General features: G+C 32.5%; 6 protein-coding genes and 3 long non-coding RNA genes across 15 annotated transcripts; 4 read left to right on the top strand and 5 right to left on the bottom strand.

The window, feature by feature from the left end:
* Positions 1 to 4454: 4454 nt before the first annotated feature.
* Positions 4455 to 9122, top strand: LOC107950458 (ubiquitin carboxyl-terminal hydrolase 3). 2 transcript variants are annotated; one of them, XM_016885305.2, is made up of 7 exons: positions 4455 to 4915; positions 5911 to 6027; positions 6617 to 6676; positions 6771 to 6869; positions 7053 to 7238; positions 7837 to 8018; positions 8433 to 9122. In XM_016885305.2, the coding sequence occupies exons 1-7, from the start codon at positions 4799 to 4801 to the stop codon at positions 8836 to 8838; spliced, it is 1167 nt and encodes a 388-aa protein (XP_016740794.1). In that variant the 5' UTR covers positions 4455 to 4798; the 3' UTR covers positions 8839 to 9122. The 2 variants fall into 2 exon arrangements, with proteins under 2 accessions (XP_016740794.1, XP_016740795.1); XM_016885306.2 differs by lacking the exon at positions 6617 to 6676.
* Positions 9123 to 9315: 193 nt separating this feature from the next.
* Positions 9316 to 12775, bottom strand: LOC107950457 (probable mitochondrial adenine nucleotide transporter BTL3). Its single transcript, XM_016885304.2, has 4 exons — positions 11994 to 12775; positions 11224 to 11527; positions 10026 to 10493; positions 9316 to 9717 (listed from the first exon to the last, which is right to left on the bottom strand). Exons 1-4 carry the CDS (start codon positions 12401 to 12403, stop codon positions 9643 to 9645), a joined length of 1257 nt encoding a protein of 418 aa, XP_016740793.1. The 5' UTR covers positions 12404 to 12775; the 3' UTR covers positions 9316 to 9642.
* Positions 12776 to 16353: 3578 nt separating this feature from the next.
* LOC107950459 (uncharacterized) lies at positions 16354 to 19071 on the top strand. Its single transcript, XR_005911071.1, has 3 exons — positions 16354 to 16487; positions 16896 to 16981; positions 18819 to 19071. It is a non-coding gene; the product is annotated as an uncharacterized lncRNA (long non-coding RNA).
* A 6124-nt stretch (positions 19072 to 25195) lies between these two features.
* On the bottom strand, positions 25196 to 27190 carry LOC107950460 (uncharacterized). The gene is made up of 4 exons (XR_001698064.2): positions 27000 to 27190; positions 26815 to 26907; positions 26148 to 26239; positions 25196 to 25377 (listed from the first exon to the last, which is right to left on the bottom strand). It is a non-coding gene; the product is annotated as an uncharacterized lncRNA (long non-coding RNA).
* A 2684-nt stretch (positions 27191 to 29874) lies between these two features.
* LOC107950904 (uncharacterized) lies at positions 29875 to 30922 on the top strand. The gene is made up of 2 exons (XR_001698257.2): positions 29875 to 30270; positions 30574 to 30922. It is a non-coding gene; the product is annotated as an uncharacterized lncRNA (long non-coding RNA).
* Positions 30923 to 35653: 4731 nt separating this feature from the next.
* LOC107950462 (oxidation resistance protein 1) lies at positions 35654 to 44347 on the bottom strand. Of its 6 annotated transcripts, none has more exons than XR_005911066.1 (10): positions 43868 to 44316; positions 42896 to 43449; positions 42699 to 42771; positions 42529 to 42606; positions 42380 to 42443; positions 42094 to 42181; positions 41901 to 41985; positions 41656 to 41783; positions 36926 to 40321; positions 35654 to 36588 (listed from the first exon to the last, which is right to left on the bottom strand). XR_005911066.1 is itself a non-coding variant. In XM_016885309.2 (9 exons), the coding sequence occupies exons 1-8, from the start codon at positions 43967 to 43969 to the stop codon at positions 41700 to 41702; spliced, it is 1128 nt and encodes a 375-aa protein (XP_016740798.1). In that variant the 5' UTR covers positions 43970 to 44345; the 3' UTR covers positions 35654 to 36588; positions 41656 to 41699. The 6 variants fall into 6 exon arrangements, 1 of the variants encoding a protein (XP_016740798.1); XR_005911070.1 differs by having other exon boundaries at positions 35654 to 36201; positions 36339 to 36588; positions 40027 to 41783; positions 43868 to 44315; XR_005911067.1 differs by having other exon boundaries at positions 36926 to 41783; positions 43868 to 44347.
* Positions 35939 to 39737, top strand: LOC107950461 (BTB/POZ domain-containing protein DOT3). Its single transcript, XM_016885307.2, is given in 7 exon segments — positions 35939 to 36225; positions 36394 to 36463; positions 36970 to 37079; positions 37081 to 37863; positions 38001 to 38253; positions 38334 to 38462; positions 39100 to 39737. Coding segments are annotated over 7 exon segments (2001 nt in total). The 3' UTR covers positions 39469 to 39737.
* Positions 44348 to 48048: 3701 nt separating the features above from the next.
* Positions 48049 to 58971, bottom strand: LOC107950463 (ABC transporter D family member 1). The gene is made up of 24 exons (XM_016885310.2): positions 58910 to 58971; positions 57562 to 57841; positions 56588 to 56812; positions 55754 to 55951; positions 55216 to 55670; positions 54821 to 54959; positions 54660 to 54738; positions 54089 to 54327; positions 53662 to 53966; positions 53471 to 53582; positions 53214 to 53372; positions 52804 to 52903; positions 52609 to 52717; positions 52297 to 52387; positions 52047 to 52171; positions 51764 to 51913; positions 51150 to 51222; positions 50293 to 50473; positions 50057 to 50215; positions 49568 to 49966; positions 49094 to 49257; positions 48941 to 48993; positions 48781 to 48859; positions 48049 to 48572 (listed from the first exon to the last, which is right to left on the bottom strand). The coding sequence occupies exons 1-24, from the start codon at positions 58969 to 58971 to the stop codon at positions 48486 to 48488; spliced, it is 4023 nt and encodes a 1340-aa protein (XP_016740799.1). The 3' UTR covers positions 48049 to 48485.
* Positions 58972 to 64866: 5895 nt separating this feature from the next.
* Positions 64867 to 68760, bottom strand: LOC107950464 (uncharacterized). Its single transcript, XM_016885311.2, has 4 exons — positions 68456 to 68760; positions 66466 to 67505; positions 65444 to 66320; positions 64867 to 65359 (listed from the first exon to the last, which is right to left on the bottom strand). The coding sequence occupies exons 2-4, from the start codon at positions 67432 to 67434 to the stop codon at positions 65313 to 65315; spliced, it is 1893 nt and encodes a 630-aa protein (XP_016740800.2). The 5' UTR covers positions 67435 to 67505; positions 68456 to 68760; the 3' UTR covers positions 64867 to 65312.
* Positions 68761 to 71307: the final 2547 nt, after the last annotated feature.

Here is a 71307-nt window from a genome sequence, read left to right as displayed (position 1 = left end):
AAGAACATGGAGCTCAAGAATCGTGCATGGTGGCTCCAATATTGTATGTTGATAGTGAATCGACCATACACGGGATCGATATAAATCTTAATGTTGCACCCGATATTGATGTGGTTGGTGATGATGGATATGATAGTAGTGATCCTTGTGATCAAGAGGTCGATAGTATAGTCATCCTGATGTGGACGAGGTCCCCGATAATATTGACGACGAAGACGTGAATGACGATGGAAACATTAACGCGTCTTCAGTCGGGAACCAGATTCGACGTATTGTGATACACAATACTCCTGGGCCACACATGTCGCTCATAGACCTCGACACAACGCACGTAGCTGAGTTTTCCGGAGTACCTTGAAATACAATCTGCTTACTGACTGACCGTAAATTCTGATCCTAAGGAGTTATTCGTAGGCCAGAGATTCAAAAGTAAAGAAGAGTACGTATTTGCTATTAAGCGGTATAGCATGAATATACCAGTGGACTATACAGTCGCAATGTCTAAATCGACATTATATATTGGGGAGTGTTGGAAGTCGGCGGAAGGCTGCAATTGCCAGGTACGAGCTGCATTTATTCAAAATTTGCAGATGTGGGAGATACGAAAATTTGTTGGGCCTTACAAATGCACATCAACACGTATGACAGAAGATCATCGAAAACTTGATTCCAAAACTATCTGTACGTGTATCATGCTAATGGTGAAGGACATGCTGACATTAAAGTTTTGGTACTGATTACCGAAATGCAGGTATGATTCTAGTGTCGAGTATTATATCGAAAGGCATGGATAGCTAAACAGATGACAATAGAGCAATTGTACGGGGATTTTGATGCGTCGTATAATGAGCTATAGGGATGGATAGCTCGTATGCCCCAGATCGGTACATTTGTGGAGGAACTACAGTCGACTGCCCACCAAGTAAATATGGTTTTCCCATGTTGATGATCTTGGTTGTATCCAGTATGTACTTTAATGATGATTACAAATCAAAAGAAATAGCCATCTGAGGTCTCCGCGCCATCCGATTATCCCACACTGCAATATATTTTCAATGCACAACCCCCCAATTATTTCCATGTTTTCCTCTCTTGTTGATCAAATGAATCTTCCCCAACTGCATTGGCAGATCTGGGATATACTGGATGCAACCAAGCTGTTGGAGTACTCGATCCCCGTTATACCGCTCGATTGTCTAGAAATTGATAATTTATGCGTTAATGCACCACAGGTGAGAATGAATGTGGGCAGATGAGGGTATAACAACCACAATTTCTAGTCTCTGATACGGCATCCAGATAAACTGTACGATTAATAACATGGTTAAAATTTAACACGGTTCAAGATATACAAAGTAATTACATGTCACGAATATTGGAATAGCTTACCCCTTCCCCAGCATGTTGTTCAATTATCCAACGATATATCGGGACAGTGGACGACCTCTCGATACTCAGATAAAAATTTCATCTACGAAAACAAATTACAAGTAAATATAAGTAAATATAGTATTGTTAGAATAGTATCATTATAAAATATATATAAATTAATAACAAGTTAAATTTTATCACTTGTTCACTAGTGAAAATACGTATGGTTGGTACCTAACTGATGCCAAGAATGGCATCCGATAAAGAGCCCATGACTGCAGCAATACAAGGCATCCGCCTATGTCTACGGCATCAGGCTTTGTCGTCCGACAAAGCTTACGATACAACATAGCCAGAATTGCGGAACCCCAACTATACGAGCGAACATTATGCAAATCAGCTAATAGGGGTAAATACATCAAATGAACCCTGTTGTTGTTCGCATCGGGCATGAGTACACCCTCTATAATATGCATAATGTACGCTCGAGCTGTGCACATCACCTCATGCTCAGTGGCATTAATTGATAAATGTTCAAAATTGGCTTTCAGCCATGAAAATTTCAAACCCGTAAAATTGGACTCAGCATTGGCGGGCGGGACTCCTAGTAGGCTATAACAAAGGGCAGCCGGCTCAGCATCGCACTTACGCCCGTTACGACACTCCCATCGATTGAGAGCCCAAGTTGCAATGCAACATCCTCCAGAGTGACAGTGCACTCCCACACGACAAATGCAAAGTGTGGGTCTTTGAGCGCCAACGCTCGACCAATGCAGATATTAAATTGTACCGCAAATCAAACGTTTGGATCAATGCTGCTGAACCGAATCTAGCTAACTCCAAGTATGGCATTAGTCTTTCATCCGGGGAATATCCTAAACCATTCATTTGACCCCTTAATGTGCGGTACGGGCCCTGACAGTGTTAAATTACAAAAAATAATTATAATAACATAATTTATTTCCGTAAATTACATAGATCTTTTTTTAAGGGAACCTGTGATTAACAAATAACAATATGTTACCATATTATTACCTGTGTTTGATATGTGATCATCGTTCTTAATCAATGGAGCCATTCCGATACTTCCAATTTCAAAACAAATTTCGGTTATTAATTTCAATGTTTGATGGATTTTAAATATTTATCAAAATACCTAAATTTTATATATTGCTTTTAATTACACAAAAAATACCAAACAATTTTTTCCACATCATATTTTTTGCTATACTACATTAACAAGATAAATATATCTTATAAGTTCCAACTCAAACTCCAGCTCAATGGTCCCATTTACAAATTCCATCTCAATAGTTTAATCTTTTACCTACAAAAAAAAAACAAAAATTTTATATTAAAATACTAAAAATAACATGCCATTAAAAAATATATAACAAAAATATAACATAAACGATACATAATAAATACGAATATTATTATTATTTTAAAATGATAATAAGTAAAATATTTTGGTTTAAAATATAATATATATATATAATAACATGCCAACTTAATTATTGTCAAAAAACTATAATTTTTTTCATAGAAGTTCAAAAGAAATTTCATTTTAAATATTTATAAAAAACATAAAATAAAATTTAAAAAATATAAACTCTTATTCTCAATTATAAATTCTTAAAAAATTAGAACATATAAACTAATTCCTAATTTATCTCATAAATTCCAAATTCCATATCAATTGTCTCATCTTTTACCTACATTAAAAATAAAAAAATTAAAATTAAAATAATCAAAATAATATGTCAAATAAATTTCATAAAATAATAAAACATTCTTTGTACATAACATAAATAGGTTTTTTTTACTTCAATAAACATTAAAAATAAAATATGAATGAATGAAAATATAAAATAAATACAAACATACCTTAATAGCTCTTTTTAACCAAATAATACCTTATAAAAATAAATTTAAAAATTAAATCCGAATTAAATCAACAATAATAACAACAAAAACGAATTAAATTGACATTAATCAATTAATTTATAACAAAAAAATACCTTTTTCTTCTCTATTTTTTTTCCTTCTCTTTCTCCTTCCCTCTCTCTTTTTCTCTTCTCTTTTTTTCTTTCTTTTTTCCCTTCCCTTCCCGCCCTCTCCTTCTCCTTCTTCTTCTTCTCTTCTTTTCTTCTCCTTCTATTTCTTCTCCTTCACTCACCGGCCAAAAATGAACCTTGGGGACCTTATACAGACAAAAAACAAACGAACTGCTACATGCAGTCGTCCCATCGCCTGCCACCGTGGTGCTGCCTGTGCCGTCTCCTCCACCACTAGGTCCCGCCTCTTCCCTAGGCGTGATCCAGTGTCCTGTCCCATCATGTCAGCAGGTCGGTTTTTTGGTCCAATTTTTACTGTATACAACCCGTATTTGATCTGTATTTTTACATCTGTGCCACCTATCTACATGCCTCCACTATTATTTTATTATTATTATTTTTAAATTGTATTGTGTCAGAATATCAGGGAGGTGCTGCCTATGCACCACCCTCCACCCATCTAAATGTGCCATTTTGGTACTTAATTGTTGCAACATACCATTTTAGTTTTTTTTATATATATTATATTTGGGTAAAAAAGTCCTACAAAATTCATCAAAAATCTCCATATAATTTGGTTTTACAGCTTGGCAATGGCATCATCATGTGACGTTGAGTGCAAGAAAGCATCAATAGTAATTTATTTTTACTAAGGTTAAAATATATCATCAGTCCCTGTACTCTTCACATATTTAACATTTAGTCTCTATATTTTTATTTTAATAATTTAATTTTTTTACTTTTCATAGTTTAAAATTTAGGTCCAATTGATGATACTTAGAAATTTATTGGTGTGACATTTTAAAATAGAAAACATACTCGATAGTCATGCAACTAAAAATGTAACATGTAATGAACCTGAAATTAATAAAATAATTTTAATAGTCTAATAATTGGGGCTGGGTTTTGAAATCTGAAAAGTAAAAGGATGAAATTCCTAGAAATTACAGGGACTGCTGGTATATTTTAGCCTTTTACTCATTAATTTCTCTTTTTATATATTTATATATTTACTTTTCTCATCCCTATCTTAATTTTATTTATATTTAGTGCCAGTCGTAGTGCGCCACCATTTTTTTCCTCCTTTATTTTCTTCATCTATCGCCTCTATTAATTTCTCTCTCAAAAAACCAAAAAAAATATACATATAAAAATTTTCTTTGGCTCATTTTTACAACCTTAAACGGGAAACAGGAGAAAAGAAAAGCTTTCCTTCAACCAACCAAACCCTAAATCGATTCAATTTATTCAAATCAAACAGAGCGGAGATAGAGCCACTCGTTAATGGAGAGATAGAATCGTTTGAGTTGAATCGGTCAGAACAAGATCTGAGTTCGAGGTTGTAATTAAACTTAATTTTTTTGTATTAAATGGGGGCGGCGGGTTCAAAACTCGAGAAAGCTTTGGGCGACCAGTTTCCTGAAGGCGAAAGATATTTTGGCCTTGAAAACTTTGGCAACACTTGCTATTGTAACAGCGTGTTGCAGGTTTCTTTTTTTCATTTACAATTCAATTTTGAATCTAATTCGATTTCTTTTTCCAGAAAATTATGTTGAATTTAATCGTTTTTGTTAGTTTCAATGCTTTGAATTTGATTGATTTTAAATTTTAAGCTTTGAACAATTTTTTAATATTCCTACATATGTGCAAATTTATTGTTGGTACATGTTTCTTATTATTTTATCTGTAAGTTTGAAGGTTTTTATTTTTTGATCGCAGCAGCATTTATCTGGTTATCCTTGTTAATGATTTTATAATGTGTTCATTTGACTCAAATGATAGCTGTAGGAAGCAAGTAAATTTGTGAATCCTGAAGTGAATTGGTTGGATTCGACTCTATCATTTTCATGTTTATCAGTTAATTTCTCGGGTAATTGCATTTCGTGTATGCATTCAGGTGGTATATCACAAGTTAGATTGAAATTAGAAAGTTTAGATTTTAGATATACTTTCTAGACCGAATATTGACCACAATAGCTATCAATTAATATTAGAAACGGAAAGCTGTCTAGAGTTAGAATTTTGGTATTGATGCTAAACTAAATGATGATCTAATACATTATTACTATTTATGCAATTCAGATTTCATTGTTCATGCTTATATTTAATATTTTTAATATTGCTTTTGTTCCTTCGTTCATTGTTCATTTGAATTGTCTGAACAATCATTTCTGAATGAATGCAACTTCAAATTTTAAGTGCTATATACTCATTACCAGACTCTTTAGTCCCTATGACTTTTTTCTTTTTCATTTGTGCTATGGTACTTACTCTGAGGTCTTTCGTGATACTTTATTCTCTTCCTTGCTTTCTAATTAGTTTTACTTGATTAGCACATGTATGATTATTTGGGAAGGATATGGTAATCCTAATAGTTTTATGTATTGTGTTGAGTGTTGGATGTTTGTATTTAAATTTGTTGGGCGACAGTGCTCTCTCATCTTCAACCAATATCTCATTTCATATTCTCAATTTTTTTCAGGCACTTTATTTTTGTGTTCCATTCCGTGAACAGCTGCTAGAATATTATTCAAATTATAAAAATGGTGCTGATGCTGAAGAGAATCTATTGATATGCTTGGCCGATCTGTTTACACAGGTAAAAGCTCTGCTAAAAGTGCAGTGTTGAGGAGCAATAGTTCTTTAGAGTTGGGTGGTTTTTCCTTCCAAGGTGGTATTTGTCTTATTGTGAGCCAAAGGTGTTGCCATGTGTTTTTTCGAAAAGTCAACATCAGCTTAGTTTCTTTTTACCAAAACAATGCACATAGGTTGCGTTGTCAAGCCTTAATTTTTTTCTGTTCATATTAGACACACTTAGGAGCCCATGTGCAATGGATAGAAGTATGAAAGCTCAAGATACTACAGGATCTAATCAGAAATTAAGATTAATATTGTTGTTAACTGGCTTATTTCTGTAAGTTCCCGTCTTAATTTGCATGAGTTCCTGGCTTCATACAAGAAAGAACGTGTGTGCAATTTTTTAAAATAAGTCAATTTTATCTGTAAATCCTATAATTTGCTGTGCGTATGATCTGTTTATTTCCTGTCCAAGAGTTCCCACCTCATAACTGTTTCTTTTCTATATATTTCCTTTCCTTTTCTCGAAGGGTTTCGTTTGGTACTTCTATGTATTATCCGTTAGGAAATTGCTTAGATCCTAAAAAATGTTTTGCTTGAATTTTTTGGAGTTCAAATTTTGTAGGGAAGATGATGCTTTTCTGTTTCTAGCAAATGTTATAGATGTTCTGGTAAATCTTTCCTCCCCTTCTCTCATAGGTGCCACATATGTGGTTTTTACTTGATCACTACCTAGACTAAGTATTGGTTGTTCTTTATGTTCAGATAAGTTCACAGAAGAAGAAAACAGGTGTCATTGCTCCAAAGCGCTTTGTACAGAGATTGAAGAAACAAAATGAGCTTTTCCGAAGCTATATGCACCAGGTAATAGAAATCAAGTACCTTATTTCTTCCTCTAAATTCATCATCTCTGTTGCTTACTCAAGGCTTCAATAATTCTGATGTAGTAGCCTTTTCCTTTCGTGTCCACCATACTGACTTTCTTTATCATCTTTAATGGAAAGTTTGGAAGAGAATAACTCTCTCTCTCTCCCTCTCTCTTGGTAGGATGCTCACGAGTTCTTGAATATTTTGCTAAATGAACTTGTCGACATATTGGAGAAAGAGGCTCCAACAGCGAAAAATGAGGCTGAAACTTCACCACCTGAAAAGGTTGCAAATGGTCCAAAGAATCCTCAAGCAAATGGTGTTCAAAAAGAGCCTCTGGTTACATGGGTACACAAGAATTTTCAGGTAAGTTTTCTTGTTGTTTACTGTGTTCTTATATTCTGAATCATTCTTGTCTTGTGCTTTATTTACTTCGCTTGATACAAAATATAGATGAAATCGAGTTATTTCTTTGCTCGGGTTATATTTAAATTAAGATACTATGTAACTGGAAACCTCAGCGACATGTTTAGAATTGTAAGAAGCTATTAGGTCTAGAAATCATCTCTGCACTGTCGAAAATTAATCTAATCTGTCCACTGATAGACATAGAAAACTGAATACAAGCATTACCATCTAGAAATGTTGCAGGATATCACATCATCGGTAAACCTCTTATGTGCATCCTTGCATCTATACTCCATCTTCGATTAATATTGGTACTTTCACTACTGCTTTTCTTTTCTTTCAATTATGATCTCACATTTGTGAATAGCAAGGAAAAGGTGGCTGCTACTATCTTTTTCACTTAACTAATTATTATTTGTTGACAATGCTTATCAAGGAATGCTATATAATTGTCAGTTCATTTAATGACAATATTTTGCCCTTCTCTCTGGGTACGTCTGTGTGTGTCATGTATTTTAGGAAAAACCTCATTATCTCATGGAGCAATTTGAAACAGGGAATACTTACCAATGAGACCAGATGCTTGCGATGTGAGACAGTGACAGCTAGAGATGAAACTTTCTTTGACTTGAGCCTTGACATTGAACAGAACAGCTCAATTACTAGCTGTTTGAAAAATTTTAGTTCTACTGAGACATTGAACGCTGAGGACAAATTTTTCTGTGACAAGTGCTGCAGGTGATTTTCTTTTATACATGATTTGTTGTGTTCTAGTTGCTCACATGATTAGGATTCGTCTTATAAAGTAATTTATATTCACAACAAATATTTACTTGACTATTATTATCCTTTTTGAGATTTTCGGAATTGCCGACCAAAGACCAACAATGTAAAACTGAGGTTTTCTTAGAAGATGGTGTCAACTATGGTCATAGTTTTTCTTTCTTCTTAGTGGTTCAAACATGAAACTTGCATGGAGCAGTTAACCATATTGTCTTTTTTTCTTTAATATATATATAAACTCCTCGCCAACCGTTAAATAGAAGAAAAATGCACTTAAATGCACTCGAACTCATATCTTCTTGATTGCTTCAATAGCAACGGTGCCTAGTTAAGGCTCAATAATTATTGATAATATTTGTTTGCTTGCAGTTTGCAAGAAGCCCAGAAGAGAATGAAGATAAAGAAGCCTCCTCACATCCTGGTCATCCATTTAAAACGATTCAAGTACATTGAGCAGCTTGGCCGGTACAAGAAGCTCTCATACCGTGTTGTGTTTCCACTTGAGCTGAAGCTGAGCAATACTGTGGAAGATGCAGATTCGGAGTATTCTCTGTTTGCTGTAGTCGTTCATGTGGGAAGCGGGCCTAACCATGGGCACTATGTTAGCCTGGTGAAAAGCCATAACCACTGGTTATTTTTTGACGATGAAAACGTGGAGATGATCGACGAGTCCGCAGTTCAGACATTTTTTGGGTCAGCCCAGGAGTATTCAAGTAATACAGATCATGGGTATATCTTATTTTATGAAAGTCTTGGTGCAAACAAGAATAGCTGAGGAAGAGGGTTTGGCTTTTACCATGAGTTGCTGTTCTAGAATCAGTAAAAAAGGGAAAAAAATCAAATAGACAAACTGTGCAGATATGCTAGAATCAGTAAATGTGAAATAAGAAAAGGGCTATTTGCAAATGAGGAGATAGAGAAGCTGTTGTTTTTACAGCTTTGTATGTCCTGTAATTAGAATGTAGGTGTTAGGAGAGTTGACTTTAATAGCGTAGCTTTTTGACCTATATATTTGGTACATTCATTGGTTACAAATACAGATTTTCACATATTTTGTCATGGTAGCAGAGCTGATTGCTCTTCGGAAAACCTTGTCAATTTGTGGTTTACATTACCTTGCCACATCAACAATATACATCTGAAAAAAAGGTTCAGTGTTCTCTTTTTTCCCTCAAAATCAGTCAACTTGAGCCCTATTTCCAATGTTGTTGAAAGTGGACCGACTGATCGGATTGGTACTGCTCGAAACTGGTTTATTCAATCATAAATTTATAATCATTGAAGCATTCTATGAAACAAGAAGCACATAGCTGCAATTCATGTTTAGCATAAACATACAAGCCAATGAGGTTGAACTATGAAATATGGTAAGTTTAAACAAACATCATGTCAAACTGAATTTTAGAAACAAGAATGTTTACCATCCGTCTATTGTTCTTGTAAAATGGTATAGGTAAATTTCGAACTCGACTTAGGCCTTTCTTTTTTCCCTCTCATGAAATAAAACAACATCCGCAGCCTCAATCGACACCGAAGTTACCTCTGATCCAATGTTTTTAGTCAAGTAGATAAAATTCGTCTATGCCGGCTCCACCTTTAGAACTATCTTCATGAACTCATAAACCAAGTAACTTATGGCAGCTGATGGTAATACCTGAAATGAATTAAAGTTAAAAGAAGTGAAAAAAACCTGAGAAACCTAAAACAACAAATTGATGCAATCTTAGGTGAGTTATATGCGTCTTGACAACTGACGCACACAAAACTGATAGAGAACGATCTGTTAATATGCTTCAACATGCAAATTCCTTTATAGTTTTTCTGTATTCCCTATAACAATATCTATCTCTGAACAGAAATTCAGATCGATCAAATATGATGCAGTTGAAGCTTGACATCTATGAAAGTTGAAAAGCAGTTTATTGAGCTATAGTTGATTTACTAGACAAATTTATTTAGTACCTGCAATAAGCTGGGGATTAATCCTGCATAAAGAGCGGAAATTCCACCTTGCTGAACTATCTTGACACAGGTTGCCAATGCACCTAACTTTGTCGCACGGACTTGCATTTGAAGATGCCTCCTCACGACTTCAAATGGATAAGTAGCAGCTTCGGAACACGCACCTGCAATTGCCCCGTACAGTAATGTTCTAACGGGACCTAATTCCAATTGTTCGAATGCATTCAGTTCTTGACCACCTTGTTTCATGTCTTGAATTCTTTTTCTCCCTTCGGGAGAATGAAGATAGGCCGACTTCAATATATCATAGACACCGTAGAAGACTGCACCTGAAGGTGCCATGCTTATAATCGAGGGGACTAGTCCCTTATAAAGAGAAAAGAACCCTTCAGTCTGAATCATATGACAAAAAGCACCAATCAAACCTCCCAAAGCTTCCCCACCCGGAGCTACCATTACTGTCCTTATCTGCAAGTAGATATATAGGGTGATTTAGTAATGATTTTAACCAAACAGCAAGTTCAAACATCATAATCAACACAAATAAAATTACTCCAGCAGAGTCGATAATCAAATAGCATCATAGTCATAACCAATTGTACCGGAAAGGGGGTGGGGGTACAAAAGGGTACACATAGAACTTGTACTTTTCTGCAACATGTGGAAAACATGTGCCTAGAACAAGTGAGAATTACTATGCAATAACAAAGCATACGGACATCTTAGAAACTGTACATGAAAGGGCACATATACAAAAAGGAAATGTCCCAACCCGTAATTTACATTAGACCTCGAAACATTCCCACACCCCAATCAAAATAAGATAAACTTTGAGCATAACACTCTTGCAGCAACAAAAACATGATTATCGCCTTTTAATCCTAGTTTTGATGAATAGAAGAGATGGCTTCAGCATGGCACAATGCGAAACCTTGAAAAGGGCACTTAAGCCAAAAAGATCGAAAAGGTGGGACCATCAAGAGGAGGGTATCCCTTGTATGAACACTACATATAAGAGCATTTCAAGTTCCATCCTTGCTTCTTATCAGATCAAGCAGCCAAATCTAAAATCATATACTAAGAGTACTTCAAAACACAAAGAAATCAAATTCTAGAAAGTTCCCCACACCCGAACCAAGACCAGAAACACAACAGGATAACATGTAACCAAATAACAAAGTCCTAAATAGTTACATACAGTGTCCATTGGTAAGCAAAGCAAAGTTGCAGTAATCCCAGCTGCAGCACCAGCAAGAAACCTCTCCGAATTCGTGGCTTCCTCATTCCCGGACAATTTCAATAGTTGACTTCTATAAATATCGTAAGCATAGAAATTGATAGCCTTAAAAGGAGCCGTACGAAGAATATTGAGAAAATTCCCTTTCCAAAAACCTTTCAACCCTTCCGAAGCTGCAATCCATTTAATTAATTCGATAAAGCTTCTCTTTTCACCACGAACTATGTATTCCAACTTCAATCTCTCCAATGGAGCAATGAATGTCCTTTGGCAAAAACAAACAAACCTTTTGAGATGCAAACCGCGATTCAATCAAACGATCAGAACCAAACAGCAAGCAGTTAAGGTACTACAATTGAAACATTAGATCCAAAAGTACAACCTAAAAGCAAAACCATCCATCCATTTATGCAACATGTTGTAACAGGTATGCTTTGTAATAATTTGTATTACCTTCCAAATCCAGCTCTCATACTTATCAATCTATCCTATAATTTCAGCATTTACAGTTCTGATTAAACAGTTCTTACATTTTTTTAGACTTAGCCAAATAAAACACATCAAAGCAGAAAAGTCTTGAAACAGTGAATATTTACCATCAAAGTTTTGTCATTTAATGTTCCATCTCAAACAAAAGATAAACCAAACACAAACGAATCTCCTATCATTGTCTTCATCCCTACTTTTTTCCAACAATTTTTTTTTTAAAGGGAGAAAAAGAAAGGTAAAACCTTGAAACCATAGCAGCAACAGCACCAGCCCAGAGATGTTTGGTGGTATTCAAAGCACCTGATCCCTTCTTCTCTTTCACCTCTTCCACCGTTTCCAAATTGTTATCCCCGTTTTGCCCCCAATCTTCTCCTGAGTCCCCAACATACCCTTCCTCCCTCGACAAACTCACCGATAAAACCCATCCCCCTTTCCCACCACTTCTCCTCGACTGCACAGGACCCAGGGTTTGACCACCCCAAGAACACGAAACCAAACACACATTTTCGTTTTTATCGACAAAACATTTCTGGGTCTTTAGTGAAATGGATGAAACAAACGAGGAAGGAACTGTTTTGTCGCTGAGAAACAAGCCATCTTGTCGTGAGACCCTGATCGAATCAACGAACAAGCAACGATCCGCACTGTACATTGCAACCAAAAAAGGAAAAAAGGGAAATACAAAAAAAATTCCAATAATTATAGAAAAAAATAAAAAAGAAAATTGGGAAGTGTAGGGGAGAAATCAAATCAAGGAAGGGAAAACATGGAAGTTGCTTTTAAAGGAAGAGTACAGAAGCGTGAAGAAGAAGAAGAAGAAGAAGAAGAAGAAGAAGAAGGAATGGAATATGAATAAATGGAAAGACGAATAAAAATGGTGGCATTTGAGTTCCATAACCGAGGCTGGGACTTAGCTTTCATCGAGATTTTGACTACTTGTTGTTGTCTTTGTTGGTGTTTTAGGACACTGAACGAGGTCTAATGTTCCTTTCATTTTTTTGGTGAAAATTTGGAACTTGGCATTTGCATGGTGGTTCCACGTGTTTTTTCACATTCTTTTTAGAAAACTTCTTATCTAAAAGAAAATATGACAGTAATTATTATTTTTTAGAATTAATCGCAATTGCATTAATGCTGAATTCAAAATAATGTTTTTAAGAGTAAATTTATTAATTTATTCAATAAATAAAATCATCAAATTAATAAATAATAATAATAACACTTACGTAAATAGTGAAAGAAAAGTTCCATCAACACAACAAAGGCTTTAGCCTTAGCATCAATAGAACATTATGACACATTGTAATTGACTTTGTCACAATTCAAGTATGACATTTCTGAAGTGATTGCAATTTGCAAGTACTTAATATGATAAGAAAATCAGTCCCGAATGGTCTAAAGCGACGAGCAAAAATCGACAAAAGAATCGAGCATTCACCAAACTAGAAAGGATAATAACAAAATCATTCCTAAAATCACTTGTAAAAGAAAGTTTACATGCATAAGCAAGACTAAAAAACGTATTACAAGGGCAGATAAAAACTTTTAAAATTGAAACTTATTAAACAATCGAAAAACAAACAAAAACATATAAAACTTAAGACAACACGAGTCCAAATCGACTCGTGAAATCATTTATTATTCTGAAATACTCTCAAAACAGAAACAAATTAAGAAGTTGATGAAGACCCTCCCACTTTTCTAGAAAAACTACTAGTGGCCGATGAAGTTTTAGTGAATAGTAGATACAGTCATCTGTCCATCACAACCTGTGAAGACAACAAAGATACCTACTATTGACACCATTTTTTTGATTGAAAACGGGGTCGACTTGGGTTTTTGAAAATGAAAACGAAAATGAGAGTCGCCACCAATCCTTTTTGATAAGGTGTGATCGGGTCACCTTGAAAAGTGGTTGTTTTTAATAAATGATTTGATTTTATTAAAACAACAAGTTTGGTCCACGAAATTCAGAAAAACGGTTCGGGAGTCGGTTACGCACGAGGAAGGATTAGCACCCTTGATACGCCCAAAATTGGTACCTAGTTGATTACTTAATGTCTTAGTGTCGAAAAATTGAAAACTTTAATGAAATTTAAAATACGATCCTAAAAAAAACTCGGATAATATGGATTGCAATTCAAGAGGATATTTGGCTATTCGGTTAAATGAGAAAAATCGACACCCAGCACCTTAGGGCACGTTTTCTCGAATTTTCAAACGCAAAATATTGTCTTATTTTAAATTTTTAAAAGGATATTTAGCCATTTGGTTGAACGAGAAAAATCGACACCCAGCACCTTAGGGCACGTTTTCTCGAATTTCCCAAATGCAAAACATTGCGTTATTTCGAAAATTTTTTAAAAGGATATTTAGCCATTTGGTTGAACGAGAAAAATCGACACCCAGCACCTTAGGGCACGTCCTCTCGAATTTCCCAAACGCAAAATATTGCCTTATTTTAAAAAATTTTTAAAAGGATATTTAGCCATTTGGTTGAACGAGAAAAATCGACACCCAACACCTTAGGGCACGTTCTCTCGAATTTCCCAAACGCAAAACATTGCCTTATTTTAAAATTTTTAAAAGGATATTTAGTCATTTGGTTGAATGAGAAAAATCGACACTCAGCACCTTAGGGCACGTTTTCTCGAATTTCCCAAACGCAAAACATTGCCTTATTTGAAAATTTTTAAAAGGATATTTAGCCATTTGGTTGAATGAGAAAAATCGACACCCAGCACCTTAGGACACGTTTTCTCGAATTTCCCAAACGTAAAACATTGCCTTATTTGAAAATTTTTGTTTTTGATAAATCCGAGTAAAATGTAAGATAATGATAATAATGATAATGTAAATAACACAAGCAAAATAAGAAAAGATAAATAAATAAGATGGCAAATATATAATGAAAAGAAATCAACAAATAAAAGTAAATAAACAAATATAAAATTAAAGCACCTAAATAAAATAAAAATAATAATGAGCATGTAAATAAATAAACAAATAAATTAACACCAAATGAAAATAACATTATAATATATATATATGTATGTGTATTTTAAAAATATTAAATAAAGAATATATATATAAGTAAGCATATGCATATATATGTATGTAACTATCATAAAATAAAAAGTATATATATAGATATATGTATGAATCATAAAATATAAAGAACACATATATAAAATACATATTAAAAAATATATGTAAGTGTATATATATATTACAAAAAGTATGTGTGTAAGTATATAAAAAAATATATGTGTATATATAAAAAATGTATATATATAAGGGCAATTATAATAATAATATTATTAAAAGTAATAATGTTAAAAAACAATTGACTAAATAATAAAAGATGCTAAAAAAGGATTAAATCGAAATAAGAACGAAGATACAGGGCCAATTCAAAATAATCAAATTGCGACACGCGCAAAAAGGGAAGGACCGAAACAGTAAATAAACCAAAGTTCTAAAACGCAGCACTTCAGTGGACTAAAATGAAACAAAAGTAAAACTTCAGGGCTAGATCCAAAATAAAAGAAAATAATGAAATAGGACCAAGCTGTAATGCGCTGAAAAAATAGGGGGACTGTGCGCGCAAATATCCCCCTTTTAGAAAACACGCGGATCCTCCCCCCAGGGTCGGGTCACCGCGCGGGTCAGGGCCAAAACGACGTCGTTTTGGCACCTGACCCCTAAGGGCAAAATGGCGCCGTTTCTAATACCTTTATAAATCAAAAAAAAGTTTTAAACTTCATTTTCTGCCCTTTCTGTTAAAAAAAACAGTTTTTTCTCTCAAAATCCCCTCCCCTCTCCAAAAATCCGGCCAAGGGTCCGATGAGGCTCCGCCGTCGACGCCGTGCGGTGGCCGGAAAATTCAAAAAGGTAAAAATTCACTTTTTTTTGTATTTTCCGTAAATATAAACTATTTTTTATATATATGTATATATATGATTGAAAAAAAAAGAAAGAAAAAAAACGAGCTCGAATAAAAAGGAAGAACACCTTTTTTAAAATTTTTTGCGATTCTTGTATTGATTTCTCAATACATTTTTTCTTTTACATTTGTTCCCCCCCCCCCATGTTTTTGGTTAGAATGGCTTTTTTATATCAAGCCATTTTACAATTTTTTCTCTTTTTCCTTGCTTGTTGTTGCTGCTTTTTTTATTTGTTTGCAGGTGAGCAGTTGGGCGGTAGCAGAGAGTAGGTGGCCACTTGCACTGATGAAGTGACGGCGGGGCGCAGGTGTAACAGCCCAATTTTGACCCTAATCGGACAAAGTGGTTTCGAGACCACGAATCCGAGTCTAAAAATATTTTAATATTATTTTTTGTGTTAAATATGTGTGAAATTATATATGTGAAAGTTTCGTGAAATAATTTTACTGTTTGTATGCTTAATTTGAGAAAATGGCTAAATCGCATAAAGTGGAAATTTGAAGGTTAAATATGAAAGTGCTTAATTGTTTTTGTCTTTATAAATTGGAGGTTCTATGTGGCAATTAAGCCATTTTCCAAGTTAGTGGACGGCATTAGGAGATATATATGGTTTTTTTATATTATTAATATATATATGTTATATTAAGGTATAATATATTATTATGTTATAATAAACATTAAAAAAAAAGCCATTATCATTTTTTTCCCTTCATCTTCATCACGAAACAAAACAAAAGAAAACAAAGAAACAAAGCTAGGGTATTCGGCCATTGTTGAGCTTGATTCAAGGTGAGTTCTAGCTCGGTTTTTGATGATTTTTATATTTTTGAGATCGTTGCTTCGAATACTATCCGACCCATGCTAGAATTTTTTATTTTGATGAATATTTTGAGTTATGCCATTAATGAATAATTGTGTTCTATGATGTTTGATGATGGATTATGAAATATATGTGTTAGATTAACATGTTTTGTCTTTGAATTTTTGGTAAATTTGAGTAATTAGGGCTAAATTAAAAAAATAAATTTTTGAGGGACTAAAATGAAAAATAAATAAAATGCATGGACTTGTATGAATACAAGGAAGATTCGGCCTAGCTATGTTGTTGTGAGATTTTGTGTAAATTGTGTTTTATGTGTTTTTGGATTAAATTGAATATTTTAATATTTAAATTAGCTCATTCTGGATATATTCAAGATCAAGAACCAAAGAAATCGGAGTTAGATCGGGGGAAAGCTAAAATCGTCGAATAATCGTCCGATTTCGATTTTTCACCGTCCGAGGTAAGTCAACTAGCAATTTAATGTTATTAATTAATATATATATTGTATTTGGATGAGCTCAAATTGAAAATATATAGCTTGAATTTAGTCAAAGTAAAAATGATATGTATATATATATATATAAATATATGATTAATGTTCGAATATACATATATGTATACACATATATGTAAGCTCTTGAATTTAGTTGAAGAATGAATATGGCTTATGTATAAATTCTTGGTTATTAATCGAAAGGTATGTATAGTGTATATATATAAAAGGTTCGAATGTATATATATATGTAAGTACATATATGTACAAACTATTGGATTGATTAAAAATATATATGTTATATTTGCATAAGTAGTTTTGAAATGGTATGTACATGTGAGTTGAAATTTATATGTATATGATAGAATTGAATGAGCACATAAATATATATTTACATGTATATGTTTTTGTATTGAGTTTGGGTATAATTTTTATATAAGTTTATATGAAGTTTGGAAATACAAATATAATTGAATATGTTTTTGTGTTAAATTTAGGTATGACTATTATATAAAGTATGTATGAGATTCGAATATATACAAACTTATATATGTACATGTTTATGTATTGAATTTAGGTATGATAATTATATAAGTTTATGTGAGATTCAATTATGTAATTATATTCATGTGAAGCTTTTGAATGGAGTTGAAGGTACAAAATTGTTAGCTTGGATTACTATAAGATGTTCGAATGTATGATATTAATAGTAGGCCTTAATGTATTAAGTTATATATCTGTATATGATCATATGTATAATTAAGTTATTGAGCTGGATTCAATATCTGAACTTTATATACCTATGTGGTTTAAAGGTATAATTTATATATATTGAGCTCAATTTTTATACATGGAATCTTATATACATATACATTTTGAAAGTGATTTGTATTTATATAAATTGAGTGTTCAGGCTCGGTGCCTAGCAGGCTTTATGCCAGTGATATGTTTCAGACTTTAAGTCTAGCAGGCTTGTCGCCGGTGAAACATTTCAGACTTTAAGTCTAGCAGGTTTGACGCCGGTGAAACATTTCAGACTTTATGTCTAGCAGGCTAAGTGCCAGTGTATTGAATTAGGCCTTAAGCCTAGCAGGTTTTGTGCTGGTGAATCTATTCATATCATGTGTTTACATGTATCGAATATGTGTATGATTTAGTCATATGGATTTATAGAATATTTATATACATTTGGGCATTGTGTTTGATGAGCATATAAACATTAGTTTATATGTATTTGATGAGTATGGATTTATATATATATATATTAAATTTTATGAAATTGTTAGGTATATTCGCATTCAGATAGATGTATGTGAGAAATCTATATATGCATTTTGGTAAGTATAAATGTATTTGGTTATATTCGTTTGATGTGTATGTATATATATATTCGGTTATAGAATTTGTTAAGTACATAAATATGCGTTCGGTTACACACATATGAAGTGTATATGCATTCGGTTTTAGGTATTTGATAATGATGTATGCATTTTTTTATATGTAAATGATATATAAAAGTATTCGGTTGTAAGTTTTTGATGAGTATTTAAATATACAATTGTTATGCATATTGTATATACATATTTATATATTCATTGGTAAGCATTCTACGAGTACATATATTTGATTATAAATAAGATGATTATGAGTAACAAATATTCAAATAGTAATATATGTCGTATTTGCGAGTTCAAAGTTTAATTATGAATTTATATTATTCTTCTTTTATATATATTTTAGTTATGTTATAGACCTACTAAGCTATGTAAGCTTACTTTGTTTGTTTACGTCTATCTGTTTATAGATCAAAAAAAAATCAAATCAAGCTTCAAGCTCAGGGATCGTCAGCAAGTTTATCATCTTATCTATTGTCTCGGTATTTAAAATATTTAAATTCTAACTATGGCATGTACAAACTAGATAAATGTTTTGAAGGTCGTACTTTGTTGTATTGTATATGAATATAATAGCCATACTAAAATGGTTTATTTCCTTATAGATTTGCTAGTTTGTAATGTCTTTACTAGTTGGATTATAATGTCTTTGTTTATTAAAAATGGTTAGAAGAGAAGTTTAACATTTTGCATATTTAATGTATAATATATATGTATTGATTTTGAGATGGTTGTGTTTTGTTCAGTAATGCCTCGTAACCCTAATTCGGCGATGGATACGGGTTAGAGGTGTTACACTAGGGCAGGCTAGGGACGGCGGCAGTACTAGGGTTTCAGAAAAGCTGAAACCCTAGTTTGACAAATTGGTTTTGGGCCTGTTGGGTATTTGGGCTTGGTTTAATTTGTTGGGTCTTGGGTTTGGGTTGTAGTTGGGTTTTATGTTTGGGTAGTGGGCAAAATTGGGCTGTACAGCTGCCCCTTTTTGCTCGTTGTCGTGTAACGAGAACAGAGCAAAGACTAAGAAAGACCAATTTTGTCCGGTCTCCGAGTCTTTACTTATTTGATGCTTTTCCTTTCAAGTAGTCTCATTCCAATCCACTGTGTCTTGTCGCTTCAATATACTCCATTGCACTTCGGGGGGGATTTGACTTGTAGCTTCAATCAACTCAGTTGTAACTTCTTTAGGGGGACGAGATTTGTGGTTTTAGTCTGCTCCACTGCAACGTCAGGGAGATAAGACTTGCTATGATAGTTTTAATCCGACCTACTGCAACTTCAGAGGTATAGGATTCATCATTTTAATCCGTTCCACTGCAACTTCAGGGAGATAGGATTAGCTTCTTCTATCTACTTCACTGCAACTTTAGGGAGATAAGACTGGATGCGATCTGCTCTACTGCAACTTCAGAGAGATAAGATCTGTGGTTTTAATCCGCTCCACTGCAACTTCAGGGAGATAGGATTGATTTCTTTCGTCCGCTCCACTGCAACTTCAGGAAGATAAGACTGGATACGATCTGCTCTACTACAACTTTAGAGAGATAAGATCTATGGTTTTGATCCGCTCCACCGTAACTTCAAGGAGATAGGATTGATTTCTTTCGTCTGCTACACTGCAACTTCAGGGAGATAAGACTGGATGCGATCTGCTCTACTGCAACTTCAGAGAGATAAGATCTACTACTTCAATCCGCTCCTCTGCAACTTCAAGGAGATAGGATTAAAGCCCAATTTCACCCGGGCCCATTACAAACAAATAAAATACATACACCCAAACCTCAACCCACCTAAACACTAACCCAACACCCATGACCCAAACATCAGCCCAAATAAATTAAAACCCTAATGGCCTAACAAGCCCAAAGCCTAAACTATTTTCAGCCAAAAAACAAAAAAGAAAGAAACAAAAAAAAAACCTAGCCGCTCTCCCTAGCCTAGCGCCGCAACCACCCTTGGTCTTCTGCTCACCTGCTCTGCCAGCAACCACCGCCAACTGCCACTGTCATCTCCACCCACGTGCGCCCATGCCTACAATGACAAAGAGGAAACATCAGCAAGCAAAAAATAGACTAGAAATCTCATGTAAATCACCTATAAAGCCAAGAATATGTATTGTAAAAGGGCTCTCTCTCTTTCACGTTTTAAAAGAAATAAAAAAAAGCATATTCAAAACCCTTTTTCGGTATATCTATTTTCTTTTTCTATTTTTTATTTCTTCTCTTTATTTTTTTTCGAAGCTATTTGTATTTGATTTTGGTTTCTTTTTATTTTTTTAAAAACTATATATTTTCATTATTATTTTGAATGAATGCTTCAATTTTATTTCCCTATGTGTATTGCTATTTTGTATGTTATTTGTTTACCCTCTTATCTAATTTATTTTCATTGCTATTACTCATATTATTTATGCTACATCATCGCATTCATTTTTGTTCGCATTTTGACACCGTGTTTTATTTCATGTTAGATTAATTTTATTTGATGTATAAATTATGATTTTATTTGAATAAGCAAAATCTCGTGTTTAGATTTGCGAAGGTCATACCCTAACTTACTAGGTTTCGATTTTCACAATAAATCTAAATACGTGAATTTTTTTTTTAAACTCAAGTTTTAAATGATCTCGGGAATTAAGAAAAGATCGTGTCCTAACTTACTAAGCATGATCCCTTTTCTAAACCCGAGATAATTAAATGTCTTTTCGAATAAGTAAATTTTTCGGCATGTATTCTCGTATCGGGAATTCGATACGTTGTGTCCTAATGCATTGGATATGACATGTCGTTTTCTCGAGATGAGGATTTTCCTTTTAAAAAAATTTTCAAAATAAGGCAATGTTTTGCGTTTGGAAATTCGAGAAAACATGCCCTAAGGTGCTGGGTGTCGATTTTTCTCATTTAAACAAATTGCCAAAATATTCTCTTGAATTTTAATCCATGCCATTCGAGTTTTTTTTAAGGATTGTATTTTAAATTTCTTTAAAGTTTTCAGCTTTTCGACATTAAGACATTAATCAACTAGGTACCAATTTTTGGGCGTATCGAGGGTGCTAATCCTTCCTCGTGCGTAACCGACTCCCGAACCCATTTTTTTGAATTTCGTGGACCAAAACCGTTGTTTTAATAAAATTAAATCGTTTATTAAAAATAACCACTTTTCAAGGTGATCCAATCACACCTCAAAAAGAATTGGTGGCGACTCCCGTTTTCATTTTCAAAATCCAAGTCGACCCTTTTTTCAATCAAAAAAATGGTGTCAACATCTACAAAATAAATCTGTAAACTGAAAAGAGGGAAGACATGTGTAGTGAATGAGAAGAAGAAAGAAAGAAATGGTTAGTGGGAGGAAAAAAAGGCAGACAATCCAGAAATTAACATCATCGCTGGGCAAAACAAAAAATGAATTCAAAATAAAATTTTAAAAACAAAAATAGACTAGAAATTGATATCTCAAATAATTATAAAAAAATACCCTTAAATTTACACATTAAATTCATTTGATCATTTTTTTTAACAAATTTGCTTTCTACGATTTCGAATAAAAATGTTTGTTTTTTAACTTTGAATACTCAGTTAATTAGTTATTCTAATTTTTCAATATTAATTTAATTAATTATTCAATATTTTGTTAATTTAAGCAAAATCTTATTTAATTTGGAAAATTCGATAAAAATTTAAAATTTTGAATTAAATAATTCGAGTTAATCAAGTTATCCGGATTAACTCGAATAAAAAATCAAAATTTTCAGTTTAACTCGAATATGAATTACACAATTCGAGTAATTTGAAAATCTGAATAAGAAAAGGCAAAACTACGTTGTTTTGATAAATGTTTACCCAACAAAACCATTATATTGTTTATGTAGTTAAATAACCGGTCCATGTAAATGTAGCATTGAGTATAAATAATAAGATTCGTTAACTCGACTTAAGTTAATTAGAAATTTTTTTACTCGATTTGATTTAATTCGCAAAAATTTCAAATTGAGTTCGATTGTTAAAATAAGATTCGTCAACTCGACTAACTCAAAATTTTTTGACTTAATTCGACTTGACTAGATCGAATGTTGAACCCTAGAACTTGTTTTCTTTTCATTGGACTCAGCATATCCAAATCTCCTTCCTTTTTATTTGTTGGATTTTTTTTGCTAATTTAGTTTGGGATTTAGTTATCGAGGCTAAGGTTTTGTCCTAAATTGTTATTATTTTTTATTTTAATTTCATATTAAATATTAAAATGCTAGATAAAAGAATCATAGATGTCTTATATTAAGAGTTAGATTATGTTTTTTTATTTAAAAGATAAACAAATTAATTCCTATATGTTAGATTAAAGACCAAACGAGTTCATTTGTTAAATTTTTTTTTAAATTTCTACGGTTAAAATTTGATATGTTAGCATAAGGTATACGTAGCACGCCATGAGTAATTGTTTAGTCATTTTATCAGCTACACCAATTTTTAATATTAAAAATTGATGAAATTTTTAACAAAAAAATCATTTTGCCCTTTTGTTTAATGTAGATGGACTAATTCATCATTTTTTAAGTAAAAAAAGATAAAATGCTATCTAACTCTCGAAAAATTTGGACAGATTGTGATGATTCACTACAACAAATTTACTTATAAATGGCGTCTAAAATTATGTCATTGAAAATTTCATTCACATCATTATTTGTATTTGCTAACGCAAAATTGTCATAATGGCGTTCGTCACGTTAAGTGTGCCACTAAAGGTTAATAGTGACGATTTATTACTATTCGTCACATATTGTCGAGAATATAGTGACAATAATATATAAGTCACCTTAGAAGTAGTATTCAGTGACAACTAATTACGTCATCAAATTATATAAGATTTCATCATTGATAATTCATATCGTCACTGATAATGAGAAACTTTCAATGTATAGGTGACAAAAGCAACGTTGCCACATTAGTAATGACGCACCATATCGTCATCTAATATAATAAATTAATGACATTAATGGCGATAATATAAAGTGTCACTTTTTAGTTTCGTCACAAAATTATATACGAAATCCTCATTTATTATTCAAATCGTCACCAATAATATATAGATGACGAAAGTGATGCCATCATGGTATTAGTGACACTATATTATCACTTGATATGATTAAGCAATAGTGAGAATGATGATAATAAATAATGTCACCTTATAATCAATAGTTGGTGACAACTAATTTCATCATGAAATAATAATCATATTTGTCATTGATTATAAAAATTGTCACCACTAATCAAGGATGGATCTAGGGGGCGCGAGGGGGTCGTGCCCTTAGAATTTTCAGATTTTTGAATTTTATATAAAAATTATCATGTATTTTAGATTTGATATCCACATTGTATAAGATTCACTCCCCTTGGCCAAATTGTATTTTATATAATTCGACCCTTTAAGCCATAAGGTTATACTTTATATTAACAAAGTATTTTTCTATTTTTAATTATATAACTTTAATAATAATTAAATATTAATGTATGATAGGCCTTGAAAGATTAAACTTAGAGGCCCAATATGAACTTTAAAGCCAAATTCCAAAATTAATTGATTTGGCCTATACCCATACATATTAGGTTAGTGACTTTTTTGTATTTTGATTTGACAGTCTTGCTAAGGAATTATCTTCCTCTGGTAAGGCTTCGCAACATAATAGAGGATGATTTTTTTTCCAATTTAGTTGGTGGCATACATCGAAAAAGAGATAACTCGAGAATTTTCAACATGTTCTATCATTTATGAGTTCGATCTTATAAAAAAGCGGGGGGGTGCAATTTAGGATGCTTAATATTGAGAAATAGGACTAAGGCCAAGTTTTTTTAATTTAATTTTTGGAATTATAATGATATTTATGAAATTTTTAGTATAGTGTTAGTTATTCTTTTTTGCATATTGGAAAAAAATATTTAATTTTATATGGTGTGCTTTTTTTCTTTTAATTTTTTTACAGTTAAATCGTTCATACTTTTTAAAAAACATTAAATTGATTTGTTTGATAAGAAAAAAAATATCCCAATAAAATTGATACTTTTTTATATTAAAAAAAAGTCGTTTGAATTTAAAAGTTTCGTTCCCTTAAAATAAAATCATATATTTGCCCCTGCCACTAATGAAATAAAATTCAACTTATAGTGACGAAACAAAGTATTATTAAGGGCACGTTTGGTTCGTTGTAATGGAATAGAGCCGTAATAGTAATTCAATTGTTTGGTTGAATGGAATGGAATAGAACTGTAATAGTATTCTTGTGTTTGGTTGAATGGAATGATGTTGTAATAGTATAAGGAAAAAAATTAAAATGACTAGAATACCTTTAGCAAAATTTTTTTTAGGTAGATGATTATTGTTATTGTTATTAAATTTTAATAAGATTATTAATATAAATAATAAATAATTTAATCATATTTTAACATAATTATTATTAAATATAATTTAATAAAAATATATAATTTAATAATATATAATACTATAAAATATTCTTAAATGAATTTACTAAAATCATAATATATAATACTATAAAATATAATTTAAAATAATTATTATTAAATATAATTTAATAAAAATATATAATTTAATAAAATTCTTAATATAATTATTCTTATATGAATTTACTAAAATCATAATATATAATAATATAAAAATAATATATAATCTACTTTATTATTTTTAAACTGCAATATATATTTAATGTGCTAAAATATCATTAGTGAAACAAATAATTTAATTATTCTACAATAAAAAAAATATTAGCAGTAATAAATAACTTGAGAATTATATTTTGCATAAACATAATATTCATATATTAACAAAATGTTACATGAATTTCATGAATTTCATGAAATTCTATGTCATAATCCATATGTTATACAGTTTTACAACATCAAAAAGTTAGAACATTCGAATCTACAATGTTGTCCTGTCCCGTGAATCTCGCTGTGACATTCGAATCTGCAAAACCACTGCTATTAGATATAAAGACGTCAACATCATTTGAGATTCAAAAGGGAAAAATTGCATTTAATATCAATAGAGGAGAACATGTATTCAAACAAAATAAACACCTTCTCACCTTCTTCCTAAGGATATAAACCATTACACCTCTAAGCATGAACAAGGATTATGGGTGTAATGATAGGTTCTACTCATGAATCATGAACTGAATAGTGATGAACACAAAGTCAATTGGCATTGGTCCAAACTATGATAAAGAGGAGCTACTCTTAGCAACTAGGAAATATATGACATAAAAAGACATCAACTTATTAATATTTTTCCCATGAAGCAAAAAAAAGAACATCTTAACACCATACATCAATGGCAAGCTAGACCAAGTCATTTTGCCACTATATTAATGGATTTTCCAGCAACAATCTGAAAAACAACTCCATAAGTTAAGCTATCATAAAGATACAATTATGGCTATAATAGTGCTATAGAGCTTTATAAACTTTAAAATATAGCTGCCAAGTACATTGAATAATAAACTTGAGCAAAAGGCTACAGAATTAAAAAGCAAACTGATTTCTATGATAGAGAAATCAATGCCCATATTGATAAAGAGAAGGCCAACAACCACAATAATGAAGAGACATTTAAGCCATCTAAGAACAAACATAAGCATCCATGTTAATCAGATTCACCAATCTGACCATGCAACAACTTATAGAAAGATATAGAAAAAAAACGCTTATGAAAACAACTAAACATGAAAAAAATACCTGCATATATCGCACAACAGTACTAGTATAATCAACAGCTCTCCTTTGGGTCAGCTTTCTCATTCTTTTCGCAGCAAAATTGTCACCATGAGCTGAAAGAAGTATTTAATAGAAAAAATAAAAGAATTTTGTCAGAACTAAAATTTAGATAGCCTAACTTCTCTGAATTGTAACTCATCTAAATAGGCAGTTGAAAGTAGCCATAGACCTATAGGGGTTACCAAAAGATAAAGCTCATGGTAGAAAATGAACATTAGAGTGTAAATACATAAGGCTTAGAGCCAATAGAAGCAAACTACAATAAAAGCCGGTAGTATAAGAACATCAAATATCCCCACTATTAACTAGGCAGACAAAGTTATACAAAAGCAAAAATTAATTGAAGCCTAAAGAACTTGTTTGTTAGAATTCCAGCAGCAAATATGCCTTCCAGAAGAATCTATAAAGCAACCATAAACCTAGGCGCGAAGCCTCTCAACCTTAAGCGCAGTCCCCCCCGGGTGTTCTACTAATCTCTATAAGTGCCTTAGTATGAACCAACTTGAACATTGAATTTCAAGAACCAAGTAACTATTATGAAAACCCCAGAGATCCTAAACACTTTTTCATGCGGTGGGTTGGGATCAAGGATGCACAAAACCAAACCACAATGAAGTAAAAAGATTACCTCTGCAATCAATGGAAGGGAAACGTCGGAGAGGATGAAGCTTGATGACTATAAAAAAAGATTACCTCCCTTCCCTCTATTGTTTGTCAGTCGCTGCAGGAAAGGGAAGATGAAGAAATTGTGAAAACCCTAAAAAGAACTGAACTAGTCTTACCCGAGAACTGCAAGAAATTGTGAAAACCTACTTTTGGGGAGATGAAGATGAAGGCGAATCGATACTTGATTTGGGGATATGAAATCTGGAGCAAACTTTTTGGGGAGAAGAAAGCAGGATATTTTGGTCTCAAATTTTGGGGAGAAGAAATTAGTAAATGGTGAATACCAATTCATTGCCCCACCCTTGAATACCTATTACAGCTGCAGAGGGAATAAACAAGTAATAGCAAAACGGTGGAATAGTAAACGGTGAACCAAACAGTGGAATAAGCGTGTAATTACTGTAACGCGTGGAATAGACAAAGAATGGGATGGCTATTCATGCCAACCAAACATGCCGTTAATAGTATAATAACAATAAAAGATAACATCTCCTTATAATTAATATTCCATGACAATCATTTCATCTCTTAATTATAAATCACTTTGTACCACCAATAATCAAATGAAATTAGTAGTGGCAAAAGCAGAACCATCAAATTAATAATGGTATAATTATCATCACCTACGATGATAAATAAAATGTAAAAAAATCAATAAAAATTTTTAAACTAATCTTCAAATATGATAATTATTCATGTTTCACTAAACATATTATATATTTCATTTATTACAAAATAATAGAAGTAAAACAATCAAAAAAAATTTACTTAAAAATCTAGGTAATTATAGTAAAACTTAGATGTTGAAAGAAAAATAAAAAGAATATGATCATAATATAGTAGCGAGCTTCTCAATCCAAATCTTGCGTTGATGCACTCCATTAACAGTGTTGAGTGTTTTTCTTTGTTCTCTTTAGATGATAAGGTTGTCTATTTATATAATATGGTCACTATCCTGGGCTTAACATGTGTTTATGCGGCCACATAAACAATCTCATGTGTGACCTCGTAGGAGAGTGTAAGTGCCCTTCCTGTGAACACATAACATCATGCGAGCTCGTTACACGATCTCGATTTGTGAGCTTGGTATGCAAACCACATAGAATCCGGTCCAGACCCATTTAGGCCTACTTGTGTGGGTCGGTAATAGTAACTATCATAACAAGCAGCCACCAAAATTGTATGAGAAAAACATACAGTTGCTTCACCTAATCACGTTGTCAAAAAAAACAGGTAAGAATGAAACAAGAGTGAGACGTAGGAAAAAAATGGGAGATTAGTAGATTCTGGGCCATTCTATTATCGAAAATAGATGAGCTTCATTTCTTTCTCTAGCCAAGCTACTCCCTGATGTCTCATGGAAAAAGGAAATGTTTCAGAAAGAAAGATTGTCTCAAATGCAAGAGCTTGTTTTAAACAAATTGTCTTTGATTGGATTCAATTGTTGGTGGTTTTTAGGATTTTGTTTGGAGACGAAGGAAAGTGGGAGATAACTGGAATTTGTTTTATCCTATCTTTTAACTCTTTTGCTTTTATATCATGATATGTCTCAACCAAATATCAAATTATACCTAGATTAAGATTTCATTGTAGGATGATTGTTTATCGTTCAAAAAAGAATGCAATTTGTGTAACAGTGGCGAAAAATCATGGTTTGAGTGAAAATTTTTGATGTAAATGAATGTGAACTAGGCATGAAATTGAACAACCAAGGTGAATTATCATAAAAAAGTTTTAATTTTTTCTTCTTTATTCAAGTTTAAATTACCTTTCTTGGGAGAATGTATACTACAATATTTGCAACTTGTTTCATTAAAAATCGACACTGTCGAAACCATTTTTTTGAAAACACAAAAATTTAGTTGTCGACTTTAAAAACAAAAATTGGAGTCGCCCACCGATCCTTTATTAAGGTGTGATCGGCTCACAAAAAAAAAACAATTCTGGTCTGCAAAATTTGAGAAAACAGGTTCGGGAGTCAGTTACGCACGAGGAAGGGTTAGCACACTCGTAACGCCCAAAAATCGGTACCAAATTTGATTATTTTATGTCTTGATGTCGAAAATTTGAAAAGATTTTAAATAGAAATTTTTAACCCGTGAATGGATTTAAAATGATAAAACATTCTCATTTCAAAGAAATAAAACACCAAGTTAGGGCACAATATTTTAAATCTTCAAAATACCGAATATCGCTTTTTGTTTTAGAAATTCTTATTTCGAGATAACGAAATGTCACGACCAGTAAGTTAGGACCCGACATTTTGAATTCCCGAGAATAAGCTTTCATTTGAAAATTGCAAATTTATTGTGAAATGAATACTTAGCTTGTTAAATTCATCGAAAAAAATGATCACGATCCAGTAAGTTAGGACACGATCTTTCTCGAGAATCATGATTGTCAAATATTAAAATGTTAAAAAAAACCATTTTAATATTAACAAAACCAAAATATATTTTCTTTAAAAGTATGATAAAACGTTCGTGCCTATATATACAAAAATCACGAAAAATATATAAACAAACATAATATATTAGTAATTATCAAAAATATGGACATATGTATATATAAAAAACAAATTAAAAATATATCTATTTATAAAGGTATAGAATAATATATATCTATGTATACGTATATATATAAAAAATATTTAAATTATAAAATATAGAAAACATATAAATATTATAAAAGTATATACGCATACATATGTATATAAGGCTAAGAAAAATAAAATAAAAATAAAATCTACGATATGTACATATTATAAAAATGTATAAACATATGAATTATAAAACGTGAAAATATAAATAATTATAAAATATGAATGTACATAATATATATACAAACTATATACAAAAAAAAATTTGTAATAATAATAATAAAATACGTACTACATATATATTTAAAACATTTAATATATATATTATGCGCACACATACATACATACAATAATAATATAATAATAATTAACAGTAATGAACAATAAAAATAACATAATAAAAATAAACTAAAAAACAAATTAAGGACTAAATTAAAATATCAAACAGAAGTTGAATGCCGAATTCTGAAAATAAAAACAAGAAATGGAGTAAATTAAAACAGGTGCAATAGATAAAGGACCGAAAAAGTAATTTTCCAACCCACCCTAAAACGCTGCACTCTATTGGATCAAATTGAAACGAAAATAAAAGGTGCAGTTAGATTTAAAATAAATAAATAAGTTAATTTGAAAAGCACCATAAATCATGAGGACTAATGTCGAAAATAGTCCATTTTGAACCCTATATACCCCCATTTTAGAACCCAAAAATCAATTCCCTTCTGCCATTTTTGTGTTACCGCAGCTTCCTCTTCTCTTCCGCTCCAAATCCGCTCATTCCGACGACGGGATGAAGATCCCTCGACGGCGCATGCGACGGTAAGTCCTCCTCTATTTCCCTCTTCCGCTTTTGTTTTAAGAAAAACAAGATGGAAAATGAAAAAGGAAAAACAAATAAAAAGAAAAAAAGGAACAGAACAATTACCTTCAAAAATTTGCCTTTTTGATTCCTTATTTTCGTATTTTTCTTTAAATGTTTTTCTTTCATACAATATTGCTCCCCCCCCCTTTTACAGATTGAAATCCTCTTTTATATCAGAACCCCCCAAAAAAAATCATCCAAAAAAACATAAAATCAAAATCTATTCTGTTATTTTTTACATCTATTGCCGTTTGGATCAGTTTTTCGCAGGTATGAGGGTCGTGGGGGACGTGCGCAAAGTGCTGAACGTGGAGCGATGTTGAAGCGTGGGTGTGGTTGCCGCGGCTGCTGATTTTGCTGCTAGGGTTCTCTGTTTTGTGTTTTAGGCTAATGGGTTAATTGGGTTTAGTAATGGGCTGTTAGTATAATTGGGCCTCATTCTTGGTTTTTAGCCAGGCCAAAATTGGCCTATTACAGAGACAAATGAGTTTAGGGTTCAAAAGTTAAAGGAAAGACGAAGATAGAGTTAAAAAGCTTGTTGATGGAAGTTTTGGCACATTTTTTTGTCACAATATTATTTTATTTATATAAATATTTAAAGTTAATATATATCATAGGTCCCTGTCCTTTTCATAATTTCAGAATTTAGTCTTTTTTATTTTTATTTTCAGAAATTTAATATATTTACTTTTTAGATTTTAAAATTCAAGTTCAATTGTTAAAATTGTTAACTTTTTTTGGTTAAATTTATGGGTATGATATTTTAAAATAAGAAAAAACTCACTTAGTAGCACTGTAAGTTTTTGGTAACCGATTTGATGAAACATATTTCTAAATTTTAGGATTACATTTATTCTTTAAACTCATGTTTTTACATCTCTGGAATACCAAGTAAATGTTGAGTTTGAATGGCTAAGCCAAACGACCATTATGTTCAGAATTTCTGAAATTTCAATTTTTAATTGTTTTTTAAAATATTTTCAATATGAATACATATTATTTGGTTAGAAATTATTCTAAACTGATTTTTATTAATTTATTATATTTTCTTATAATTTGTATGTATTTTATTAAATTTAATTTACTTAATTTTGAGATAAAAGATAGTTTTATTAAATTGTACAATTTTGTTAGAGGAATTGCCACAGAACCGAATTTCTTAGGATTATTACGAAAGATCATACCTTTTTAAGCCTTTAATTTTTTGATCGAATTCTGAACTTTCAAGTTTTATTCTTAAATTTTAGGCTACTAAGATATTTGTGAAAATCGTTGCTTACCTGTCAGTTTAATAGATCAAATAAGTGATTTTCATGTTTAATTTCCAAAAAAACCGGCTATGTTATTTATGCAATATATGAGATTTTGTCCATGTTCTACGAAAATCGAGTAAAACATGCTGGCATAGTTTTAAATTTATAGAATGTATAATTTTGAAATATCTAAGTTTTATATTTTCTCTACTTAAATTAGATTATTTGATTAATTTTGAAAAATATGTTACTACATTTCAATTTTTGTATATATATATATATATGGTATTCAATTATAATTTTGGCATATAGTGTAAAAAAGTATGCATCTATTCATGTTTTATGTAATCAAGTTTTTATATTTTGTAAAAAGCTATCAAGTTTTTATGATTTTAAATTTACTCTTGGTATGCTATGTTCCAACCCAACCCTATCAATGAGGGTAACATTGGCCATATCAACATGTATTTTTTGTTTAGAAACCTATTTTAATCGTGTCACCGATTTAGAATAGTGGTTTTTGACTTAGTGCTATTAGGTTGATTTGTGATTTTTGTTTTGACTCAATGTTACTGGGGTTGATTTGTGATTTTTGTTCTGACACAATGTCACTGGGTTAATTGTGGTTTTTGTTCCGACCAATTGCCATTGGGGCTAATTGTGATTTTTGATCTTTGTCACTAGGATTAAGGGTGACCATAGCGATAAAAAAAGAAAGAGTTGATTTTTATCCATTAGTATATTTAGGAATTATGTTATCACAAAATACTTACAAAATTTTCGATTACGTATTTTCAATAAAATATTTAAAATAAATATTTTTGTACTTTGTTTAACTCAACTAAAAGGTAGTTAAAATCACTCACTCTCACTCGTTAAATTCATGGCCTCTGTTAATGTTTAAGTTGTATTTTTAAAGTTTCTTAAATTTCTACCTAGAAGCTTATTTTCAACACAAATTTATACTTTTTTATGAAATTGTGACTATAATTTTTATGTTAAATGTTTTGACTTAATCCAATATTGTTATTTAGTGTCAGTCTTATATATGTGATTCTATTTCACGAGTGAGTGACATCTATTATGTCTCGATTTAAGGTGTGACACATTGTTTTCATTAAAAGATGTTTTATAAAATAGGAAAAAGTTGAAAACAATATTTTCTTTTTAACTTTAAATGGAATTAATGCATTAACCCTAGCTTAAACCCATCCTTTCAACCAATTTTAAATATCAAAATCTCTTATCCTAGTTTGAGTACACATAAATATAGTAATTTTTATTTTATTTCTCATGCTTTTATTATAAAAAGAATAGTGCATCAAACACATTTTTCATATTTTCATTATTGGAAACAAATTTTTATTTATTAAATTTGTTTTTTAATTTCTAAAAGATAGAAAATAAAAACTATTTTTGAAAAAAAATAAAAACATAAAATATTTCCAAAAATCAAACTGAGCTTAAGAATTTCCTATCACGGGACTAGAACTTTAGTCTCGCAATCCGTGCGACCTTAGTGATTTCTTCGTTTCAAATGCGCTTAAATCAGCCTAACTCTCGCAAAGCGAGAATTCTAAATAGAAATTCTCTTAAGGCACAAAAAATAAAGTGAAAACAACTCAAAGACAAAAGAAAGTTTGAAAGAACAGAATAGCCACAAAAAAGCAACGCCCGCAAGTTGTTTGAGTAAATATTCTCAGTATATTTTTTTAACTCAAAGAATAGGATACAATGAATAATTATAAATAAGGGGAGACCCTCTATTTATAGTTGAGTTCCCTCAAATCCAACAATATAGCTAGCTTCACATTGACGGATGAGATCGAAGTCTATCAACAATTAAGGGATTTACATAATCCCTAATATTACAAAATCAAATTTTATCATATTACAAATCTTCTAAGATTATTTTTCATATTTACCAAGGTAGCCCTAATTTTCGATAAGTGCTTTCATCGGGCCACCAATGCTTCAAGTAGACAGACTTTTCCACATGTTTGGCGAATCAAGCTAGTTTAAGTGAATCAAATGAGCCTCATTTAATATATTGACCTACATGGAACATTTTTTGTGCTTTGATCACAGACTTTGAGTTGTGTCCCATGACATTCTTTAAAACTTCAATTTCAGGTTCACTTTCAATTCCCTCTAGATTACAATCACTATCTTGACTAACCCTTACATGTTTGCCTTAGAAGCCAATTTCTATTTAGCAGCTTGCAACTCCTCATCATTATCACCATCTAACAAATATCTAGTTCAAAGTTTTCAACTATATGCTATGACAAGAATTTTTTTCGGATGGATTACTCCGCTAATGAAACAAGGTTACAAAAGACCTATCACTGAAAAGGATGTTTGGAAGCTGGATACATGGGATCAGACCAAAATGCTGATTCATAAGTTAGCATTATGCTACTTCCCTTGCATTTGCTTCCACATGATAATGCATACAATCACTCAAAAATAGCGATTTCTACCTTTACAGATTCCATAGATGTTGGGACAAAGAAGCTAAAAGATCTAAGCCATGGCTTTTGAGAGCACTGAATAGTATAGCTTGGGAGGAAGGTTAGTTAACTATGTGATTACATTTTTCCCTTCCTTTATAATAGTGATAATGACTAATGAGAACTTATGCATCTTGAAGAATTCCTCTGTTAAGTCTAGATGTTATTACCGATCGACACTGAACAGGTGTACCTTTTAATCTTTTGCAGATATGCAAGGTACACCCGTTCAGTGTTGATCGGTAAGTTCTAGTCATCCAAATAGAAATGCATGTTTGATTTTTGTAACCAATTTTCAACTCCTTCCCTTTTTTTTTGGGTGTATCTTTTAGTGATTAACAACCTTGAAATTAATAAATGTGTGCAGTTCCCCTATGTACTATGCTCATCTTGCTGCACCCCGAGCTCAATTTTATATGAAAAAATTATTGTTCCCCAAATAGGTTAATACATTTTTTTACGGGTTAATACAAAATTTAAGATTCTAATAATATAAAAGGTAAAAGAAAAACTATTCTCAAAAAAAATCTAATTATATTTATACCATATATAACATACAAATGTCATGATTTGATTAAACATTAACATAATTGTGAAAATACACAAATGTTAAAATTATAAATCTAAGTAATATAGTAATCATACTGGATCATTGAATTTATTAAATGTTCCACTTTTTATTATTTTTTGATAAACGGGTTCATCTAACAATATAAATATTTTTACCACTAAATTAAAAGGTTATTGGCTAAATTAAAATATTATTATTCATTCTTATATTAGTATCCATTTAAATATTTAAATAAATGGTGAAATTAAAATATTATATCCTTTTCTAGGATCAGAGTATATAAGAAATATTATCTAATTTTTAAATTAAATAAATGGCTTCTTTGGAACTCATTTGCTTTCCAACAAAAAACCCAAATGAGAAAAAAAAATGAGCAGCCTAAAAACCAAGCAAAAACCATAATGTAATCTCTTACTATAAATAATGAATATTTGATTTTCTTTTTAAATCAGCATATACATAAATAAAATTTTAACATCAGAAATTAGGAACATTGGAAAGATTTACCATATTTTGAAGCAGATTTGACTATGATAATCGGTACCATACTGCTTCAGTCCTAAATCAATATCAAGTAATCTATGTTTTATTTTAGTTAAAATTTCGGTGCCTTCTGATTATTCAATGTATTTCGACCCATTTTAATCAATATCGATTTATACCGATTAGCACCAAATGTTAATATTCTAAATTAATTTTTGATTTTTTTTATCTTAGTCATTTTAATTTTTCTATGATTATATTAAAAATTAAAAACTATTAAATTAAATTGTTATTTATATGAATGCTTGCGTGTGTATATGATATATAATTTATTTTTATAAAAAAATAAAAAATTAAAACATTAGACTATAAATATATTTGAAAAATATTTAAATATATATAATTTATCAAGAAACTAAAAATAAAACGATAGATATAATAATCATTTTTATATATATATGAAAACATTTAAAAACATCAATAAACTCAAGACAACATATTAATATCAACCCTAAAATAGTACATTCACCGATATCATTGCATGATGGAGGATATGGACTGAAACTAGTATAATAAATGTGGGACAACAGTGTGTCTGTGTCCAGTCAGCCACACAATCACCGTTTAATAATACGACCTAAAGCATAAATGTGGTTCAAAAATTGACAAATCATAACATTCCCTTCAATTATAATACATCAAACCTTGATCCATCTCCATCTTTTTCCTTACAACAGTTCCTATACTTATTTTAAAAAAAACCAGTGAAATGAGCAGAGCCCACCACCAACCAAATTGACCTTACATGTCCCTTCTAGCCACAGACTTGCTCCTCACATTTACTCAAACTGCACCCTACTTTTGTTTCATGTGTTCTTCATCCATTTATACAGTACCAAGTTACTCAACAAGCCAATTATTACTATTGCAGGAAGAGCACATTACCATGAAATCTCTTCAAATGCCTCACCCTCAAAGTCCTGTTGGAAGTGACGCCGATGGCACCGATCATCAACCCTATGACCAAAGCATCGTCGTTCCAAATAAGCTCATCCTTGCAGCTGATAGCTTTGAAAGGAAAGAACTCTCATGGTAAAAAAAAACATGTATTCCTTGCTATTCAAGCTCTCAAAACTTCATTCCAGAACACTATAATTTCCAACTAATAATTGCTGTGTAATCAATAAAAACGTTTAGATGCATACAGAGTATATTATCTCCGTAGCTCACGCGGTTCGTTTCTTTTTTGAGCGAATGCAGGTTTGCCACAACTCAAATCCCTACAGATTTAGCAATCCAAGTTCAGGATGTCATCTTTAATGTTCACAAGGTAACCTGCAAACATAAAAATGATCTTGTGTGGCATCCGAGTGACGTGCATAATCATTAGGAGTTAGGACCCTTTCTTTTTATTGTTTTCCTTCTTTACTCGAACCCTTCTTTAGCGAAACTAAACTGCAATAATCAAGAACATTAAATAAGAACAAATAGATAAAACATAGAGTAAGGCAACTGTAGGACATTCCAAGTCCCTTGTGATATGATGTGATATATATATATGTATACACACAGTATAGAACATTGGAAAATAAAAAATTTGTCTTTCAACCCTGATTAATCACAATTTCAGATTTCTACGATTCAAACTTTTTCCTAGAGAACAAAACTCTGAATATTCTCTGACCAAGTTGGAAGATGAAAGAAACCAGTTACTCTTTCGATGTACTCATATCAATTAACATAAAAATCTTACCAACTTGAAAATTAATGAATAAAAAGATAGAAAACCAACCATGGTATCTAACTAATAGCTCTCATGTGTTTCTCCTGAAACAGTATCCCTTGGTATCAAAATGTGGCTAGATCAGACAGCTGGAACTTCAGCCTTCAATCTCAAAATTCAGGCATGATCTCAAGCTTGAGAAATTTCCAGGTGGACCAGATACTCGAGATGATTCTACAATTTTGTTACGGTCTCCCAGCAGACTTGAACCCGAATAATATAGCAGCACTTAGATGTGCATCTGAATATCTAGAGATGACAGAAGAATTTGAAGATGGAAATCTCATAACCAAGGCAGAAGCTTTTCTAACGTTTGTAGTCCTGGCTTCCTGGAAAGACACTATTACAGTCCTCAAATCTTGTGAAACCCTGTCTCCATGGGCAGAAAACCTTCAGATTGTCAGAAGATGTTGCGACTCAATAGCTTATAAGGCCTCAAGAGAGAATTCATCAACTGGAGAAATAGTTAGTGAAGAAAGCTGGTGGCTTGACGACGTGGCTACCCTTCGCATTGATCATTTCATGAGGATTACAACAGCAATTAATGCAAAAGGAACAAAAGCAGAGATCATAGGGAAATGCATAATGCATTATGCAGGTAAGTGGCTGCCAGACATGGATGAGGGACTGGAAGGACTGAGAGGATATGGATTTGGAAAGAGTGAGTTGCAATTCAGTGTTTTGAGAAGGAATGAAGAAGAGAGTGCAGGACAAAACAAGGAACAAAGAACGATTATCGAAAGCCTAGTAAGCATGCTTCCTTCTCAAAATGGAGCTGTTTCATGTAAGTTCTTGTTGCAGATGTTAAAAACAGCCATGGTGTATTCAGCATCTCCAGCTCTTATAACAGATCTAGAAAAGAGAATCGGATTGATGCTGGAAGATGCCAATGCAAACGATCTACTGATTCCTAATTATAAGGATGAAGATCAAGGACTAATGCTAAAGTGAGTATTCTACCATCTACCTCATTCATAGATTATACAATTTAGCAAGCTAATGAAACTCTCCAGAGGAGAATTCCTTTCATAACCATGCAATAAGACTGCTTTATACTCCAACTCATATATACCTTCTTCAACAGTTCACCTGAGCAGCGAACGATGCACAACATAGATGTGGTGCAAAGGATTTTGGACTATTTCCTGATGCATGAACAACAGCAACAAAAGATAGGGAAAACAACTGTTAGTAAGCTATTGGACAATTACTTGGCTGAAATAGCAAGGGATCCAAACCTTTCCATCACAAAATTTCAAGCTCTTGCTGAATCCTTGCCAGAAAATGCTCGATCATGTGATGACGGTCTCTATAGAGCCATTGATATCTATCTAAAGGTTACTTGCTAAGCCTCTTATTCCTTTTATATCACTTGTTGACATTTGATCTTAATATTTAAACTCGATATCCTTTTCAGACTCATCCTTCATTATCTGAGCATGACCGCAGAAGATTGTGCAAAATAATGAACTGTGAAAAACTATCATTTGATGCATGCATGCATGCTGCACAAAATGATCGGCTGCCCCTAAGAATTGTTGTCCAGGTAACTTAATTCAGAACTTCATATTTAAAATCTTTAATTGCATCAGTATTTCCCATGACAGTTTGTACTGTATCAGCTGTCAAGCTCAATGAGCCAATTCTTAATTACACAAAACTACCAATTCATGATTCTAAAGCAAAACAAGATTGTGGCATTAAGCAGAAAAGTATAGTATAGACAGAGGTTGTCAGCATTAGGCAAACATCTATATAACTACTTTTCATTGATAAGCATATCATCTAGTGAAAACACCTGGAGACAATCCGATACAGTGCACATTCATAGCAGGAAAAGTTCAAGTAAACTATATGAGCAAAAACTAATAGATAAATCAATCACAGATCACTTAAAACCAGAAAAATAAAATATATTCATTGGAGAAGAAGGAAAAACAGGGTCAAAAGGACAATTATGGACACCAGAAGGTAATGTTTAGATGTTTCCAAGCTTTAAACTACCTAGTGAATCCAAAGAACTTATCTTGATTACATGCATCTAATAATATAATATTGAAATAAAATGCCATCAGAATGAAGAGAAGGTGCAGTCAAGGGAAAGCTATTGATATTCTGACTCTCTGATAGTAGATAAGCTCACTAGGGAAAGCTAACAAGGTCCATGTACTTAATACATGCAGGTTTTATTTTCAGAGCAAGCAAAGATGAGGATGGCAATGCAAGGTAAGGAATCATCAATAATAGCTGATAATTCTGAACAAGAGGAACCCCGACCATCCACAAACACAGAGATAAAGAACCTCAAATCAGAACTCGAGAATGTGAAGACAAAGATGGCAGAACTACAAAATGACTACTCTGACCTTCAGCAAGAGTATGAGAAGATAACAAGCAAGCACAAGAATGCATCACCTTGGATTTTGAACTGGAGGAAGATTAAGAACTCTTTACATGTGGTGGCAGAAAGTGATGACAATGGAGATGGACAGCAAAGGCAAAATAAACCTGGTTTTAGACTCAGCTTTAGACGCAGGCGATCGGTGTCGTAAGCTCATTCACAGTAAGCATCTTATGATGCAAATGCTCAAGCAGCTCAAACCAAGCAATAGCCTCAACAACATTATTTGCTTATTTTTCCATCTTTGACTAGCTTATTACACAAGGTTACAATGCATGTTATCATCATAAATACCTTATCTTAAAGTATCACTGCATCTCTTTCTTCTAAATGAAGGATGCAAGGAACATGTTCATAATGGAAAAGGAACTGTGATCTCAGTCATGTAAATCTTAATGGATAATCTGTTATTAGACCAAAGCAAATATTCATAAAGGCATTGTTCAGCTTTTATTAATCCAAAGCAAACATACTTAAAGGCATTGGATTTCTCAACAAGGCATCGGACCATTCATAGAAATTTGATCAACAATCATGCCAAACTCCAAAGCAAGTTCATCAATTCAATAACACTCAACCCTTTTGCAAAAACCACAATACTGGTTATGCTCTATCAATTAAAAAGAAGAAAAACCATAATACTTCAATGAAATACAAAAAGGAACTTAATCATGGACACCTCCCATTAAAACTCTTATTAAGAACCTACCAACCATGTTGAGAGTAGGGACTTTGCCGACATCGATACCGTAGAGGGACTGGAGGAGGCGTTTAATCTCTATCTTGGATGCCGATGGGATGGTTATGAGAGCTATTTCTTTCATGTTGGCCAAAGTGTTTGGCATCAATAGCTTGATTGCAAGGCTCGCCAAGTTTACAACTCGTCTTCCTAATCTACTACCCATTTTCTACCTTTCCCTTCTTCAGGCAACCCTGGGTTCTTTTCTTTTCCCTGGTGGAGCTCAGAGAGAGAATGGTAACTGAAGTGGGTTTTTGTAAGGTTTCTGCAGAAAGAAACCAGTGCCAGTGCTTACTCTACTTTCATTTTTGGTTAAAATCTGTCACTAGTCCTTCTAGTTTTCATAAATTTGGAATTTAATCTCTGTATTTTAATTTCTAGAAATTATTTTGTTAAATTCACCTTCATTAGAACATCATTTTGAAATCTAAAAAAGTAAAAAAACTAAATTTCTAAAAATAAAAATACAAAAGTTAAATTTTAAATTTTAAATTTAAGAAAACTCCGTAAATTATGGCTAGAAGTTCTATTCTTCATTTTTATCTAGCAGCTTTATCTTGGGCTAATCTAGAAATTATGTTAAATATTAACGGGCCATTGAGAAAACTTCAGCTTGTGAATTGGTAAGCACTGGCCATTATATTGGTGCTAACACACGTATTTGAGCTCTTCTTGGTTACAAACACAAGCCCGAACGTTCGTTATTGATAAAATTTGAGTAAAAATATTAGAAAAAAATGAGTTTAGACAAAAAAAATTAAACTCGTGTTTGAAATACGAGTTAGATTCGATTTTTAATATTCAAACCTCTGCCCCTTTTTCAAATTTATAATTATTTTTATTTTTTTTATGCATTATGTATTTTATTATTTTATATAGTATAAAAGTTCAATATACAGTGTTATATGGTAAGTACTAAAAATATGTTCATTTGAATAAAAAAATTTTTAAAAATAAAACTAAAAAAACATATAAACAGATTTAAATAAGTTTATGTTAACCATTTACAAATACGATGAACTTTAGCAAAATTTAAAACATATTTTAGGCTGAGATTATTTAACTACACAGGCTAATAAATATCATTTATGCGCTAGCCTAAAGCCGACTTGACCCATGAATTCTTCTATCTATCTTTGTTGTGGGAAACTGAGTGGATAAATTTATAAATCATACTCATTGAAGAATGCTTGTATGCAAATGATTATGAAAATTAAATTTTAATATAACCTATGGAATCAAAGTGCATTATCATGTGATTATCACTCTCTAAATCGGAAAAGATAACGACTAAAAATTTGTTCTACAATCAACTCATAAATGGAATAAATAAAAAAAGGGACATCGAAAAGTTTCTTTTAACCTCACTTGTGAAGTTAAAACATTCTAATGCTCGTATATCTCGAAATATAATGCCTATAGTCCATATATTGCAAGTAACATTTAGCTTGTGAACAAAAAAGAAAAAATTACGAAGTATATGCATAAGCACTTGTATGTACAAGGGTGGGCAAGTATGTATGATGACATGTACAATTGAATGAAATATTCGCTTTCGGGTCGTTAATTGAGTCGGCAAACAGCAAAAGAAGATCGTACCGAACAAAAACCGTCATGAGAACCAGCAGCCGGTGTGAAGTTTTTTACCAGCGGCAAATTCCAGGCATCTCTATTCTGCTTGAAGCAAGTATTTCCTCGTATTTTGATCCGTGTACGAAGCCCCACAACTACGATACAAATGAATGAATTACAAAGAAGTCAAATACGAATACACATAGCAAATGGAACAGTGACATTGGTGCGGAACAGAGCAAGAGAGAGAGACGGAAGTACGTCGTGCATACCTCAACCTCCTTTACTTCAAAGTCTTTACTGGACGCAAGACAGGGATTTCTGTAGGTTTCGGAGAACGAGCTAGATCCATTCAAACTAATTACATAAAAAAAATATCTTAATCTATCAGAACGCAGTGTTTCATTGACTAGTTTATCAGCATCACATTTTATATAAAAGAACCCAAGGGGACAGATAACTCACAGTTCACCATCTAGATAAAGCGCAAAATGGCCGCCACCACCTATTGCTAGAAATTCTGTGGAACAGAGAGTGAAATATCGATTCGCACCTGTTCAATGTTCACAATTAGATCTACCAAGTTTACTCAGAGAGAAACTGTTCTAAATACCAGCAATTAGGTCAGCATGCTCGAGTTCCATGTCATTTTTCAGCTGTCAGTATACTACATTCCAACACAGACACACACATACACATGATCTTCGTGCGATAGTAACAATTTCAAAATGATATACAAAGATGGGAATACCTGTTGGACGGTATACAACCGGGCCACCAGGTCCATTTGTGAAAACGAAGGTATTATTTGTTCCCTGTTCAAAATGTAAATTCAACTTCAACAAACTACTTATAAGAAATACTAGCTGGAGACAATAAGTGTTTTCTTTTCAGCATCACCTGATATTTCTTATTAGTCGGTTTTAGGGGCGCCTCAACCAGGCCACCAAACACTGCACCTTTACGGTCTCCAACAACCTGCAAGAAAATAAATGGCATCAGCCCATTGATCTAACCGGAACAACATGCATCATCAACAAGAACAATAATGCTATAAAGTTAAACATTACCAGTAAACTGAGGCCGGGCCAGAGCACGCTTCTTCTATACAATGTTGACAGTGATATACCGTGCCTCCATGTACTGCAAAGGCCGGCAGAGATTTATCAAGGAACGGACAATAAACTGTTTCTTGAAATACATGAAACTATACATCCTAAGAAAGACCAAATTCGGTCCACTGAACTGAAAAGCAATGAAATTTCACCTGTAGAGCAATAACCACTTTCTCCCTTGAACAAGGGCCGGAAGTGATCCATAAAGGGCATTTCTTGTTTTCTCCGTAAGAAGCAATGATGGTTCAGAAGTTTCTGGAAGATCTTCAGAATCCAAAGGTTCCTCGACATTTTGCATATGTCTCATCTCAAGTCCGTCGAATTTAGTACCACCCTTATCATCATCATCATCATCATCATCATCATCATCATCATCACTTTTCTTGGCAGAATCGCCCTTGTTGTCTTGATTTCGGTATCCAATTATCCTAGTAGCTTGATAAAGAGCTCTAAGTGATTGCTTACCTTTAGAAAGTAAGCTTTTCCTTACACCATTCTCTTTCGTTTTTGTGTCGGATCCATCACCAGGTTCCTCTCTATCATCTTCCTCATCAAGGTTCACATTGTGACCTGATTCCGAAGAAGACAATAACGAATAGAGGAATGCGGTAAAGGAAGACGTATCGGGGCCATCAACAAGATCCCCCCTATCATCCTCTTTGTTAATTGACTCTACTTGACTTATTTTTGGCTCACTCAAAGTTTCCTACCATAAATAGAAAAACATATAGAGTTAAAAACTTGAAACACTGATTGCAGGCTTTCAACATAGGTTGGGATTGGTAACCATGTTCTTTTCATTGCAGAAAAGGTTCAAAATTACAAATTCACAACACCAAGCCTACAATCTAAAGTTCAGACAAAGAATTTTAACAAGCAATCTAATAAATTCTAATACCAGAAAAAGATGAGACCTTAAGAAACTCAATCAAATACCTTACAGCATGAACATTCAAAGCAATCAAAACAACTATAAGAAAAGCCCCTTTATCCAGGGTGTTGACCAAACAATAGAGCATGTCAACACCATCATCATCATAAACATTCATACAACAACCAAAAAAAAAAGGGGGGAAGCCTGTACAAGATATATAGAGATAAAGCGAAGGGAGAGAGGCACTTACAGGAGGCTTAGATGATTTATCAGAGATGGGGTTAAGAAGTCCGGTGGTAAGATCAGTTACAAAGTGCACAGCTTTGCTCTTCAAAGACCTTTTCTTTCCCATTTTTCCTCCCTTTTCTTCTATCCAATATTGCACAAAGATGAGATTTTTACACAAGTTCCAACTTTTTTTTTTTTGTTGATTTCAGAGGTGTCTGATGATCCTATATTTCATCCTTAATTCTCAAAAAAAGGGGAAAAAACATTCTTCTGTTGGGTTCTACCAAATTGCCCAATACACCAAATTCAACTACAAAACCATGATTTAATAATTCAATACCTATCTTTATGAAGAAACTACAAACCCAGTTTTTTCTTTTTTAATCTTTCCTACCAAAAGAATAGGGAAAGAAAAAAAGAGTACGTTTAAAGGAATAAAGAAAGTTTAGTGCTCATCCTGTTACATTTTTTTGTCAGCTGTTAAACAGTTGACACGTCCTTCTCTAGTGTCATGAATTGGATCCTGATTTAAGGTTTTTCTATTGGGATAATCACCAATTTGCCACATTTTAACTCTAATCTTCTTTTGAATCATTTTTTAACTTCAAAATTTACTTAAATGACTTTGTTTTGGGCAGAAAATAGATTAAATTGTTAACATTTAATTAGTATAACATAGTAGTTTATGTGTCCTTCATTATTAAATATAGATAAATTTTTTTAAAATATAATTTTTTTAATTTTGTTTTGAAATTTTACTATGTTTGTATCATTAAAATTTTCACTGAAAAAAAAATTAAAATTAAAACTAAAATAATAAATGAGATAAATATTAGCTAAATTTAGCATTATATTTTTTTATTTCCTCTCAAAAGTTGATTATGAAGAGAAAACTGTGGATTGGCCCGAACCCTAAGGGTTGTTTCCTATTTTTAAAATAATATAAAATTTTAAAAAATATTTATTTAAATATAAGTTTTAGTTGAGGCTGTCCAAATTTATAAAATTTATGTCCAACATTTAGACAGAAAGTTCCATCATTGGAAAAGTCTATTTCCCAATGCTTACGAATAAAAAAATTAAATAAAACCACAAGGAATTTAATATGGTTTTCCTTTATTTTCTTTTCTTTTTTTGTAAAAATATATATAATTTTAAAAATTATAAAAGAATCAATGTATAAAAATCCAGAAAAAATAATTATTTAAACATATGTAAAGATTAAATTTTTAAAAAAATATATTTAAACTCTAACATAAGGGTGAGTATTCGATCGAGTCAAATCAAAAAATTTTGAGTTAGTCGAGTTGACAAATCATATTTTAGCAACCAAACTCAAATTGAATCGACTCGAGTCAAAAAATTTTGAGTCGAGTTAACAAATCCTATTATTTATACTCAACGTTACATTTATGTTGACCGATTATTTAACTAGTAGACAAAGTACAAGACTATTTAATTATATAAATAATATAATGATTTTGCCTTTTAACTTGGCTAAACATTTATCAAAATGACTCAGTTTTACCTTTTCTTATCCGGATTTTCGAATAACTCAAATTGTGTAATTCATATTCGAGTTAAACCAAAAATTTTGATTTTTTATTCAAGTTGATCCGCATAACTCAATTAACTCGAACTATTTAATTCAAAATTTAATTTTTTATCAAATTTTTCGAATCGAATCGAATTTTACTCACCCTTGCTCTAGGTAATTTCTTCGTATTCATCATTATGTATGAAACAATTGCTTCATCAGTATTGTATAAGCCTAATTTTGCCCGGCCCAAACAAATAAAACAAAAAAATAAAAGTTCATTAATAGTTCAAATTACAAGCCCAATGGCCAAATCCATTTGCAAACCCTAAAATCTAAAAAAACCTAAGCCCAAAGTCCACTATCCTAAACACATCAGGAACCCTAATTTCCCTTTAGCCCTTCCAGTCGCCGCCTTTGTCGCGTCAGCAAGCATGTCTCCCGAAGTCCCCACGCCTCCTCTGCCACCATTTCACTGAAATGGAAAAATGTGGCTTCCAATCGTCGTTAACCACCATGGGTACCTGCAAAAAAGAGAAAAAAAAAACAAAAATAGAGACACAGAAGCAGAGAATAGTAGAACAGAAAAACAAAAAAAATAGTATATAATGTAGTATATTTCAGTTATCAGTAATATAATGTAGTACATTTCGGTTATAAAAGTCGAAAGAAAAACGTTTGTAATGGGATTGGAAAAGAAGAAAAAAATTGAATACAAAAAGAAAAAAACTAAGTTAAGAAAAAACTTAAGTTTGTTCATCTTTTTTTTTTACTTTTTATTTCGAAAAATATAAGAAAATAAAATAAAATTTTAAATCTTACCCATTCATTGCCACTGGGAGGCCTTCCTTCGCTCTGAAAGGTCTTCGAATCCATTAGGGTTCGTTGACGACCACATCAGAGAAGATAAACCAAAAGGTCTCTCAGCTTCAATAGAACTTTGACTGGGTTTTCAGAGGATCTATCACCAGATCCACGATCTACGCAAGAAAAGGAGTTTGGGGGGAACTTTTTCAATTTTTCGGCCACTGGCGGCGGCGGTCACCGACACTGATGACTGGTGGCCATGGCGTAGACTCACCGACCCCGTGATTGAAGAGAAGGGGTCTTGAGAGAAAAAAAAAAAGAGAAGAAGAAAGGAAGAATGTTTTTTTTCTAAACAAGTTTTAAAATATTTTTTTTAAAATATTTTTTTAACTTATATAGGTTTAATGAAACTACGTCGTTTTGGCCTAGCTTCAGAAGTCCCAAAACGACGTCGTTTTGATGCTAACCCGAAGATCCGACCCAAATAGTCCCAGGATCCGCTATTTTTTGAAGGGCTGGGAAAATTTCTTTCTAGACCCTTCCGCTTTTTTTCTTTTTTAATTTCATCCTATATTTCTTTTTACTTATTTCATTTTTACCCTTTTATTTTATTTTCTTACATTCTGGTCCTTTGACCCACTGTTGACTTAAGGGAATGACATGGGGTTGGGATAATTCCCCATTCAGCCCTTTCATCTTTCGCATGTTTTGATTTAACCCTTTATTTTTTTTAATTTATACTTTGAATTTCATTTAGGTTTCAATTTAGTCCTTTGCCTACTTTTTTTATATTTTTTTATCATTATTTTATTATTTATTTTATTATTTCTGATACTTTTATGTCATTCACATTTATCCTTTTCATTTATGCAGCTTTTATTTTTATTTTGAATTATTATGTTTATTTTATTATTAAATATGGTATTATGATTATTATTGTTATTATTATTACCATTGATCAATGTTATTATTATTATCATTATAGTTGTATTATTAATATTGTACTATCATTATCATTGCTACTATTATTTTATTCCTTTATTATTTATTTATCATATTATTTTATTTGTACTTATGTAGTAATTCCATTTTTGCTAAGTATTTTATTACGCTTGCACATAATCATACAACGTCCAAATAAATTAATTGTACATCGCATTAAATATTATATTCGTTTTGACTCTACGCATAAGAAATAATTAGAACCAAGATGATGTTCTTTAATTAGGGAATTCGAGAAATCCTGCCCTAACTTACGGGGTACGAGTTTCCTATTGAACCGAGATAATCGAACATCCTTTTAAAATAAAAACACATAAGGTTTAATTAATAATTAAATAATTATTCGAGATGTTGTTTCCTAACTTGCGAGACATGATCTTTTTGTTTTGGTTACCTCAAGATAAAAAGACCTTTTACATAAGTTTTAATTCAGTTAGCGATATTTTAATTAAATAACATCATGTAAAAATGAATCGCATTTTAAATTTTCTTTAGATTCTCAATATTCGACGCCAAAATATTAAGTAATCAACTAGGTACTAATTTTGGGCGTTATGAGGGTGTTAATCCTTCCTCATACGTAACCAACTCCCGAACCCATTTCTTGAATTTTGTAGACCGAAAATCATTGTTTTAACAAACTAACATTTATTAAAATTACTAAGTTCTGAAGTGATCCAATCATAACTAATTAAAAAAAATTAGTGGAGAATCTATTTTCGTTTTAAAATAAAAAGTCAATTTCGAAAAAAGGATTTCGACCACTATTTTAATCCTGTTTCATCAATTCTCACTCAGTATCTTCATTTTTCAATTTCATCAATATCTCCTATCAAGATGATGATCACTGCAACAACTAAACCACATGAAATTTTTTTATAGAAATAATGACAATAATGGAGAAATTATTACAACATGAAGGACCACGGATTTTACCCCCACAAATGGGAAAAAAAGTTAAAAAAAGATAGGGGTAGAAAAATGAAAAACCTTTAAATGAAAATTTTCTTTATGCTTTTTCAATAATCTTTGATCTAATTTGCTTCTCCTTTTGTCTCAACCTCATGCGTTGAGCAACACGACAGCCTGTGGTATACAATACAAAGTAAATAATTTTCAGGGGAAAATTATGATATTACCAGAACCCGGCACCGGCCTTGGCTTGCTCCTCCTTCTGACCATGATAAAGAGATTTATCCAGTCGCTTAACCGATTCAATGAAACTGCAAATTCGGGTTCGAGTTTCCCCCAGTTCTTGTTCAAAACATCGTACAGCACACAAACAGAACGTTAATCACTGCTCGATCGAGCGAAGCTCCCAGTTACCCTCACCATCGACAAATCGCAACTCCAAAGCATGGAATGGTATTAGAGCAGGCCGCTGAAAAAAATATACAATAGCAAAACAAGATAATATTACTGCATAGGGAAAATGACAATTGAAACATGCAACAGTTTGTTGCTAACTTTGTTGTCATGTCTGTATTTGAAAGTGTTGTATCAGTTAATCATGACAAGCATCCCAAAGTACTTTAATATCCACTGAGTTAACCATGTTCGACGTTAGCCCGTTGCATGAAAGTACTTGCCTGTGATGAGGTAATAACAGTTATGCCCAAATGTTTGGCCAGTCTATAAAGTTGTTCCTCAACGTCGACGCTCGTGGCACTGCAATGAACGAAAGGAAAAGGTAAATTGGATAACTGATCAGTGTCTTTTCAACAGAAAACAAAGGGATTTTTTACGTACTTTGTGCACTCATCTAGGATACCGAATTTAGGCTTGTGGAAGAATAACCGTGCCTGATAAAACAGAAAGTTCGATATCAAACAATAGATTTCCTGTCTGGTATAAATAGTGAAAAATGTTGTTGAATGTGCAACAAGTTTAGTTTTAACTTACCATGCCTAATCTTTGCTGTTCTCCAAGTGAAAGGATGTCTTCCCAACTGAGATTAGCATCCCAACCACTTTCATCCCTTTCCAAAAGATAATTCAATCGAACATTTTCGAGAATGTTTTGCAGACGTGCATCGAGAATGTTTGTGGTGTCAGCTGAGCTTTTACCTGAAATTTTGTATGTTCATAATTCCCAACAACATACATAAATCTAATAAGTAATTCTACCATGCTTTCTAAACTGGTATGTCACTCTTAATGAAGAGTTCAGGTACATCTATGTTCTTCAGATTCTGGTATGATTTTTAGATACGAGTTAATGTCCAACACGGGTAATACGTTCGCTCTTTTTTCAAGTTTTTCCATGTATTTTGAGGGTACTTGAAGGGTTATATGCCCATACTAAGTCCAAAATTGTGTCGGTAGATGACAGAAAAAAGGTAAGGAAAGCAATGCAACTTGTGCAAAGTAAGTTTACCTTTTCCATACAACTTTAATTCCTTCAGCTCTGCTTCTTCATGAGAGAGCGGATATATGATTTGATCCCTTAAAGTTCCCAAGCATGTATATGGTTTCTGAGGAACATAGAAGACGCCACAACCGGAAATATCCTCTTTGTCCAAATGGTGTGATGGTTTATAAAGCCTTCCACTCATAACGGGCCATAGACCTCGAAGTACTCTGAAGACGGAACTTTTCCCGCTCCCGTTCGGACCAGTAACAAGCAGATTTTTTCCAGGTACTACATCACATGTCAACTGCCTAGCCAACAGCTTCTCTGATGGAGTAACTATATCGACATCGCAAAAAGAAATAACATCTCCAGCATAGAGATCATTCCCATGAGACTGTAACACCTTATCAGTCCTCAAGTCCCCTGGTTGGATGACACATCAACTTATCAATGCAAAAATTCCATTACCAAACAAGGACCCTAATTTCTATATCAGAAAAAAAGGAGATATACCAGACTGAACAGCATCAACAAGCTCTTCAAGCTCAAAAACTCGGTTGATGCTTCCGGATAGCTCCAGGAACTTTCTATTCAACTCCATGATGTCACCAAAGGCTAAAAAGCTTTGAGACACAACAGATGCCAGGAATCGTATTCCATGTCCAAGCTCAACTAAACAAAATTGAAGAAATTTCAGAGAGAGGAGGGAGAGAAACAAAAAGTAGTACAAAATCGAGTCGGAATCTCACTTTGAGTAGAAACTAAGGATCGGTCCCCCTTGTGATCTAAGGTATATAATAAGCTCAAACCCCAGGTCACTATATGTGGAAATTGTTTTGTGACAAAATCGTCAAGTATACCGAACTGCCATTTCTTCTTTAAAAGTAATGAAGAGTGATCAAGAAGATCCCTAAATCTTGACTCGACCATCTGTTAGTACAAGAAGCACAGAATTAGGGGAGAGGGCATGGAAATTATGGGGAAAACAGTTCTAGTAATATCTGCATGCACAGCAGCAAACCATGCAAAAAGGGAAAAAATAGTGCACCATGATCCATGCAAAAATAGCTATAGATGGATTCTATGCATAAAACAAATCGTTTAGTCATGTCCCCCACTACAAAACGAGAAAAAGCCTGAAGTGCTGTCATTTCACTGCAAAACATTCCTTTTATATGATAGAAAAACGATAGAGAAGGTCCACAATAATCAAACAATATCTGCCACTGGAAAAACATTAGTACAAACTTATTCTAATTACAGATGGAACCTGCAACTTGTAGATAGTTTAATCAAGAATTGATATTTTAAACAGATCTTGATGCAAAATTCAAGCTTATCCGAAACCAGCAATTTATAGGAAATAACAAAAAGGAGTTCATTACAGTAGGGTTCGGCCCAGGCATGTAAACCTTAAACCATAGTTGTGCAATATAAATATAAGGATGTATTTAAATTTCCAATTGCTAACCCATAGAAAGGTTAAATATACTCCCTATTTCTGTCTATTTTTCCTCAAGGAAATTTTTGTATGCGTCAACAATGATAGAAACAACATTTTTGTATTTAAATACATTGGACACAACAACAAATTCAAGTATCTTACAGCTTTTTCTCGAGCACCGCCTCCAAAGAAAGCAATAGACTCAGCATGAGTCCGCAGTCTTTCGTGCATGAACCTAATTAACATATAGTATAAGTTATTAAAATGATGTATGCAGCAACATTAAGATATTCATAAAAGTACTCGCATGCACCCATGGGAACATGTCTTTTTGTATTACATATCTCCAAACCGTTGAGGAGACAGTAGCAGAGAGTTTCTTTTTTTTTGGTCATTTCTGTCAAAAACAATGTCTTTTTAAAGCCTTTGACTTTTTCTCCTCCTCTTTTTCAGAGAGAGGAAGTTCCATGGGTCATTACTTGTTCTAAAACCTGATTGTATGGCTGTAATATTTATGAAAAGTGGGTGAAAATAAATACTTTCAAGCTAGTAACCAAGTTTTATGGTTCTTCTGATTATACTTTTGGGTTGTACCACCCAGCTCAGTTCCTGAGCTTCCTGTTCAGGCCACCAGAGCAGTCTCGATTTAAAACACCAGTTTCTATCATCAGTTTTGTATTATAGATATTCGGTGCAAGTATTTCCATTTGCAGCAGCATTGTTATTACTTAGCAGTTAGTATTACCAGCATGGATTCTAAACCGAGATTGAATTACCTAAAGGTTCCCTCAAGTTGTTGTTCTCGACTTGTCAAATCACCAAAATCAGGAGTAGCAGTCCTTAGCAAACCCAGACCAAGCAACATGTATGCATACAAAATGCTAACGCCCCTTCTTCCTGTTAATAGCTTCATTCTCCATGTGAACCTTAAAATTTTCAGCATTGTTAAGAATAATTCTTAGAAAGATAAGGGAGGAATAAAGGAACATATAATTCTAGAATTAAAATATTTGACCAAAACAATAGTGGTACTATAATACATGAAGATAATTTACTCACCACAAAATGTCAACAGATGGCTTTACCATTCCGGTAACCAACCCCGATAAATCAGTTGTTAACTTTTCAAGATCATCAGTAATTCTTTGATCTGCATCAATATTTTTGCTCGACATTTGAAAGACCTACAAGAAGATGCATTTGATGTGAATTTAGCACTGCTGAAGTCTAGGTAATAGTGGTGAAAACTGTTAACTCAGTGCAATGCCTGCCAAGTATTCAGGCATCACTGTTTCTGAGCTGATCAAACCTGGTAAAATGCATTATTTCTTAAGTAGTTCTTCAGCAAATGTTGAGTCAATCTAATCCTCCATCCAAGGGCCAGGGTAGCTGTCAAGTGCCTGTAAACCAAGAAATAGGCTATTTACAAAGACTAACGAACCAGAACAGTGTTTATGGCAAAAAGTAAATAATTTAACTGTTACAAATAATAAAAAAATAACACTGTTAATATTAGCACTGACTCAATAGACAGTTGAACTTATAGATCTTTCTCTATCTGTATATCCCTCTTTTTGTTTAAGTATTTCACATATAGGTCATAATGAATATAAAAAATTACCTCAAGGAAGGAGCAATGACAGCAGATGCGGCACTTTGAAGGACACTTATACTCATTAATCGTATAAATCCTGCCTTATCCTGCTCCAAAACATACTTCACAGTAGTTCCTGAGAATAGATGCATTTAAGTAAAAGTAAAAACAATCTCTCAGATTTTAAAATGGATAAGAAATAGAATAATATATTTCTAATACCATTTAATGTCGCAATCTGATCTGATAACCATGTTCTTGTGGCAACAAGAAAAGCAACGGCAAGTAGTTGAGCCCCTTGTTTGTCAAATACGGTAGGTACCTGAGACACAAGAATTTAAGGTTGTAGATGGAATTTATAAACTTGTGTTAGTGGATGAGAACAACATGTGCTCATTCCTAACATTAAGGATTTCTTGCACCAGGTTTACTAGAATTCAAATATTGAAGATAACTAAAATATAACAGTACTTGCATAAGCTATGTTACAGTTACAGAGTCATATTTGAGAACATTTAGTAAAAGGTGATCAAATCCATCATTACTAATCCATGATAGGCAAATCATCCTTTAAGTGTATTAGATTAATTTCTGCAAATAATTAAAAAAAAAAAGGCAGTTTCCGTTCATACCAGTACTTTAAACATGGCAGCTACCCTTGAAGACAGTACTCTTGGAGTCCTCTGGAGTTGAGGAACCACAGATAACTTAACATCATGACTCAAAGAGGGTGATGCTGTTATGAGCTCTGATACATATGGTTGAGTCTTTGGATTTGAGAATGCAAATTCCTAAACAAATTCACTCAAAATTTTGCAGTGAGAGAAAAACAGGTCCAATCAAACAAAACCAAAAGCACATGAAAACAAAGTTTCTTAAGTTTTAAGACCTTTTTAGCTGCAGTGAATGCCCGTTGAACAGTGATTGCATCATTTTGGCGGTCTGTCACAGAAAGTTTAGTCAAATCCATCCCACCTTCACTTTCTAACGAGGAGTCCTCTCTGCAAGTGCTATAGAAGTTCAGTTACGCGCCCAAAAAATCGGTAAGATATGTGATCACCACAAAATTATGTTCTGTACCTTTTGTAATGAACTTTCCATCCTCCTTCCCCATCCAAGGACAAAACCACATCATGGAATGCCACTAGTGCTGGACGATGTGATATGGTTATGCATGATGTACCCATGGCTCTAATTTTAGCACAAAACCTTTCCTCCATATCAGTTGTCACAGCACTTGTGCACTCATCAAGAATTGCAAATTTAGGCTTATGGTAGAACAGTCTAGCCATTCCCAATTTCTGTTGCTCCCCAAGAGAGAGTTCATCTCCCCAGTTAACCTCTTTCTCAGGTGGGTAACGATCCAATAGGTACTCAAGGTCAACCTGAATGGACAACAAAGTGAAGAATTATTCTGAAAGTAGCCAATAAAACTCAAAATGAAATAAAAAGCACCAATACAATTTTAAGAAATAGAAATATATATATTATGAGATGAAACCAATACATTTTTCAATAGCTCCACCATTCCACTATGTGTAAGAGGCTCAACCTCCTGATCTGCTGTAAGAGGATAGATTAACTGGTCGCGAAGGGTTCCAACAGCTGTATATGGTCTTTGTGGCACATAGAATATTTCTTTATTAAGATCAGAACCAACTCCAGGTTTCACAATATGGCCAGATACCAGTGGCCAAAGGCCACCTAAAACCCGAAAAAGGGAACTCTTCCCACTGCCATTTGGACCTTCAGAACAGAAAAAGCAAAAGATTTTTATTGGCCTAAAAGTCACAATACATCCTTTAAACCCTTTCAAACAACAGTCACTTAAATTTGGGGAACATGAATATAAAGAAGGATAGCATATATACACTGATAAACCAAGAGTGCATGTATAAAACACACACATACGTGTATAACTCTTGTTTCCAATAAAAAGCACATTAGTCATTACACTTCCTCTACAATAATATAAATGAATGAAGTAAAATAGAAGCATGTCAAAAAAGATGAGGCGATGATTGCAAAAGGCATCTTAAAGGTAATAATGTAAATTACAATATTTTCGAGGAAAAAACCTGTAATTAAAAGATTAGATCCTGATTCAACCCTCAGAGAGAGATCCTTCACCAAAACATTCCCGGTTGGAGTGACAACCTGATAGCATTATAGCTATTAGAAAAAAAAAATGCTAAAAGCATATTAAGAATCATAAATGGTTAAATATCATCTCAAATACCTTGACACGGGAAAACTCAACAAAGTTAGCTTCAGTTAAGTAATTCATACTTCCAGCTTTTTGCAGGGATGCTTTTTTATCATCAGCACTTAGCTCTCTTGATATAAGCATTAGCTCATGAATACGGTCAGCATAACCACTGGAAGATATTAAAAGAAATAACAATAAGAATTAAACTGAAGTTATTATATGAACCAGAAATCTGTCTCTCACGTTCCTTGTACTAATCAGTAACTATTACAGAATGAGAAATATATTCATCATGAATATTATGGATGTGCATGGTAAAATTCAATGGAGATCTCTCAGAAAGTGCCTAATTTTACTCCACATGTTTTTCTTCCAAAAGTTATATCACTAACAACTCTCAGAGCCAGAAATCAACAAAGAAATACCTGAGACGATTTACCCGTCTTGAACTTATAGAAAGGGTACCCAGGGCCAAAAATAGTGGAATTACAACACCGATGTGATATCTTAAATTGCTAAACATCTCTGCCCGTCCCAATATTGAAGAGTCAGGTCTAAGATGGCCAGCAAAGAAAGGCTCAATAATCAAGACAACAACAAAAGTAGCAGCAAGATACTTCAACAAGAAATCTTGAATCATGCCAAACCACCAATGGTCATGAAGTACAACCCTCAAGTGCCTAACAAGAGTCTTAAACTTCTGTTGAATATAAGACTCTTCTCTACTTTCTCCACCATAAAATGCTATACTTTCTGCATGGACCCTTAACCTTGAATGAAGCTGTCTGTATTCTCCTTCCAACTGTTGTTCTTTTGACGTTAGTTTCCCAAAAGCAGGAGAGAAGTTTTTTATGGCAGCTCCTGCTCCCAGAATAAATCCCTATAAAGCAACCCAATTTGTTAATCTGACAAAGTGGCAGAGCCTTGCCAGAAAATCATGTAAGAGTATAGATAAAGAATTACCAATATCCAGAAAAAGTATTTTGGGCCAGCATAAGAACAAAGAGACCAAGTATAAACAAGACAGTCAGTAACTGCTGTCAAATCATCCAGTAAAAGCTCACTTAACTCCGAACAGAATCTTGGTATGTCACTAGCAATTTGTTGCTCAGGATTCCGTACCCGTCCATCAACGTGTGATATTTTGTAATATGCCATGTTCTGAAATTATATATGTTAAAACAATAGAGAAAACATACTAGAACAAGAAAATAAAAAAGAAACTTATCATGCATATAATCCAATAGATATGTGCTTCCTGCACAAGGGAACAAACAATAGTAAAGTAACATCATCCTCAAAGATGGGAAAAAGGCATCTGATCTCTAGATTGTAGAATAGAAGTTGTAGAACTTTCGCCACCCATAGGAAATTTACTCAGTGGCATTACCCCTTCAGATGTCAGCCATGTTACAACAACTTGAGTAGGAACTTTTCCAGTAAAAAAGAATTTTATATGATTCTGAAGTTAATTATCAGAAACCTAGGCTAGATTTTGACATTAGTCCCACAATGCTTTGGTTAAAGGTACCATGCACATTAGAAAAAACCAACTCAGATATGAAGAATATTAGACAACTAAATACAAAACAACAAACATGTATTCCTCCTGCCACTGATAAAGATGTGCAAAGAAGATAAGTTCACATGCAGGAGAAAATTTGAATAACAGAGTATGGTTCATGAATTATGAAAGGATACCTGATCTAACCAGATTAAAAATGAGCATAACATAGGACAGAAATTAGAAAAATATAGTATATATAGATTACTCCAATAGCAAAAGCAGACAACTACCTCAAAGTAATGTGCATGGATGAGTTTCGTCAGTAGTTTCCTGAACCTCAGACTTAGGTTACCGGTTATGTACTTTGAAGTAGAATGAATGGTTGACAGAAGAAAGCTCAAAAGAATATTTTCAGAGATTAGCCGGAAGAATGATGGTACATTCTGGAGAAAAACAGTACGGAATAGAAATCCCTGAACTTTTGCTAATCTATTGCTCAAAGCCGTTCTCAGCACCTGCAAAAAGTATAAGATAGATGCTTTTCTTAACAAGAACAGAAAATCCCCTATAGTTCAAGCTACAAAAGTCTCCTATGACACATCCCCTTGGAAGGGAATTACATTTCCATTCACCATTTTTAAGTTTTCTCTATCCTAGTTGTAATATTTGATGTATTTGACATGAGAAGTGCAAGCTAAAATCACAGGTGTTTATATACCTCTCTGCACAGCTGCATGTATAACAAAAGCAGATAGATACCCAGTTCCTTCTCATGTTTCTTATATCGCCAAATACACTAACTAAATACAAAAAGAACTGAAGGAAGAAATCAAGCAACTAGACCTTGGTAACTGACCTTAGTTTCTTGTATTTTTCCTATTCTAGATCAAAAGATCCTAAAAAATCATTACAATATCAGTAAAGCCGTTGGCTGATGTTTTATTGTCGTAACAAATTATCATTGTCTAGCATAAAAGTGGATTTGAACCAAAGCCTTCTGTTATATGCCACTTAGCACCAGGTCAAGCAGCACCTCTACCCCAAAGATTCAACATCAGGGAAAAACTATACAGCCCCGTTTTTGAAGGGTAAACCTCAAATAATCTCCAACCTTTTTTTAATCTGGTCTATTTTCTTAATAATGTTTGCAATTGCAGTTAAAAAGTTTGATGTGAAACTAATAAAAGATAAAAGATAACAAAAACTCGGGAATCAAACACAGTATTAAACCACAGTATGTTGCAACACAAATAGAAAGGCTTACCACAGTGCCCACCAAAGCCAAAAGATCTCTTGCACCAACTTTGCCCATCTTGGATAAAAGAAATGCTACTAAAACCTGAAGGGAATTTAATCCACCTTTCTTTTTTCTAGTTCTCTTTACATTATTATTCTTTTTAAGGACCTTATCTGAATTTTCTCTTTTATCTCGGGTCCCATTGTAATGACCAGGTGAATCAGGCTTTTTACTACTAAACCGTGATTGTAAATAAGCAACAGCTCCACCAGCAGCCACAATACCAGAACCAAGCAGTAGTGTCTTCCTGTAAAACCATAAAAGTAATAAAACACTGGACAGTGGAATGAAGAATTGTAATACAATAAGAGTATTATAAGTCATAGCATGGACATCCAACAGAGGCCCACTGGATCAGTGGGGTGAAGAATGGTATCTTGTCATATAACATATTTACCTTGATAGTGTGGTAACAGACAGATAAAAAACTGCAATTATGTTGAAGAGTACCAAAACTTAGAAGAAAGATGATTGATAAGATGGTATTTTATCTAAAAGGTCCAATCTTTTATACTGTTATTTAGTACAACTATAGGAAGACAAAACAGGACTGGCTTAACCAAGGGTGGAAAAGCCCCAAGGTTAGTTATGAACAACCTGATCACAAAGGCATTACTCAAAACCAGTTTTATATGGATTCACTCACTCCACAGAACAATGAGTGTCTCAATGTCCTCTCTGCTTGTCTGAAGTAAATTAAAAAAACATCATGATTTTCTTTCTCTACATTGCTCTCCTTATGAAATTTTAAAATACTTTTATAATAATCAAAGGAGCAACTTTCAAGGTTTTCCTGATAGATAGAATGGATGTCGTTCGAGGGAGAGCCTCAGTAGCAACAGTAACGTTGCCCGTGTAACCAGAGGGGGGATGCTGCGCATGATAAATCTTCATAAGTTGCGCATGATAAATCTTCATAAGTTGGGAGCCTTGTGCATTAGGGAAAAACTCTTTTAGAGTGGATGTCTTGATAATATTGCTCCCAAAATTGCAGTTGATGCATGCAGAGCGAGTGTAGAAAACATGCCAGGGTATTCATGAACTAAACCTACAATGCAAGAAAGCTTTCATGAAAGGATCATGTGTTGCATCATTCTTTAAACATTTTAAAGATTCTAATCCGTGCAAAGCATAGAGCTGTTTATCCATAGGGCCACTCCCTTCAGTTGTGCTGCTCATTATTCAAGTGAAGGGAGGCTTATAAAATGGCTCTACTTGATTTATCAATAGAAACCTCTATTAACTGCAACAGTTAATACATTAACCACTATTATTGGTATACGAATTTATTATCACCAATAAAATACATCAATACCTCCTAGAGGCCAGAAGATTTTGGCCATGCTCGGTTAACTGCAACAGTTGAAGAGATGGCATTGCTGAAGGTGGACCCCTGCACAGTATCAAAGATTAGCTACCAAGTTAGGAGGGAAGAATCTGGAATGCATTAACAACAATTGCCAGATTATAATGATTAAAGAAAGAAGGGAAAATAGCACTAATTACTTCCTATGCTTAAGAAAAAATTCTACACTAGAAATGCAAATAAAATCTCTATTTTTAAGTAAGATGGTATCTAAACACCTATGATATGATTTGTTATACATGACGACCAATAGGATACAAAGAACGAGGGAAAGATAACATGCAATCAGTAGCTAAACTAATGCTCATTGCTCTGTAGAAGGAAAGACCAATGTAACAAATTCACGTTATAAGAAACATAAGAAGATTCTCCAAACCGAGCTCTCACGATTCCAATTCAAAAGCCAATAGTGTTAACCGCACTCCATCGACAAGATATGTTGGCAAGAGCGCATACTTCAATTTGTCTTAGCGTGAAAGCTTCTAAGCAGTGAATATGCCTTGTAATATTGCTGCTCACCAACTAACCAGGCACATCTGTTTAATAAATCAACTAAGCAACGTCAGCATATCAAAAACTAAAATGGAGTATTTTGCATAAACTTAAAGGGAAAAGAAAGCAGTGACAACTACCATATAAAAGATCATATATAATAGGACCATAATGAATGATGCATATTGAACAACAAAACAAAATTGCATGTTTTATAAGGTAAACTAGATAGACATACACAATCACACATACATATATATACATATTGTGATTTGTGCCTTGCAACTCAAGCAATATAATAATTCTAGCACCTTGAGAACACTGAAATCCATTGAGAAAGTCTAAAAAAAATTCAAACTAGAAAGTGCTTTTTAGCATACTTGAGCAGAGGCAGAAAGTTCTTAAAACGGCAACGCATCAAAACAACAGAACTAGAAACTCTATTAATCTTTGCAACCTCTCTCCATTACTCTGTAACTGAAATTTCCACCATTTTTTTTCCTTCAGATATTCATAACAAAATTCATCTCGAGTTTTCAAGTTTTTTAACTGGGAGAATTGAATGCTGGTGAAGAAAGCCTCACAAATGATCGAAATCATGATTTTAGCTCTTGGCGCAAGTTATTTATATGGGTTTTTGTTTTTTTCCAAATTCAAATTTCCATCGAACGTGGAATTCCTTTTTTTTTAATGTTTAAAAAAAACTGATTTCTTTTTTTATATAATCCAATTACTTATTATGAATTGGTTTAATTCTTGTTTGAGTCCCTTTATTATACCTAAATTTAAAATTTGATACTCAAACTTAGAACATCAAGATTCTAAAGTGTCAACTAGAGGTGTAAATGACACATTGATGCTCGCAAGCTATTTGAGTTTGAATTGAAAAAAAAAACCTCAAACTCGATTCTGTAATTATTGACCTGAGCTCAAGCAACTCAAGTTATTAATTGAGTCGAATTTAAGCTTAGTAATACTCGACTTAAACGGCTTGAGAGTCTTATCGAGTTTTTCATTTTTAATATATGCTTTAAACACTTATACTATTAAATTACATTATTGCCTTTAATTTATATTATTGACCCTAAACTTAATTATTGATTCTAGTTCAAGCTTAAATACTTACACCCTTAATCGAGCTCGAGTTCGTGTGTGAGTATGAAAATTGATAAACAAGCTTAACCAAATTGAACTCGAGCTTAAAAATAGATGTTCAATTAAGCTCGAGCTAAGTATCAAGTTTTGAATTGCAAGTTGAGCTCAAACTTAAGCTTGCCGGTAATCAAACTCGGCTCGGCTCAATTGCACCCATAGCCTCATTGGCTTTGATCCTTTATTATTGATAAATCAAATTAATAACACTGTTAACTGTGAAAAAGTCATTCATTCATGCCATTATAATTGTAAAAATATCAAAAAATCAAGTCATTGTTTCAACAACAGCAGTAGCGGACAATGTATCGGTTTAGATTTATTAATAATATTATAAAAAGTAAAGGATTAAATTTTACCAAATTAAAAGGATTAAATTCAAATTTTAAGATAGTGGAGGGACTAAAACCAGAAGCAGACGTTATAAATTCAATACTTTTTTTTTACACAATTTAACACCTTTTAACAATCAACTCGATTAACATTTGTCTAATTTTTTTTCAATTAACGTTTGATTATTAATTAAAATTTATCCTAATTTGTAAAATATTTTTTTCCTATTTTATTCTTCAACTTGGATGATATCGAAATATTTTTTCCTTAATATTTATACCAAAACCATTAGCTTCACCATAAATATAATTATAATTTTCTAATCATCGTAATTGTCATTATCACATAAAGTATAACATTTAAAAAAATTAAAATTAAAAAAAAAGTCAGCAGAATCATTAAATGTGATTATTTCAAAGTTAATATCATACAAATTAAAATCATAGTATGGACCGTCATTTTTCCGTATATATGAAACATTAATCTTGTTGTTCGCATGAACCATAATTAAAAAGATTATCCAAAATCTCTTATGTATTATTTATTCTATATTTTGCCCAAAACTTTTTGTCTTACTGAATAATAAATTTTAAAAATAAAATTCCAAAACCTCGGTAAATGTTCAACAAAAAAAACCAAAACCGTAGCAATTGGAATCCCATGTTGATGAATTTAATGTTATATCATTTATAAAATTTAATATTTTTATATTTTTTAATTTATTTTATTGATTTTTATATTTATTATAATTTCTATGTGTAATTTTATAATAATAAAAAAAAGATAAACTATTAAAATAGTTACTTTTGTTTGTCTCAGGTTATATTTTAGTTACTTATGTTTGAAAAGTTACGTTTTAACCATTTATGTTATCGTTTTGTTATGAAATGGTCACTCTGTCATTAAGATATGTTACCTTCCAAATAGCAGTCCAGCGTGACAATTAAAATGGGTTTTAAATATCCACGTGGATGTCCAACTGGGATGAAAAAATTTAAATTTTTTTTATGAAAATAGAATACAAAATTTTACCCTAAAATCCAATTTTCTTCTGTTTAAAAAGAAGCAACAGTTGAATTTTTTTGTTACCATCAGAGAAGAAAAGAGTAAAACAACAGAGAAGAAGAAGAAATGGATGCACCAACCTCTATACCTACTTGCTATGGTGATTGCCCACACAAATAAATCAATATGGAGCATGTCCTTTTTGTTTGTCGCATATACAGAAAAAAAAACATAAAAATATGGACCACCTTTTTGCAAAAAAAAAAACTCATAATATCTGAACCCAAAATTCAAGTAAAGAACAAAAAAAAAACTCATTACTTATTGTAATCCATGCCTGGATCCTCTATTGAATCGACCCTTTGTTCTTTCATTTTGAAAAAAAAAATCTAACCGGTTGATGGAACGCTCAATTTGGTTTTTACTGTTTCCAATCAACAAAGATGGCTAAGAAAATTGATGGTTTTTTAAAATCAAAATGGAAACGAAAACTAAAAGAAAAAGGAGACCAAGAGTTATTTTTTTCCAGTTTAAGGATTAATCTGATGCATTGATTTTGATTATTTCAGAAAACCAAAGTAGCATTTTCCTTTAATTAATTTAGAAAGATCAATTACTTTACTTGGTTAAACATCCATGTTGACATCTAAAACCCATTTTAAGTATCACGTCGAACTGTCGTTTGGGAGGTAACAGATTTTAATAGCAGAGTGATCGTTTCGTAACAAAACGATAACATAAGTAATTGAAACGTAACATTTCAAACATAAATGACTAAAATGTAACATGATGTAAACAAAAGTGACTATTTTAATGGTTTACCCTAAAAAAATATATTCATAGTTGTTGCCATTGTCGTTATTTTCTTTCTTGTTTCATGTTTTTGGAATCTAACTGTAATATACACGTTTTTGGTTTAGCATACGGCTTATATATCTTATTAAGCTTTTTATTTTATAGATTAGATTCGGAAATTCTCATGATTTTGTCTAAAAAGAATTTTTATTTTTATTTTAAATATGATTTGAATCTTTATATTTGTACAAACCTGGAAAGCTGAAATTCGCATCATAAAAATAAATTATATAATAAGTTTTCGAAATATTAAATTTCGTTTAATAGTGCCACGTTAGGGGTTTGCAGAGAACTTAACTCCTTAAAATGAAAATTTTCAGTTTTAAATTTTAATATTTTAAAAATTTATAAACTTTTAAGTTAGTATATATTAAAATTGTATTTTAACCTCTAAAATAATAAAATTTTGATTTAATCTTTTAAAAATTATAAAGATATAAACTATTAAAATAATGAAATTACATTTTAGCTCTCATAAAAATATATAACTGAAATTCGTCACCCAAAAAATTTCTAACTTCACTCCTACCGTTTAATTTTAAGAAACAAATGTTATTTTCGAGGGGTCTTTTGTAATTTTTAGTTGAAAATTACAAAAATGATTTTTGAAAAATAAAAACGAAAATATGTGAAAATTAGAAAAAAAAAGTTATTTTCATTTATCTTGACTAAAACAATTGACCCTAATTTTAACTCGTATAAACACAGAAAAGAAAATTCAATAATTTTTAAATATCAAATTTGTTTTTCTAGTTTGAATCCATGTAAAGTAGAATTTTTTATTTTATTTGTTGCTACCTACAATTGTTGTTTGCTTAATGGAAATAGGTAGTGGAAGGGCTTGACTGTAATTTATAGTGACAACTACAATTTAATACTATGGAAAATTGTGCAAACAAAAATAAAAAACACAAAAGATTTATTTACGCAATTTGGTTTTATTACGTCTGTGAAGCCTAGCTCAATTAGTAATTTCATTATCTTTTATTCATAATAGAACAAGTAAATCACATTCTATCACTCCCCAAGTATAGAGATTTCACCTTTGTACCTAAATACTAGAACTTACCTCCAAATTCTCTCATTGAGAACTTCGGCAATAAACACTCCATGTTTACAATTCAGCTTGCAGTTACTCACAAATCAGTTCCTCAATTAATAAATTCAAGTCCTCCCAATAATCTCTCATGCAAAAACCTAGACAAGCCTTCTAAACATATATCAATCTCAGCTTGCTAACGTAAAGTCTAAGTGAATATAAAGTAACTCTTTGAAATAGCTATTACAACATTAACATTCAAATCATAATTGATCGAAGATATGCTTTCCAAAACCAACAAGGCAATCTCAACTGAATCTTCACATTCCAAAGGCTTAATTGATTCGCTCATATCCAATTCAATCTTCAAAAATCAAAGATTGATTTTCATAGATGGACCATAATATCTTCTAAGTAACAACACATTAATAAATCTAAACATTTTTTTCCATTAAATTGCCTCAGTGACAACCTACAATAGACACTACCGACTACCACTCACTTTCATTCTTCACATATTACCTTAACATTATTTATCATGTTCTTTTTATAGAAAAATAGTTACCAAACATATTTTTATTATTAAAATATTTTTTTTCAATTTATCAACGTGTTTTTCAATTATGAAAAAAAAAATAAAAGCTAAATTTTCTTAAAAACCAAGAATACAAATCTCTGTGCCCAAACCCTACAAAATACAGGTCAATCATTTAAACTTACAGGACATGAGTGTAAATAAGATTTTAGTGTTCACAAGTTATTCAAGTTCGACTTGAAAAAAGCTCAAACTCGATTAAAAATAAATAGATTCGAGCTTTTAATCAAGCTCGAGCTCAAGCTTTAGCATGAAAATTAATAACCAGGCTTGATTATATCTCAAGCTGAGCTCAAACTTAAAAATAAATGTTCGAGCGAATTCGAGCTAAATATAGAGTTTTGAATTTAGAATCGAATTCGAACTTGACAATATTCAAACTCAGCTCGACTCGATTACACCCTTACTTGAACTCACGTACTAAGATTCCAAGAATTATCATAAAAGGGCAAACTATGATTCAAATATATGATGATAGTTCAATGTCAAAAACCCCCACTTCAAGGGTTTTTATATACACAAGGAGCATAAGATTTCTCACAAAAGCTTCATCACACCCTGCAAACAAAATGGTTCTCTACACTCCAAACTCTCGCTTTCTACAGTTGAAATTAACATTACCAAAATCAATAGGAAATAAGAAAAAAAAAAACAAATAAGAAATGCTTGCAAAACAAAGTTCTTTCATCTCTAAATGAAAATGACCAAAACCAAAGCTTCACCACCTCTAACTTGCTTCTTCACTGAGCTAGATGTGACACCAACTTCTAAACGTGACTAGGCTATAGCTCTGCAACACGAAATAATAAATCCGAAACATATATCACGGTTGCTTTGGTTCGCTACACTGTCTACATCAATGCTGTTGGTCCTTCAACAGTTCACGGTTCATCTTCGGTGACTTGTACGTTGAATCCATGCTTTATGTCTGTAAAAAAAAGTCGAGGAACCAATATAATGTTCGGGATTGATAGCCAAAAACAACAAAAGCATTAAGATGTTAATTTTTTACCTTTCATTGATGGTTTCTTGAATTTAGCTTTCCTTTCATCTTCATTCTTCCATTCACTATCATCGTCGTCCTCATCACCCATTTCATCCCTTCCATCATTTCCTATATCACTTTCGCTAGCTGTTTCCCACTCGGAGTCATCGGTATCTTGGCCATACATGTCACCTGCATCACCCTCACAGTGCACACCCCCGAGTTTGATAGCTGCCTCTCTAAATAACCAAGCTGCACGCATCTGCTTCTTGACTAATCGTTCCGCATAATCAGGAACCTTATTTTGCCTCAACGAGAGATCGGGGTCGTTTGATTGCGAGCATTCATTTATGAAGAGAATGGCATCTAGCAAACTCTCTTTAGCTAAACCAAGCATGTCATAAGCCTGAGCTCTTCTCCATAGGCTTTTGGCATGACAGTTCAATGGGTTATGAAGACATAATGCACGTGTAGCATCACTTATGGCAGCCAAGGGTTGCTGCAATAAAAGATGACACTGAGCTCGATTACTGTAGAGAACAACTCGCTCTTTCTTGGATCTCATCGGACATAACGATAATGCTTCTGAGTACTTCGATGCGGCTCCAGCTATATTGCCTGATGAGAAAAGAGAGTTTCCTTCAAGCTTGACCACTAAAGCAGCAGCCTGTTTAATGTGGAGATCCTCCTTCGGTATATTCTTTTCCCACTTCAATCTCTGCCTTGAACTCAATAGTTCTTCAATTAGCTCTTTTGTCCGGTTGCTGACAGAGCTCCGTCCCGTCCCTTGGGATTGAAGACATTCCTGAAGAACATTAACAATGGTATCTCCAAGCTTTTTGTGATCACCAAGAGTCGTAATCTCTGCAAGGTCTACAAGAGCAGGTACTGCCTTATCGATCACCTGTGTAACAAATGAAGATAACTTATACGGAGAACACCATACCAAACAAAAGGAAAAAAGTACATCATATGCTTCGGAAGAAGCTTGTATAGTTTAGGAAGGGGTACCAATTTATATTAAATTATTCTCAACAATAATAAGATACCTTATGACATGTGCTTGGATCTTGAAGCAACCAAAGAAGACAATCAATTGCCATATACTGCCAATCATCAGACGAGCAAGCAATATTAACCAACGCTTCGATAATGCCAGGACAGCTGGCAACAGATCCCCTACCAATCTTATGATGACAGATGGTTCTTAACAAACCAATACCAGCAGGTGAGTTTTCATTAACAAGTCCACCCCACATTCCCGGTAGTTTTACAAGAAATTCAGGTTTGCATATGGTGGGAAGAAACTCAGGTTTGAATGCAAAGCAATTAATGAGTTGAAGGGACCAACATTGAAGCTGACTAGCCCATTCTTCAGCTTTTCTTGACTCCATTTCAACACCACCCATGCCACGAGTAAGCAGATCGCAGTGATAACTTAACCTTCTATCAACATACTGATAGAAGTGAGAGTAAACTATTTCCAGTGAACTCATTGCTAGCTGAATGGCGACCTCAAGAATTTCTCCGTGACTTGCTACAGAAGGAAAAGTGCTCGTATATGTAGCCAAGTGTCCTAAAGCTCGCACTGCCACTCTTTGTTCAACCCAAGTCAACCTCCCTCTCAAAAGCTCAACTAAGGGAGGAATTACACCAGCATGCACTGCACTTTCCGCAAACTCTTCCATGTTCATGGTGTAGGATCCAATAATGTGTGCTGCATAATAAGGAATGTATATATTTTGGTCATGAGAAAGCCAGCGGCGGTTCTTGAGACCCTTCCATATTAGAGCAGACATACACTCAAAAATCCCTAACTCGATGAATTCAGGATCATTAGGATGTGCCATAGCAGTATTCCAAAGGCCACTGATAGGAAGAACTTGACCATCATCATCTTGTGAAGGAAGATCTCGAAAGAATTTCAGAATACTGGCTCTGCGCTTGCTCGGGTTTCCTTCCTTCATGACACAGAAAAAGCACCCGGGGTACGGACAATCTGGAGATGCCTTATCCATGTTCAGATTATTACCAGCATAAGATTCTTATAGCATCACCACATGGGAGTTAATATCGAAAAGCCTCGACACTGCATAACAATGATGAACCGAATTAGCATACTAGCTCGCAAAGGAAGAAACTTGTTTAAACAAAATCGTAACAGCAGTAGCAAGACAAAGCAAAGGAACTTGACTCCCTAGTAATGGCAAGTATGGACCATCTCCCATCACATAAACCTCGCTCCTCCATCCCAAAGATTCAAACACGAGCTCTAGGTTAAAATTTCAATTTTTAACAGCTTGCAGTGTTCACTCGGAGACAATAGCCTAAGTTCTAAATACAAACGAATCCATCATTTTCTTCAATATTGACTAATTTCGTCTAACACACATCCCAACCTACAGTTCCGAAAATTAAGGGTATAGCCCCTATAAGCATGCAGCATAAATCACTAGTCCTTTTCAGACTATGTAAACTGATAGTAACTGAAACCGGCCGGTTCGGCACCTAGCGTCTTTGACGTTACATACAAATTCTGTTGCTCTTGTAAATGAAAGGGACATTCTTATTTCTTAGTCAACAGAATGTTCAACTGAGAACAGTATACTCATTGTATAAGCTAACACAAAACATTGCTGCAAAATCATTTCAATTACTCTACAATAATCTAAATTTGTATGAAAAATCCAAAGCATAGAATGAACAAACATAATGCATAGATTATTCTGTTTATCACTTACCACATTTTGCAACCACTTGGATCTAAAGTAAAATGCTTTGATTAACTAAATTAATCAAATCAGGTTCTTAATTAACATCCCAAATTCCAAATAAATAAAAATAAAAGTACTCAAAAAAATCAAACAATCCAGTGTAAAAAACAAAACCCAGAATTTAATCTTGAGTTTACATAGGAAATTGAAGAGAACACTGAAACAGGACACCCAAAAAAAAAAGAGTTTTAGAGCAAATAAAATCTCAAACAGTAAATAAAAAAGTAAACCCAGAAATTAAAAGACCAAGGAAACAAGATGATACCTTGTAAGAATCAGATGCTGAAAAAGAAAAAGTAAAAGGCTTTTCCTTTTTTATTTGCCTGTGGTAGAGCTTTCAGTTCTTTGCTCAAAATGGGAGCTTTCAAGAACTTAGAACAGAGATTGTAATACCAAGAAACCTATGGAGATGCTTTGGTTTCAGGTTTTTCTTTTGCTCTTAAGTTTGATTTCAGGTTTGGATTCTGACAGAGCAAAGCGAAGATCTTGCGTTCATGTAATGAAAACTTGAAGAATCAAAAACTAAAAGGAAAGAAGGAAAAATAAATGCTCAATAATACTGATTTTAATGCAATTGAGAAACTTCATTTTATTTTTACCAAAAATTATAATTCAATTTCACGCGATTTTTTGTTCACGCGCTGTAGGACCTACTGGAAAAGGGCAATTAAGAGGGGTTTGATTGGATGGCGTTGTGATTGTCGGAGTATAGCGCGTGTTGGAGCGATATCGAAAGGGTTTGTGTTTAAATGGGCCAGGCTTTTTCCCTTTTTTTATTTCGTTTTTCGGATTATTTAATTTTGATGCCTAATTGGGAGAGTATATGGTCCCATTTCCTTACACGCCTGTCTCTGGTCTTTGTTACCGTTTTGAAATTATGCATTGGAAATTACTAGAATATCCTCTTTTATTTGGGTTTTTTATACCCTCTTATGTTTTAAATAATTGAATTTTTTAGAAAATAAAAATAAAAAGCGCATTTAAACAATAATAATAATAATTTTAAAAATGAATATATATGGCTCAACTCAAATTTATTAAAAGATTGATATATTTTAAGAGTAATAGATCATATATAAACTAAACTAATTTTAATTTTTTTTTAAAAATTAATTTATAGATTGAGTCTTAGTTCAATTGGTATAGGTATTATTATCAGCATAAGAAGACATGGGTTTGAGTCCATTGAAGCGCATTATCCTCTTATTTATGGAAATAAACTTAAATACCAAATCACATACAAACATCTTCCTCTAAAAATTTATTCTGCCCATATTTGGATATATTTGCTATTATCGACCTACGTTATAGTAATTTTTTGCCCATATTTCTTGACAGATTAAGCCGAAATTCGATAAAAATATAATGAAGGTAATATATTTGATATTAGGTTGTGTTTTACTTTTTCTATTTAAAAAACTAAGTAAATTAGTTTATATATATATTAGATCAAAGAGAAAATTTGTCATTTTTGTTAAAACTTTTATCAATTTTTGCTATTAAAAACTAGTATATCTGACAAAATAACCAAACATTGACACGTGACGTGCCACATGTACCTCATGCTGAGACCGATTTTTAACAGTAGAATAAATGAAATTTTTAATAAAAAGAACTAATGTACTCTTTGATCTAACAGACAATGACTAAATTACCTTCTTTTAATACAAAGACCTTAGTACTATAATTAGATCTCTTAATATTACCAGTAACTCCACTCCAAATCAATTCTTATCGATAAAATTTTTATCTAAAAAGTTTGATTAATTTTATCAATTAACTTTTAGTCCACAATTAATGTATGAGTTTTATTCATCATTCAAAAATAACAATAAGATTTCTTTATCATTAGATATAACAAAAATTAACGAAACACTTATAATTTTATTTAAATATAAATATTAATTATAATTATATCAAGTTTTAAGTTTAGAGTTTATGACTTAGGAATTAAAAATTAAGGTTGACATCAAGTTTTGAGTTTAAGGTTAAATTTTAGATTTTGAATTTCGAATTTCGAATTTCGAGTTTAGAGTTTATGTTTAAATAAAGTTATTAATATTTATTTATAAGTTCTATACTCTTTTTTATTTCAAATACAATGAGATGACATATTGTTATTCATTGATGATTAATGAGACTAATGCACTAACAATATATCAAATATTTATCTACTCATGATGATCAAGTCTTAATTCAATTGGCATAATTATTATAACAACTACTAAGAAGATAATAAGGTCACAATTGAACAAATCGCGTAAGTTCAAATTGACGTAACATAAAACCTATTAGTCCGAAAGCATCGTGGAGAGCAACAAATGTCCACAAACCACCTAATTGACACCGACAAGTAAAATCTCCTTGTGCTTCAGGGCCCCATAGTAACAATAAAGAATGTGCTAAACTATTAGCAAGGTAGAAACTGCGGCCTTCCAACTAGGAGCTAGTCAATCTATGAGTATACCACGAAGTTACAAATGTTGTACCTGTAAACCAACCCCCTAAAGAAAAATAGGCACAAGAAAAGAGTAATAGGCTGGACCAACCTACAAAAACGAATCCATAATATCAAATAAATCATTTTCCTCTTTGGTAAATTTACCAAGGGCTATAGTCATAGCAATCCTCCTATTCAACTACTTCAACTATTTCAATACACCTTATGTTATGGGGGCGTTGGGGATATTTAAGTGCGTCTAAATACGTATTTTTATTATTATTTAAATTTGGAAAAAAATTATAAATACTAAGCATTGTTAATAATTTATGTAGATATAATTTTTTAGTAAATCATTATTATTACTAATATATAAATTCCGTATAAGAGTATATCAACTCAGTAAAATATATGGCTGCTATGTATCAGTATGATAGCTATGATCGCAGTATATAGTACTACCAGAAATAATTAATAGCAATTTATCTAAGCTTTTAATTTGGTTGCTGGGTTGGTTTAATAATAAATATGTATTTTATTTAAATAGTTGAATTTAAATGTATATTTTTTTAGGTGAAACAATTAATGTAAATTTTGATGGGTTTTTTTTAAAAGGTAAATTCATTAATTCATTTAATGAATGGAACCATATAATTCAGAGAAAAAAATAACAAACA

This window comes from Gossypium hirsutum, chromosome D03, assembly GCF_007990345.1.
Source record: "Gossypium hirsutum isolate 1008001.06 chromosome D03, Gossypium_hirsutum_v2.1, whole genome shotgun sequence".
In the NCBI taxonomy this organism is placed as follows: domain Eukaryota; kingdom Viridiplantae; phylum Streptophyta; class Magnoliopsida; order Malvales; family Malvaceae; genus Gossypium; species Gossypium hirsutum.
This window is presented reverse-complemented; position numbering and strand designations above follow the sequence as displayed.

What these genes read in the sequence shown, in the direction of transcription:
- LOC107950462 (XM_016885309.2), bottom strand. Translation starts at nt 43,969, where the DNA reads ATGGGAAAGAAAAGGTCTTTGAAGAGCAAAGCTGTGCACTTTGTAACT. An exon ending in CGACTAATAAGAAATATCAG is followed by an intron (nt 42,444 to 42,528) that starts GTGATGCTGAAA and finishes CATTTTGAACAG; the next exon opens with GGAACAAATAATACCTTCGT. An exon ending in CTTTATCTAGATGGTGAACT is followed by an intron (nt 41,986 to 42,093) that starts GTGAGTTATCTG and finishes TTATGTAATTAG; the next exon opens with TTTGAATGGATCTAGCTCGT.
- LOC107950457 (XM_016885304.2), bottom strand. Translation starts at nt 12,403, where the DNA reads ATGTACAGTGCGGATCGTTGCTTGTTCGTTGATTCGATCAGGGTCTCA. An exon ending in GTTGCTGCTATGGTTTCAAG is followed by an intron (nt 11,528 to 11,993) that starts GTTTTACCTTTC and finishes TTTTTGCCAAAG; the next exon opens with GACATTCATTGCTCCATTGG. An exon ending in TAATCCCCAGCTTATTGCAG is followed by an intron (nt 9,718 to 10,025) that starts GTACTAAATAAA and finishes AATTCATTTCAG; the next exon opens with GTATTACCATCAGCTGCCAT.
- LOC107950463 (XM_016885310.2), bottom strand. Translation starts at nt 58,971, where the DNA reads ATGCCATCTCTTCAACTGTTGCAGTTAACCGAGCATGGCCAAAATCTT. An exon ending in TCCATGCACATTACTTTGAG is followed by an intron (nt 55,952 to 56,587) that starts GTAGTTGTCTGC and finishes ATATAATTTCAG; the next exon opens with AACATGGCATATTACAAAAT. An exon ending in TGGTGGAGCTATTGAAAAAT is followed by an intron (nt 53,967 to 54,088) that starts GTATTGGTTTCA and finishes TTGTCCATTCAG; the next exon opens with GTTGACCTTGAGTACCTATT.
- LOC107950458 (XM_016885305.2), top strand. Translation starts at nt 4,799, where the DNA reads ATGGGGGCGGCGGGTTCAAAACTCGAGAAAGCTTTGGGCGACCAGTTT. An exon ending in CAAATGTTATAGATGTTCTG is followed by an intron (nt 6,677 to 6,770) that starts GTAAATCTTTCC and finishes CTTTATGTTCAG; the next exon opens with ATAAGTTCACAGAAGAAGAA. An exon ending in TCCGAAGCTATATGCACCAG is followed by an intron (nt 6,870 to 7,052) that starts GTAATAGAAATC and finishes CTCTCTTGGTAG; the next exon opens with GATGCTCACGAGTTCTTGAA.
- LOC107950464 (XM_016885311.2), bottom strand. Translation starts at nt 67,434, where the DNA reads ATGGATAAGGCATCTCCAGATTGTCCGTACCCCGGGTGCTTTTTCTGT. An exon ending in ATCCAAGCACATGTCATAAG is followed by an intron (nt 66,321 to 66,465) that starts GTATCTTATTAT and finishes TTTGTTACACAG; the next exon opens with GTGATCGATAAGGCAGTACC. An exon ending in CAAGAAACCATCAATGAAAG is followed by an intron (nt 65,360 to 65,443) that starts GTAAAAAATTAA and finishes TTTTTTTTACAG; the next exon opens with ACATAAAGCATGGATTCAAC.